Source organism: Schistocerca americana, chromosome 5, assembly GCF_021461395.2.
Source record: "Schistocerca americana isolate TAMUIC-IGC-003095 chromosome 5, iqSchAmer2.1, whole genome shotgun sequence".
Taxonomy (NCBI): Eukaryota; Metazoa; Arthropoda; class Insecta; order Orthoptera; family Acrididae; genus Schistocerca; species Schistocerca americana.
The window spans coordinates 457,039,431-457,111,519 of NC_060123.1; the positions used below are offsets into that span (position 1 = coordinate 457,039,431).

General features: G+C 41.2%; 2 non-coding genes across 2 annotated transcripts; both read left to right on the forward strand.

Annotated features, from left to right (window-relative positions):
* The first annotated feature begins 562 nt into the window (after positions 1–562).
* Positions 563–637, forward strand: Trnas-cga. Its single transcript has one exon. It is a non-coding gene; the product is annotated as a tRNA-Ser (tRNA).
* Positions 638–863: 226 nt separating this feature from the next.
* On the forward strand, positions 864–938 carry Trnas-cga. Its single transcript has one exon. It is a non-coding gene; the product is annotated as a tRNA-Ser (tRNA).
* The last annotated feature ends 71,151 nt before the right edge of the window (positions 939–72,089 follow it).

Consider the following 72,089-nt stretch of genomic DNA (forward strand, 5'->3'; position numbering starts at 1 on the left):
GCCGAGCGGTTCTAGGCGCTACAGTGTGGAACCGCGCGAACGCTACGGTCGCAGGTTCGAATCCTGCCTCGGGCATGGATGTGTGTGTTGTCCTTAGGTTAGTTAGGTTTAAGTAGTTCTAAGTTCTAGGGGACTGATGACCTTAGAAGTTAAGTCCCATAGTGCTCAGAGCCATTTGTTGCCCTAAGCTGTTCCACCAAATATTTGTAATTCACTGGTTAAATGAAATTAACTATAAAACTTCCTGGCAGATTAAAACTGTGTGCCCGACCAAGACTCGAACTCGAGACCTTTGCCTTCCGCGGGCAAGTGCTCTACCAACTGAGCTACCGGAGCACGACTTACGCACGGTACTCACAGCTTTACTTCTGGCAGTACCTCGTCTCCTACCTTCCAACTTTACAGAAGCTCTCCTGCGAAACTTGCAGAACTAGCACTCCTGAAAGAAAGGATATTGCGGAGACATGGCTTAGCAAGTTTCGCAGGAGAGCTTCTGTAAAGTTTGGAAGGTAAGAGACGAGGTACTGGCAGAAGTAAAACTGTGAGTACCGGGCGTGAGTCGTGCTCCGGTAGCTCAGTTGGTAGAGCACTTGCCCGCGAAAGGCAAAGGTCCCGAGTTCGAGTCTCGGTCGGGCACACAGTTTTATTCTGCCAGGAAGTTTCATATCAGCGGACACTCCGCTGCAGAGTGAAAATCTCATCCTGGAAACATCCCCCAGGCTGTGGCTAAGCCATGTCTCCGCAATATCCTTTCTTTCAGGAGTGCTAGTTCTGCAAGTTTCGCAGGAGAGCTTCTGTAAAGTTTGGAAGGTAGGAGACGAGGTACTGGCAGAAGTAAAGCTGTGAGTACCGGGCGTGAGTCATGCTCCGGTAGCTCAGTTGGTAGAGCACTTGCCCGCGAAAGGCAAAGGTCCCGAGTTCGAGTCTCGGTCGGGCATACAGTTTTAATCTGCCAGGAAGTTTCATATCAGCGCACACTCCGCTGCAGAGTGAAAATCTCATTCTGGAAACATCCCCCAGGCTGTGGCTAAGCCATGTCTCCGCAATATCCTTTCTTTCAGGAGTGCTAGTTCTGCAAGTTTCGCAGGAGAGCTTCTGTAAAGTTTGGAAGGTAGGAGACGAGGTACTGGCAGAAGTAAAGCTGTGAGTACCGGCCGTGAGTCGTGCTCCGGCAGCTCAGTTGGTAGAGCACTTGGCCGCGAAAGGCAAAGGTCCCGATTTCTGGTCTCGGTCGGGCACACAGTTTTAATCTGCCAGGAAGTTTCATATCAGCGCACACTCCGCTGCAGAGTGAAAATCTCATTCTGGAAATTAACTATACTTTGCCCTTAATACAATTAGCATCAATCTGGAGATGATAACGTTTACTTTGAGAGGCAGTTGACTAGCTAACTGTTTACGTTTGACCCCAAAAGAATGTAAATAACTACAGATTTCATATCTGGCAGACATGCTGAAGAAAAATAAAGGAAACTGAAATCGGAAACTTTGTTCGGACTTCCTCTCCTGCCCCCTGACCAAACTGAAGATTGCTTCGTCGAAGACCTAATGTCCCGCAAACCTAACAATGAACATCTCGATGCCTTGTTTGATTATTTACATCACATCTATATTCTTGCAGATAGAGACTATCCATCTGTTATGAGGGCCGACTTTGATAGTATAGTTCCGAACGATATACGAGCTGTTCTGAGGCATTCCACTCTAAATCGAACACTCAGTTTTACTCTTCCCATCCCAACACATTCCATCTATTAGAGACATCAAAAGATGTTAAAACCGAAACGTATATTAAGAAGAAAAACTCCCAAAAAGTGCGGTTCAAACAAAGCTACATAACATAATATGTGGAAAAGCTGTCCAGCTCAGATACCACCCGGTATGAACATCTTCAAAACATCTGCTACAAGTTTCTTCCACCTACATCACTTTGTTACTTACGCTTGACGATTGCAACTACTCTTGTACCGTGCTTACATTATGAGAATAGCAAAAAGTCAAACATTTTTAACCATACCTACTGCATATAGACAGTCCTAAGTCTGTTTAAAATGGCGAAGGGAATGTTATGTCGCTGCTAGTAGCTTATGGGAATCACCAACTACACTACGGAAAAATAAAATGGTGGCTGATGGTATAAATACGGTAGCAACGAATGTAAATCAATTCGGAGTCAGTCATTCGAGCTACGGTCAGATCAAGAGATTGACACAGAGAAAGACATCGTGCTGAGGTTCGTGAAACTACTCAGAAGATTGTTCTGAAAATGTGTGGAGGACGAGTCTATCATACACTGTTACTGATGAAGTACTCAAAATTCAGTACTTCGCGTCTTTCTCAGTCTGAAGCAATGTCTTTGACTGTTAGAGCACTAAGTAGCTAATCCGTACTTTTACAGAGGCAGCTGGTTTTCTGATTCCTGTCGAGTCACTGTGCTCTTGAATACCAGTACGTGGTTGGTACGTCGTAACAAGGTAACAATTAGAAAGTAGCTGGTGACATCGACACTGCAAGTAAATGGCGGACAAAAGCGCCAAAAGTGGCAGCAATTGTGTTTGCTTTCCGTTACCGGATTAAAAAGCAACTTCAATTACAGCGTTAATTGTGTCAAGCGCTGCAGAAAATTGCGTCAGCTTTGGCCCTGGTAGCCCCAGAGATTAAAGTGCAGTTCTACGAATTTGGTTTGTATTGTACAAAGAGCCGTGCCCTTTTCACAGGAAAGTTAATTACTGAACCGCGGTTACCCATAAAAACAAAAGAAAAAAGCAAAACTAAGAAATAACCGACGTTTGCTCTTTACCTGTTCAAACTCAGATCCTTTCAGTATTATCATTGCAGGTGAAGATTACTTGTGTGACAAAAAGAAGACTTTCGTTAGCAATGTTTGACTTATGCAGCAATTATCACTGCTTGTAGCCGCTTGTAGCCAAACTTATTGTTGGCTGATTGCCCTATAAATCATTGGCCACAACGATCGGAACATCACTTTAAATATGTGTCAGAAGTCGGCTGGCGAATAGTAGGGAATGTCTGTAAACAAAAGATGCTGTTAAAATAACCATGCTTGGGCCTATCGATATACAGAGGGTGATCAGTAACGTTTGCCGTTTTGATGAAAGGTACGCTATGTCTACAATGACTCCTTAACATAATTAATTTTGTTATTGTAATCGTGATGCTCGAGTCTTATTGCTTCGTAGTCAAAAGGTGGCTGATTTACTAACCAGTTTCAAATCCATGTTGTCTACACAAGTGTGACAGAGAAAGGCGAAAACACTGTCTGTCCAGTGTACAGGTATTTTTGAGTTGTGACAGATACAAATAAATCAATTCAAAGGCAAACAATATGAAACATGCGTGGCGTTACGAAGGAAAACGTTTCTATGCTCTCATGATACTCTGTTATGGCGCCACCACTAAATGTGCTGGTGCTTGTCCACCCTCATCTAAGATTTTCTACCACTCATCCTTATCTCATGAATTACAGTGTGTTTGGCAAAGATCTCCCAAGTTTTAATTTGTCCTAGAATCTGTACAAAGTGACATACACTATTCTAATTTGTGGTGTTCGATTCATCAACTCTCCAAGTTTGGCTCCCCTGCAGTTGGCAGGACTGCTTGACCTTGAGATGCACCAGTGCTGTTTCTTTTTTTTCCACTCTGTTCCCTCAGTTCAGTCCAGGTGTGCGTTCAGTGCAGTGCAGAGCAGAGCAACTCAGCAACACGTGTGCTCCGCAATAGAAAGCACAGTGTGTTATTTGGCTTGTGAAAATTAAGTCAGTTGTGCAACGTAATTTTAGACGTCACTATGGTGGTGAACCTCCTGTAGCAAAAACTATCAGTCACTGGCTAAAGTATTTCAAGAAAACCGGCAGTGTTTTACAAGCAAAATCGCCAAATCACCAGGTAGACCAAAAACTCCTGAAGATGTTGTTGAACACAGTAACCATGTGCGTGCGGCTCTTGACACTCGCTTACCAGGAAGATTTATGGGCAGGGCTGGCCCATTACCTTGGCCACCACGAAGCCCAGTCTTAACCCCACTGGATTTTTTCTTTTGGGGCCACATAAAAAATGCTGCGTAGAGTAAAAGTTCAGAAACATCAATCATTTACGGGAAAGAATCGTCGCAGCAGATTGGACAGTTACACCTGAAATGTTGGTGAATACGCGGTGAGAAGTTGAATATCGTCTCGACGTGTGCAGGGCAACAAATGGATCCCACTTTGTAGTCTACTAATATTGAAAAAAAAAACTTGAAGGAATTCTCTTTCATGATATGTACTCATTGATGTAACTTTTCATTGCTTTCCCCATTACATATGTACTTAAAACAAGGAAGTTCTTTTTCAAACACCCTGTATTTTAGGCCAGGTAGTTGTGTGTAGCGATAAAATTAAATACGGAACTATAGAATATAAAAATATAAACCATAGGCCATTCCAGTGCTAGAAAGGGGTACGTATTTGTTTTAATACACGAAATTACGAGAATGCGTAGTTTATCTTTTGACAAAATTTGTATTAATGAGTGCTAAAAACAAGGCCTCTCATTGGGTAGTATAGTTGAAATTCCTGCGTGGATTACAGCGGCAAGATCAGCTGGATGCAATTTGTGCAATAACGTCATCGGCAACTTTATTGAAATGCTTATCATCATACTGTCACATTCATGTCGTTCTTTTCTGTTGCAATAGCAGGTCCTTGGCGTGTCCACTTCCTAGGATCCTTTGTTTCCTTCTTTACATTACAAATATGCTGCAGTCCATCACATAATCCGGCGTCTGAAATTTCTTACTCCCTCACTGCTGTTTGCTTTCATATACGAGTCTGGTTTTACAAGTCCTTCCTTCCTTCATTCTTGCCATATGCCTAATCCAATGTACTACTCTTGCAGTCGGTTGATTTCCTGCTACCAAGGTACTTAAAGCTTTACACATGTTTTGGTATTGCTCTTTTATTTCCTCCTACTGAGGGATTAAAACTACTTTGTACTTGACAGCTAGCCGAACACGTGGCCTTGAGTGAGTGCGCGCCAATCCCACACAGAGATTTAGCACACCTCACTCAGCATAGTTGCCACTACTTGCTCGTTAGTGCTCGTTAGCTGCTAACACTTGGTCTTGTGCGCGTCGTGAACTCCACCATATTAATGTCTGCTTTTTTCCTGTTTCCACTGCGTGTGTGCGACAAATTACAGCAGTGGCTTGTTCATGCAAAATGTCTGAAAACAAAAAGCGGAATTGTCCTAGAATCCACAATTCTTTGAAGGAAATCGGACAAGGAATACCACTGCGAGGACAGTCACGCGAATACGTCTGCAACGTAGGACAATGTTTTGAGATTGAAAGCTCAAATGGAGGTCCTCTTATTTTCATTAAGAAGGTAGTGGAGAGGACAGTGGCGGCATTAAGAGTAAGCAGAACAACCGTTAAAAATGTAGACAAAGAACAAAATGAAAAATTGAATGTGTATTCCGGACCATCAAATCTTAATTCAGAACTGCCAATCCTGGGAACTACGGGGGAAAAAGTGCGTTCAGAAAAGTGTGACAAATCTCGATTCTTTCGGACAGCATGCGATTCGCAGACATTTGTATGCATATTATCACCGTAAAAAACATCCAATGTTACGAAAACTGCATGTAACACTTAAAGAAGCTGGTCTTTTTGTTGGCAGTAAGTCATCTCTTGTGTTGGTATTATTAAACGAGGGGTTTAATTACGAGAAACTATCCGGTCGTAAGGTACTCTTGGAACAAAAAGATACTGCTGCATGGCGATGCCGATTTTTCCGGCAGATAAAAGACATAGATTTCGATGATTTAGTGTGGGTAAATGAAGTGTGGGTGAATTCTGATCGTGCACTGAAGACAGGTTGGTCTGAGGGATGACAGGTAGGACTGGCAGTACCTGTTGACAAAGGAAGTAGAATTATTGTTGTTCATGCAGGTACAGCCCATGGGTTTGTCCACGCTCTCTGAAGTGGAAACACTTTTACATGCGACTATTCCTAAAGTAACTGGAAAATTGGAAAAATGATGTAGCACATACACAAGGTGTTCTTCAGGAAGCATGGAAGAACGAGTGCGTATTGGACAATAATGTTTCCGAAGTAATTATTGACGTCGGGGAGTCATCTGAAACTTTCAACGATGCAGGTGCAGGGTAGAGAAAAGGAAACGCATGTTCTTTGAACCGGTAGTAAGCGGCGACGAGAGGGGATATTGACCTTGAATGAATGTTGGCAGACTGCCAATACAATCCAGTTTCAGTCGCTATGGATCGTTGGAGCGTAGAGCATCGTGTGTTCGTTGTCGAACAGTACTTTAGAAACAATGATTCCGTAGTCATAGTGACAGTGAAACGTCTTTTCCGACAAAAATAGAGTTGGACGTCGAGGTGCAGAGCCTGATCGAAATACTGTACTCCGATGGGTTGCAGCGTTTAGAAGGACTTAATCTGTGATGGAAAAGTAACCACCTGGTCTTCCCCATTCAGTTCGTACTCCGGAAAATGTAGACCAAGTGAGAACGGCAGCTCTTGTTAGACCGAAACGATCAGCTAGACGACAGACAGTAGCATTGGGTATGTCACGTCGTTCGCTTGACCACATCTTAGAAGATGATCTTAAGTTTCACCTGTACAAGATAATGGTCGTCCAGCAGCTTAGTGAAGGGGATTTTGTGCAGGGCAGATAGTTTTGTCGCGTAATGGACAATATTTTTACGGAAGATGCAGATGCTACAGTCTTGATGAGCGGTGAAGCACGGTTTCATATAGACAGTTACGTCAATGTTGAAAATTGTCGGTACTGGGCGCCGGAGAACCCACATGAAATACTCCAAAGACCTCTCCACAGTTTAAAAGTAACAGTGTGGTGCTGCATTACAAAGATAGGGATTGTTGGACTCTACTTCTTTGAAAAGGAAGGAACTGCAGCTACTGTCACATCAGCGCACATTGCGTTAAAATGTTACACAACTTTCTTCGTCCAGAACCTGAAAGGCATCAAGTGAACATGAGAGAAATATGGTTTCAGCAGTACAGTGTCACAGCTCACACGCCGAGAGCATCCATGCTAGTGGTTCGACAAATGATCTGAGGACATGTTATTTCGAGATGTGGTGATGTTTACTGGCCCCCTCGCTCTCCCAATTGGTCGATAAGTGAATTCTTTTTGTAGGGGTATTTAAAATCAAAAGAGTACATGAACAAGCCTCGCACAATCGATGACCTGAAGAATTCCATTCATCAGGGAATTGAAGCTGTGCCAAATGAGATGTGGGAGAAAGCCATGTGGGAGAGAGCCATGCATAACTTTCGGGAGAAGATCCAAATTTGTATCCAGCAAGAAGGGCGTCATCTGCAAGACATTATTTTTCAAACCTAATTAAAGTATGTATATCTAAAAACAGCATTAAAAAATCTATCACCTTGTTTTATTATTTTCATCAAATCGTGTCCCAGTCATTCAATAGTGAAAAACATGCGTTTCCTCTGCTCTATGATGTATAAGCGGTATTTTCCAGTTGTCGGACACAGAACACGTCGATTGATGGTAAGTTGCATCAAATATGTACCTTTTGGTGGTGGTGATTTCGTTGTCTTCGTATTTTGAATTTTACGATTTATTGCGAAATTCATGGCACCAGACAAAAATGTGGCAGTAACCCTCCCTTAGCGACTGTGCATGTGCTGCATTCCTCCGCCCCGAGTAGGTTACTGTACATCAGCACTTCAACGGCGCTGCGCTGGCAGAAACATGCATGCAAGAGTCAGCTGGCAACATTGCACATCCGCTTAACGAACTGTCAAGTACAAAGTAGTTTTAATCTCATTATAATGCCATTATGTTTGTTTTCTTTTTATTGATTATCATCTCATAAGTCTCTCCATTATGTTCGATCCTATCCACTATACCTTGTAATACTTTTTCATCTGTTTTAGAATGACAATGTTGTCTGGAAACCTCAAACACCATATTTTCTAAATATAGATTAAGGAGAGGTGGAGACAGACAGCACCATTTTCTTACTCCTGTCCTTAGGTCTATGCAGTTGGTACAGTCTTCCTTCTCTCTCACTGACGCTTTTTGATTTAAATGTACCGAGTTTGCAAGATGTCTGGTTTTCCAGTAACTATTTTTCCCTCATTGTTGTTGCAAGCTTATTCCAATCCACATATTCATTTTTCGAGTTATATAAGACTTATATAAAAATCTCTCTCCCGAAAGCCGCAAAATTCTTATTAAATCTGTTGCCCCTGTATTCCGTCTAGATCCACATTGCTAGAAACGTACCTTCTCATAAATTTCTTCATCAAAGTAAGGCCGAAATTGATACTAGTATACTTCTTTTGGCTACTAATGCCTTCTGTGGTCAGTTACGATATATGCCGGAAAACATCGCCCGCAAATAATAATCAGCCGACTGTCTACGAGGGCTATTTCTTTCTTCAGGGTCCGATCAGTTGTGAAATGGAAATCACAATGAAAATGATTTATGGCAGCATTTAGCTACACCTTCCTGCTACTTACCTACATATTCGCAACTCAGACTTTTGTCGTAACGTTGTACCAACTTCCCAATACCCTGGTCATAGAAGGCAGCCCCCCATGCAATCCGCCAATTTCCTTCGCTGGTCTGCAGCTCGTTGTCTTTGCCAAACTGCTGTCCTCATAGCTAGCGGTTCATCTGGGCAAAGAGATGAAAATCTAAGGGAGCTAATTTCAGGCTATATGGTGTTAAACACTTCCATTACGTATATCCCTGTACAGTGGAGAAATTTTTACTTGAAAGTCGCTTTCCCGGTGTCGACGGATAAATATGATATTGCAGGGCCTGTGTGATTTCGAATTACGATATGAAGTTCTTTCAGATATGCAAGCATTTCCGAAGGAACTGCACATCGTAATTCGGGATAACACAGCCACTGCAATATCGTATATTGTCTTTGGATGCAAAAATGAAAGAGTTGACGTATCATTGTTTTAAAAATTTACGGAGTTAGGAATGTCCTGATGTACATTCACATGAAAAAAAACCCTGTCTGATGACCTCTAGTCAAGTCCTTCTTTGTATTTCTGACACCTGTTATTCATTCATTGTCCCAATTACTTTTCATTCTCATAATGGTTTCTGTAGCCCTATTTCGTGAAGTTAAACACGTTGTTCATAGTCTGTTGGAAAATCTGAAATCGCACGGAGTGGCCGTGCGGTTTTAGGCGCCATGTCATGGATTCCGCGTCCGCTCCCGCCGAAGATTCGAGTCCTACCTCGGGCATGGGTGTGTGTGTCGATCTTAGCATAAGTTAGTTTAAGTATTGGGTAAGTCTACGCACCGACGACGTCAGCAGTTTGGTCCCTTAGGAATTCACACATATTTGAACATTTTTTGAAAAATCTCAAAGGTGTTTTCTGCTTGAATTCATAAAATATCATTAGAACGCCTTCGCTATATGCTCAAGTACATTTTGAAAGTAAAAGGTGAGAGCTTTGCAACGGAACCTAACTCACAGATTCTTCACGAAAATAACACGTCCTGGGAGAAATAATTTTTTACTTTCATTACTGCATTTACTTGTAAAGACATTTTCGCCTCAAAAACCATGCAACCATCCAGCCGTTCGGCAGTAGCACATCTCAAGTAATAAAAAATTAAACCAAGATTCCACTCTGCTTGTCACACAACGTTCCATCAATGTGCCTAACGATCGTTAATCGACAATGCCCAGGGTTTAGTGCTATGGAGGACTGGTGATAAAAAGGAACGTCTTTGTTGCAGCCACAGTGTGCGGCGGAGCGTTGTCACGAAGAAGAACAACATTTATTTTCGGTTGTTTTGAAATGCTCCTCGTAGATGATTTTCTCGCCTGATCTACTCACTGAACAAGAACTTCGATTGACACTCGCTCCAGCGCCTGACCACCTGCATCATCAACATCTGTACGTCTGCTTCAGAGTTCCTTCACCTTGCCACACTAGGCATGGCAGTAACGTTATGTGGGCTGCATAAAGTCATGTGGAAGTCCTCAGCTTGAAGAAATCGAATGCCGGCATGCACTCCACACTTTGATGGAGGCTACTGCTTTAGGCGTGATTTAGGGCTCACTGTGCACTGATAAGTGAAAAGTGCGACGTGATGCGATCGACGGGCTTGTTAGAGACGACACACAACACAGCTCGGAAAAGCTTCATCGTATTTTTATTGTCGTTTTAATGTCGTGACCGATATGACCTTCAAGAAAAATAGTCCTCGTATGTTGACAACAAAAGAGCTCATATAACGCTTTCTTGTTGCGCACACAATATTAATTGTATTTCTGTAGATCATTCGCAGTGCAGTATAACGTATTGGGTTTTAGTAGTCAGATACCTGTAGAGACAATTACATATTTCCGAAGATTCACCATATATGCGAATCTTGTTTAGTAGTCGATGAAATGTACAGTGTTGAATGCCTTCAGAAATCAGACGTGATTTTTTTATAAACCATGCGGAATCGTTAACAGAAGTTTGTTTTCGCCTCCGTAATATGCTCTAGTATAATACAACAGTTGGAAGTATGCGATAGTATCATAATCCTGTGCATCTGGTCATTCGCTCTTCTTCTAAACTTAAATGACACGCTGTTCAAACCATTGTTGATAAAAACGAGGAAAGAAAGAAGCTGATTCCGCAGAGTATACAGTAACAAAATCTAAATGGAATTTTATCAAGATCTGCTGCCGTTTTCGCTTTAACTAGTCGTGACAGTTTTTCGATACGGCAGTGATAATACTAATATCACTCATTACTGCAGTGGTCGAACATTTCTGTGGTAGTATCCTCGTGCGAAAATAGATTTTAAAATGTGGGAGAGTGTGTGTTACAACTGAAGTTGTTGATTTTTTTGTGCCTTTTTGTCTCGTATATTAAGTCGTGACGACTGATTTATTGCAAAGTAGTCAACGAGACTGACAATCACGGAAAGGAACCAGAATGAAACATAATCCTCTCCCGCCTCTTCTGCAGCACTGATTAGCGTTACGTGCCCTCCCATAAGGCCACCCTAGCCAGGGCATGGTGAATTACTTAACGCGATATGGCCTATATCCGTTTACCTGTACAAGCTCAACAAGAAAACAATGACAGTAGTAAGGACAGCAATAATAATGGTTAAGTATTACAAAGAGTACAAACACACACACACAACCACATACACACAAACACACACACACACACACACACACACACACACACAATCACACACACATTTATATACAGGGTGGTCCATTGATCGTGACCAGGCCAAATATCTCACGAAATAAGCGTCAAACGGAAAAACTACAAAGAACTAAAGTTGTCTAGCTTGAAGGCGGAAACCAGACGGCGCTGTGGTTTGCCCGTTAGATGACGCTCCCATAGGTCAAACGGATATGAACTGCATTTTTTCTTTTTAAATAGGAACCCCCATTTTTTATTACATATTCGTGTAGTACGAAAGAAATATGAATGTTTTAGTTGAACCACTTTTTCCGCATTGTGATTGATGGCGCTGTAATAGTCACAAACATATGACTCACACTTTTAGACGAACAGTTGGTACCAGGTAGGTTTTTAAATTAAAACACAGAACGTAGATACGGTTCCAATGTGATACATGTACCTCTGTGAACTACTCTTTTCTGAGAACGCATGCTGTTGCAGCGTGATTACCTGTAAATACCACATTAATGCAATAAATGCTCAAAATCATGTCCGTAACCTCAATGCATTTGGCAATACGTGTAACGACATTCCTCTCAACAGCGAGTAGTTCGCCTTCCGTAATGTTCGCACATGCACTGACAATGCGCTGACGCACGTTGTCAGGCGTTGTCGGTGGATCACGATAGCAAATATCCTTCAACCTTCCCCATAGAAAGAAATCCCGGCACGTCACATCCGGTGAACGTGCGGGCCATCTTCCGACGACCAATCCACCTGTCATGAAATATGCTGTTCAATACCGCTTGAACCGCACGGGAGCTATGTGCCGGACATCCATAATGTTGGAAGTATATCGCCATTCTGTCATGCTGTGAAACATCTTGTAGTAACATTGGTAGAATATTACGTAGGAAATCAGCATACATTGCACCATTTAGCTTGCCATCGATAAAATGGTGGCCGATTATCCTTCCTCCCATAATGAAGCACCATACATTAATCAGCCAAGGTTGCTGATGTTCCACTTGTCGCAGCCATCGTGGATTTTCCGTTGCGCAATAGTGCATATAATGCCGGTTTGCTTTACCGCTGTTGGTGAAAGACGCTTCGTCGCTAAATAGAAGCCGGCTGTGGTTGCGGTGCGGTTCTAGGCGCTTCAGCCCGGAACCGCGTGACTGCTAAGGTCGCAGGTTCGAATCCAGCCTCGAGCATGGGTGTGTGTGATGTCCTTAGGTTAGTTAGGTTTAAGTAGTTCTAAGTTCTAGGGGACTGATGACCTCAGATGTTAAGTCCCATAGTGCTCAGAGCCATTTGCACCATTTGCTAAATAGAACGCGTGGAAAAAATCTGTCATCGTCCTGTAATTTCTATTGTCCCCAGTGGCAGAACTGTTCACGATGTTCAATTCCTGGTGCATAGAAATATGGTACGGGTGCAATAGATGTTGATATAGCATTCTCAACACCGACGTTTTTGAGATTCCCGATTCTCGCGCAATTTGTCTGCTACTGATGTGCGGATCAGCCACGACAGCAGCTAAAACACCTCCTTGGGCATCGTAATTTGTTGCAGGCAGTGGGTGACGTTTCACATGTGGCTGAACACCTCCTGTTTCCTTAAATAACATAACTATCCGGCGAACGGTCCGGACACTTGGATGATGTCGTCCAGGATACCGAGCAGGATACATAGCACAAGCCCGTTGGGGATTTTGATCACAATAGCCATACATCAACACGATATCGACCTTTTCCGCAATTGGTAAACGGTCCATTTTAACACGGGTAATGTATCAGGAAGCAAATACCGTCCACACTGGCGGAATGTTACGTGATAGCACGTACTTATACGTTTGTGACTATCACAGCGCCATCTATCACAAGGCTAAAAAGGTGGTCCAACTACAACATTTATATTTCTTTACGTACTACACGAATGTGTAATAAAAAATGGGGGTTCCTATTTTTAAAAACGCAGTTCATATCGGTTTGACCGGTGGCAGCGCCATCTAGCGGGACAACCATAGCGCCATCTGGTTCCCCCTTCAAGCTAGACAAGTTCAAAGAACGAAACTTGTTTTTTCGTTTGACACTTATTTCGTGACATATTTGGCCCGGTCACTAGCAATGGACCACCCTATATATATATATACATATATATATATATATATATATATATATATATATATATATATATATATACTATCCAGGGGATATACTATCTCAGATGTTAAGTCCCATGGTGCTTAGAGACACTTGAACCATTTTTTTCAAGAGCATTTTGGAAACACCACCTCTTACATATTTAGACAGAGGGAAAAGCTCCTAAGGAAGCAATAAAATAAATAAACGTAAAAATACATGCATGCGTGTCCGAAGGAACTTTGCATCTTATTTCTGAACAACACAGGCACTGCAGTATCATATTTATCCGCCGACACCGGGCAAGCGACTTTCAGGTTGAAATGTCTCCCCTGTAAGGGAATATACATAATGCACGTACCAGCACAAATTGTAAACATATGGTTGACTACATATGGAAGTTTGGGTCTGGCAGTAACCAAATGCTAAGACGACCGCTTTCGATAAGAGGGAAATCCCGGTTCGAGTCCCAGTCCGGCACAAATTTTCAGTCGTCATTCTATCATACAGCTGATGGTAATCCATATTCGCAGTTGCGAATGTATTTCATGTATGAAGACAATGCAACTTGTTGGAAATGTGATAAATCTCCGTATGAACACGGAATATAACGTAGCTCAAATGTTCAAATGTATGTGAATTCCTAGGGAACCAAACTGCTTCGGTCATCGGTCCCTAGATTTACACACACTTTAACTAACTTATGCTAAGAACAACGCACACACACACACACACACACACACACACACACACACACACTAATGCCCGATGGAGGACTTGAACCTCAGGCGGGAGAGGCCGCGCAATCCGTGACATGGAGCCTCCAACAGCGCGGCCACTCCGCGCGGCTATAACGTAGCTCTCTTGTGTTGAATTTCAGAAGCTCGCATAACCATCCTGTTAGCCACTGCATGTGTTCGTTTAAATTAAGGAGCGCATGATTCGCGGAACCAAAATTGGAATTCCACATGCAGATGTGATGAAAAAGGACCCAGTAGTCATCAACCTATCTATCATATTTCACCGTTGTTTCCAAGATCTTTGTCACCAACAGTCAAACCACTCCATTTGATTCATCATGTCCGGATTTACGTACAATATACAGTCAATAAGTGTTGTTTTGGAGGGTACCACACCATGTTGGTATTAACAGCAGTGAAGAGGTAGACACAGAAGTGATACTAAGTACTGTCTCGAAGGCTAATGGCCACCCAAATGCGCTCCTTAATTTAAAATTATCCGGTTGGTAGCAACACCATGTCTCGATGGGAAGGAAGTGGTCTGGAAGTGAGGACCAGCTGTCTGTTGTGGGAGGAACCAGTCATATCACCTAAATACATCTCCTTCTAACCATAGAGACGTGGCAAACTGCATCTTACACTCTCCCAGAATGGCTTCGACACAATGGCACAACGGTTCCTTTTCTGACGAGAGAAGGCTCTAACAATACCACCACTTGCAAAGTAGGTTAGAAATCAGATTAATAATGTTGCTCACGCAGCATATGTTCGCTTTATCGGGAAACAACAAAGTTATTGCCTGTGGATGGTATCGTCAGAATGGAAATAATGATGTCACTGTAAAAAAGTCATTAATTTTGGTATTTATCTTGAAAGGTTTCCCACGTAGATTTCGTCGAAGTTGTTATGGCTCATCTTGTTGATTCTAGGGTGATTCCACTTTGACTGCTAGAAGGTCCAGATCTGTATTTTAGCAATATTTGAAGACCTAACAAATGCGTTTTTCAGGAAAGTCTTAGTGATCAAACAATCCCAGATCAGAACAATGGTATGGTAGAAATAATTTTTGACTTGGTGTTCACGATCCACATTTTTATTAAACTTCTTGTAAATTCACAATTACTTCTTCTTAATTGTCACATCACCAATAAAACAGTTTTGTATCACTCTTTATATATTTAATTTCCACTTTAACCAAACACAAGGCTTCACTGTTCCTTTTACAAAGCGAAATAGCAACTTAACTTCTGCAAAGTGAAACAAAGACTGCCCTGTGCGCATTCGCGCCAAAACGATTACAAGTAAGTCAAAGATTATGGCAGTCTCACAGAAATGAATACACACAAGGACCATATCACTGTGATATATCGATACATCGGAGTACCTATACATTAATAAAACCAAATATGAATATTGTCACAAAAATATGTCTGTTACTTCGCAGAAAAGTAGTACGATATTAATAGTATCGAGAAGTGGGGTTGGAGTGCCGTAATGGTCACGTAAATAAAGAACCATTACAAGGCGCTATTGTAAAGTGCTTGTTGCGTGCATATTTCTGTACGCTATACTGCAATACAGTGTGTTTTATATCACGACAATAAGGCTTAAAGTAGTTTCCCATTTGACTGTGCAATGTATTCGCCCGACTCTGTTACGCGAACGGTCTACCCCACGGGAGGCCGTAGCCACACGACATTTCCATTTTACCTGAAAAGTCTGTGCTGTGTTACTGAATGGCTGCAACGATGTAATAGAAACTACGCGTGTGTCGATGTGTCTGTCTGCTTATTTATCCTCACTTATCAGCACAGTCGGCAGTGGTAGTTGCAGTCGTGTCCATTAACACTAAGGTTAGACAATGGAGATGTAACAATGAAGTGTTCAGGAATTCACTAGGACAAGTCGACGATGGAATGTGGGCGTCTGGGAGAGCATGAAATTAACGAAATATCCAGCGGAATAAGTTTCAGAAATACTGGCCGGTATTTACTCCAGAAGCCCATCTCTAATGGGTACAAACGGCGCCTGGGAAGCAATCAATAGACCGAAGGGCACAATGTCCAAGAGAGGAATTTGAATGTACGTATGGATAGGTCGAATGTTGGCTGCCAAGAGAGGATCAGTCGCTCCCGGATCGTTCTTGCCAGTCCGCTCTGCGGCCCCCACGTGATCATTCGCAGCCTTCTGGTTGGCTGGTGGCGAGTATGGTGGACGCGTGTTTTGGCGGCGGTATCCAGTGGTAACGGTACCAGACCAGGCCACGCCTAGCCAAGGCTCTGTAGTGGAACACAATTCCTCTGTATAGTTTTTCCCACTCAGTCTGTCAGTGCACCAAAAATTTTACAGAAAATGCAGAGCTATACGAACAATCATTTATTCGCTACTATTAGGTAGAACTTCCTGGACCGTAATGGGCGTAACGCAGTTCTTATTCCGCAGAGCTACTTTACATACTTTCCACTGGCCATTATGAAAGCATTTTCTTGTGTCATCCATGTTAAGACGACGTAGCTGTTTAATAAAACTTCCCTAATTCTAAAGTCGTTACAAATACGTTTGGCTTTTAAGTATGGCATCATGGTGGAGACCATCACAATAGGTTATGGGTTATCAGGTATCAGTTCGTAGGTAACTGAAATAGAGCGCTTGCCACAGTGGAATATTGTAGTACTGAGTACTGATAACTTGCGTTTGAAGTTCTCTATGCTGTAGACACTACGATAATAAATATCAGTATAGGCACTACAGCTGAAGGGGGAGCCTCTAAAATAGCAATCACAGAAATTGGGCATACAATTATAGAGGCAAGGAAGGTAGCAGTAAACTTCGGTAAAAGAAGAAATACTCGAATGAATCATCGAAAGATGGAAATGCAAAAATGTTCCGGGATTCAGGCATACAGAAATTTAAGTTAGTTAGAAAGGTAAACACAGGGAAATGAAGGTGAAATGATTGTAAGAAAAATGTAAAGAAACCGGAAAAGAAATGGCAGTGAGAATGACAGAGTCAGCGTATAGGCAAGTCAATACGGCCTTTGGTGGAAGTAAAATAAAAGGACGTAACACTAAGAGCGCAAAAGGTATTCCAATTTTAAACGCAAAGGAGAGAGTGGATGTGTCGAAAGAGTGGACTGTTCATAAATGGGAGTTATTACACATTTTGTCCTTAAACTGCTGTCACACATAGTTGAAAACCCCATCAGTATTAAACGAAATAAATACTAGCTCGGTCAGGATGCACCAACTTTAAAGAAAAATTCAGAGCTCGTTTGTCTTGGACACTCGACGTCGAAACCTGCAAAGAGCATGAGCGCAAAATCAGTTATCACCAGTTAGCAGTTAAGTCACCAAAGGACGCCTGATGTATTCTGCTGTCGCGTCGTCTGAAAGTGAACGTCCTGAAGTATGGACGGCAGAGTAAGGAGACGTTCTCTGTCTTTCTCTCTGTTACTCTCTCTTTGTCTCTTCAGGTGCATGGTCGCGATCTTATAGAGACTTCTTGACCCCATATCACATTTAAATTCCCTTCTACATTACATTTTCTTAAGAATATGTTCCGAAGTTTGTTCCATGCGATCTTTCACATCGTAAGGAGTACTTCATTTTCAGTGCGATCATATGGTTATATAGAAAAATTGTCATCGCTACTTTTGGGGACAAGGCATCCACGTCATCCCGGTAGTTTTCCTGTCTAAAATACTGTGCAGAATTCTTCTCTCCATAGTGCATCTGTCAATCGCGGGCCGCCAGAAAAAATTCCAAAACTTTACACTCATCCACATATCGCTATCTTAGCCCTTTTGTTTTTCAACCTGCCCTGTCGCACTGGATGATGAATAAACACATAAATAAAAATTTAAATTATCTCTTTGGAAACTAAAGATATTAAAAATTTGACTAAACATATGGCTGTTAAATGATGAAGAGACAAATGCATGTTGGTGTGGCGCGGTCAGAACTCTGTCTCTAGTTTAGACTACAGTGCTACAATCGTGCTAAAAGTTTCAAACCTGACGTTAAAAACAAACGTTAGAAAGCAGTTTCATCTTTTTTCTGAGTGTCTGTTAATATATTCGTATATTAACATTAAATTTCAAGACAAAGTTATGTTAGTGCTTTCACTTTTAATATGAAACTGGGCTGCTATATGCATGTTATCTGACCTAGGGTATTAGTGAGTTAATGGATTCCTGAGTTGTGGAGTTATATACACCGTCCAGTCACATTAATGTGACCACCGTCCGACCCCGGTAGCTGAATGGTCAGCGTGACGGATTGTCAGTCCTCTGGGCCGGGGTTCGATTCCCGGCTCGGTCGGGGAATTTTCTCAGCCCAGGGACTGGGTGTTGTGCTGTCCTCATCATCATCCTATCATCCTAATCGACTGCAGGTCGCCGAAGTGGCGTGAAATTGAAAGACTGGCACCCGGCGAACGGTCTGCCCGACGGAGGACCCTAGCCATACGATTAAATAAAAATAAAAAATAAAAAATGTGACCAACCGTCATAAACCTGAATAACAACCTTCTGCAGCGCCGACCGCTGAGAGACGTGCATGAAGGGAGTCCATGGGATTTAGGAGCTATCGACAGGGATGTGTAGCCAACACTACTCCAGTGCCATGACTAGGTTTCTCGGTCGAGGATCCATTGCGCGTCGAGCCCCATCGAAGCGGTCTCACGGATCTTCGGCTGGGTTTAAATCCGTGGAGTTGGGTGGCTAGCGCAGTACAGTGAAGTCATACTGGTTCTCTCCGAACCACGCAGGTACACTGCGAGCTGTGTTGCTAGTCGCATTGTCCTGCTGGTAGATGCCACCGTGCCAAAGAACAACAAACGCACGTACAAAGCTGTGGACATGGTTCTCAATGAGAGATGCAGTATCGTTTTGATCTAGTGTGCCTCCAAGAATGTCGAGATCACTCAGGCATGCTCAGAGGCCTAGACCCTACGAAGGATTGTTCGAGGATGTGTTGTTTCAGACACCTCACGTCCTGTACATCAACGGCCATCTGTCTGAAGGAGTATAAACCTTGAAAAGGCTAGCTGTCACCACTCAGTGGACTCCACTTGCGGTGTTGACATGCAAATTCCAGCCTTCGTCGTTGATGAGCAGCAGTCAGCAACTGGGCGCCTGTTGCCGAGGCCCATACACAGCAACGTTCTTTGAACGATCTTTCAGGAGACACTGCTGGTAGCCCCTTGGATCATCTGGGTTGTTAGTTGCTCAACAGTTGCACCTCCATTCGCCCGAACACATTTCTCCAGCCGTCGTTCACCCCTGTCATTTGTGTTCCATAGGTGCCTCGGGTGGAGCCATTTCCATCCACAGTATACTTCGAACACGGCGGCACACGAACAGTCTATAAGCTTAGCCGTCTCGGAAATGCTTACATCCTTGTTCTGAAAACCAGTTATCATGCTCATTTGGACTTCATCCGTTCGACTCGCTCTACATACTGCCCCCCTCGCCTCCTCCCCCCCCCCCCCCCTAAACTGCTAGTACTATCACATGCCGTCTGCGAGTGGTTACTGCACGTTGATGTCGAGCACAAGTGGTGGTCTCATTAGTGTAAGTGGACCGTGCATATTAACAACGTTCGTCTGGGAATGTAATGACATTTAGACACCAATAATTGCCTGTTTCACGCTCTAATGCACACAACCGTCATAAGAAGCAATGTGGGTCTACTTTTTTTAACTAAAAAGGGAAGTCGGTCAGATCTTCACAAATCGGATATGTCCTTGCAGTACCTTCTTCAAAAAATCACAATACCGTGTTAACATCTACCACAAACGTGGACTGAGTGAGCTGCAGTCCCTAAAGCACTAGCCAGTAAACGGTCACTGCTAAATACCGTTTTACTTGTGTTATATGTGACGCCAGTTGAATACAATTAAGAATGTGATTTTTGCAATTTCTGCACGGTATCTGTCAGACGTCTTGAGCTTACTTTCGTGTCACCTCTGAACCGATATTAATTACTGGTACTGTTTCACACATAGTGGTTCAAAATCATATTAATTTACGTGTACAAGATGCGGCTCTGTTTTACCTCGATATTAACACGAGTTCATAGCTACTTTCAAGAAAGAGCTACCGAAACATTTTTACGTGTGACAGTATGAGGCAAAACTAGTTCAAATTGCGTGATTCGCAGAGGAATGACGTCACGGCCAAAACCTGTCCGCTATGATTAGCGCTCTCAGTATCGTGGTTTGAATGCGACAGATATCCACGGCATGTTGCGGAACGCCAAATGCGCGTCAGGGCAAGAACACGGAAAGCGATGACTACCCATCAATAATGTTACAAGCATGGCCCTTCACGCTAAGATAATTCTTCGTGACTTATTCGTAGGACCTCTCTTATTACATGTGATATGACATAAATATAAACTCCTCTCACTCAAATATTTGGATTACTTGTGTACGTACCTTTATCTATTAAGCACACAGCAATCATGGTGATGTTGTTGTTGTTGTTGTCTGTAGTCCTGAGACTGGTTTCATGCAGCTCTCCATACAACTCTATCCTGTGCAAGCTTCTGCATTTCCCAGTACTTACTGCAACCTACATCTTTCTGAATCTGCTTAGTGTATTCATCCCTTGGTCTCCCTCTACGGTTTTTACACTCCACGCTGCCCTCCAATGCTAAATTTGTGATCCCTTGATGCCTCAGAACATGTCCAACCAACCGATCCCTTCCTCTTGTCAAGTTGTGCCACAAACTCCTCTTCTCCCCAACTCTATTCAATACCTCCTCATTAGTAATGTGATCTACCCATCTATTCTTCAGCATTCTTCTGTAGCACCACATTTCTAAAGCTTCTATTCTCTTCTTGTCTAAACTATTTAACGTCCACGTTCACTTCCATACATGGCTACACTCCACACAAATACTTTCAGAAACGACTTCCTAACACTTAAATCTATACTAGATATTAACAAATTTGTCTTCTTCAGAAACGCTTTCCTTGCCATTGCCAGTATACATTTTATATCCTCTCTACTTCGACCAGCATCAGTTATTTTGCTCCCCAAATAGCAAAACTCCTTTACTACTTTAAGTGTCTCATTTCCTAATCAAATTCCCTCAGCATCACCCGACTTACTTTTACTACATTCCATTATCCTCGTTTTGCATTTGTTGATGTTCATCTTATATCCTCCTTTCAAGACACTGTCCATTCCGTTCAACTGCTCTTCCAAGTCCTTTGCTGTCTCTGACAGAATTACAATGTCCTCGGCTAACCTCAACGTTTTTATTTCTTCTCCATGGACTTTAATACCGACTCCGAATTTTTCTTTTGTTTCCTTTACTGCGTGCTCAATATACAGATTGAATAACATCGGGGAGAGGCTACAACCCTGTCTCACTCCCTTCCCAACCACTGCTTCCCTTTCATGCCCCTCGATTCTTATAACTGCCATCTGGTTTCTGCACAAATTGTAAATAGCCTTTCGCTCCCTGTATTTAACCCCTGCCCCCTTTAGAATTTGAAAGAGAGTATTCCAGTCAACATTGTCGAAAGCTTCCTGCAAGTCTACAAATGCTAGAAACGTAGCTTTGCCTTTCCGTAATCTATTTTCTAAGATAAGTCGTAGGGTCAGTATTGCCTCACGTGTTCCAATATTTCTGCGGAATCAAAACTGATCTTCACCGAGGTCGGCTTCTACTAGTTTTTCCATTCGCCTGTAAAGAATTCGCGTTAGTATTTTGCAGCTGTGACTTATTAAACTGATAGTTCGGTAATTTTCACATCTGTCAACAGCTGCTTTCTTTGGGATTGGAATTATTATATTCTTCTTGAAGTCTGAGGGTATTTCGCCTGTCTCATACATCTTGCTCACCAGATGGTAGAGTTTTGTCAGGACTGGCTCTCCCAAGGCCGTCAGTAGTTCCAATGGAATGTTGTCTACTCCCGGGGCCTTGTTTCGACTCAGGTCTTTCAGTGCTCTGTCAAACTCTTCACGCAGTATCGTATCTCCAATTTCATGTTCATCTACATCCTCTTCCATTTCCATAATATTGTCCTCAAGTACATCGCCCTTGTATAGACCCTCTATAAACTCCTTCCACCTTTCTGCTTTCCCTTCTTTGCTTAGAACTGGGTTTCCATCTGAGCTCTTGATATTCATACAAGTGGTTCTCTTTTCTCCAAAGGTCTCTTTAATTTTCCTGTAGGCTGCATCTATCTTACCCCTAGTGAGATAAGCCTCTACATCCTTACATTTGTCCTCTAGCCATCCCTGCTTAGCCATTTTGCACTTCCTCTCGATCTCATTTTTGAAACGTTTGTATTCCTTTTTGCCTGCTTCATTTACTGCGTTATTATATTTTCTCCTTTCGTTAATTAACTTCAATATTTCTCCTGTTACCCAAGGATTTCTACTAGCCCTCGTCTTTTTACCTACTTGATCCTCTGTTGCCTTCACTATTTCAAACCTCAGAGCTACCCATTCCTCTTCTACTGTATTTCTTTCCCCCATTCCTGTCAATTGCTGCTTTATGCTCTCCCTGAAACTCTGTACAACCTCTGGTTTAGTCAGTTCATCCAGGTCCCATCTCCTTAAATTCCCATCTTTTTGAAGTTTCTTCAGTTTTAATCTACGGTTCATAACCAATTGATTGTAGTCAGAGTCCACATCTGTCCCTGGAAACGTGTTACAATTTAAAATCTGGTTCCTAAATCTCTGTCTTACGATTATATAATCTATCTGATACCTTCCAGTATCTCCAGGATTCTTCCATGTATACAACTTCCTTTTGTGATTCTTGAACCAAGTGTAAGCTATGGTTAAGTTATGCTCTGTGCAAAATTCTACCAGACGGCTTCCTCTTTCATTTCTCTCCCCCAATCCATATTCACCCACTATGTTTCCTTCTCCTCCTTTTCCTACTCTCGAATTCCAGTCACCCATGACTATTAAATTTTCGTCTCCCTTCACTACCTGAATAATTTCATTTGTCTCATCATAAATTCATCAATTTCTTCATCATCTGCAGAGCTAGTTGGCATATAAACTTGTACTACTGTAGTAGGCATGGGCTTCGTGTCTATCTTGGCCACAATAATGCGTTCACTATGCTGTTGGTAGTAGCTTACCCGCACTCCCAATTTTTTATTCATTACTAAACCTACTCCTGCATTACCAGTCTTTGATTTTGTATCTATAACCCTGTATTCACCTGACCAAAAGTCTTGTTCCTCCTGCCACTGAACTTCACTAATTCCCATTATATCTAACTTCAACCCATCCATTTCCCTTTTTAAATTTTCTAACCTACCTGAACTATTAAGGGATCTGACATTCCACGCTCCGATCCGTAGAACGCCAGTTTTCATTCTCCTGATATCGTCGTCCTCTTGAGTAGTCCCCGCCCGGAGATCCGAATGGGGGACTATTTTACCTCCGGAATATTTTACCCAAGAGGACGCCATCATCATTTAACCATACAGTAAAGCTGCATGCCCTCAGGAATAATTGCGGCTGTAGTTTACCCTTGCTTTCAGCCGTTCGCAGTACCAGGGCAGCAAGGCCGTTTTGGTTAGTGTTTCAAGCCCAGATCAGTCAATCATCCAGACTGTAGCCCCTGCAACTACTGAAAAGACTGCTGCCCCTCTTCCGGAACCACACGTTTGTCTGGCCTCTCAACAGATACCCCTCCATTGTGGTTGCACCTACGGTACGGCCATTTGTATCGCTGAAACACGCAAGCCTCCCCACCAACGGCAAGGTCCACGGTTCATGGGGGCAGGATCATGGTGATACTTATAGAGAAAATACATCAAATGTAATTTTTCATGCTAAGATGTGTTTCAGCCATCCACTCAAAGCACGAAGACCTCCACTAGATCACCAAGGACAAGGTGACAGACTGTCAGAGTTTCACAGTCGCACTTTCGTACTGGAAGATTTCCCCACTCGCAGAGACTTTCTGCATAAATGATGTGTTCCGTACGAATTCTATTTTGAATGAATATCACAATATTTTGTATGTTCCCCCCCCCCCCCCCCTCCGAATTCATTTATTTAGCTAACCGGTTTTCAGATTACAACGCCATCACTAGACTTTAAACCGGTTATCTAAATAAATTAATCCCATAGAAAATACACGATTTTGTACAATTCATTTATAATTATGTTGCTTTACCAAGGAGCGAGTGAAGAATCAGTTAATAATTCTGTTTAAATTTATTCATATATGAAGAGTGGAAACGTAACACGTTCTAAGTGCCATTTTTTTTTCAAAAACTGGTTATCAGTTCTATCGTGTTCTTTGTACTCTGTTTCATGTTCGTTTGCATGAACTAGCTGCCACGACATGGAGACAGTTTTTGAAATACACGTTAGTAGATAGCACACGCTCTTCGTGCCAAGCTGTGCTTCCTTCTGGAGTCCCAAGATTTAAAACGTATGAGAATTGCTTTTCTTTAACTATAGTTCTACTTTTTAAAAATCTACTTGTGTACCGGTTTTTTTGTACTTGTACTATCACAAATAAAACTACTGCCTCAGTATTAGCGGCAATTTCAACAAAAATTTTCTTCCTGCTATTTTTCAAACAGTGGTTGTGTACAAAATACAAGTTTATTTTTGCAAAGAAGAAAACAGCAACAAGCCACTGTTAACAGTGCCATTTATTTACACAAACAGCGCAGTTACCGGTTTCGTACCGACGGATCCGTCTTCAGACGGCTGTTTACGCTTGTATTACATTTGCTGTGGCGTACTTTAGTCGTTGAAAAAGAACAGCCATTGACTAATATAAACAAATATTCTGCGGGTTCGTAAATGGTAACGGAACTCTTTATGCAAAGAAACAGCATTATTAACAGTTGCTGGTAGATGGTTTTTTCTCTGCAGGAATAAACTTGTGAAACCTTTATTATTGGCACGGCACTTCGAATGTTCCTAATAGAGTATTTGTATCAAAATATTTAGCTGTGGTTCGGTGAACAGCATAATTCTGTGGTAGCAAAATACAAATTAGTTATGTAGAAACAGAGATACATTGCTTTTTATTCTCCTGTAAAATGACAGGTTCTGCACTTAGGAAGTTTTCCATTTTTGTACTTCATATGTCGAAGAAGAAGTTTTCCATTTTTGTACTTCATATGTCGAAGAAGTTCAAAGCCACTGGTGGTTTCTGGCAGAACTAAATTTCCTTTACCCTACGTCTATGGTCACAAGTTTTTTTGTCATCAGACTACCGGTTTCAGTCTATAATGCCCATCTTCAGATCTGTTTTATAAAAACATGTCCTAATGTACTGGAGCCATAGTGGCATCGTCAAATGTTAAACATAAAATCAGCACCAGCATCGTCAAATATACACTGCTGCTGCTGACAAGATGACTCTTGCATTTCAGGTTTATCGTAATATGACTGTGATGTGCAAATACTATTTGGGATGTATGATGTATGTGGTTTGCTAATGTACGTTTGTAGGTGCGCGGAGTGGCCGCGCGGTTAGAGGCACCACGTCAAGGATTGCGCGGCCCCTCCAACCGGAGGTTCCAGTTGTCCTTCAGACATGCGTGTGTGTGTTGTCCTTAGCATAAGTTAGTTGAAGTTAGATTAAGTACTGTGTAAGTGTAGGGACCGATGACCTCAACAGTTTGGTTTTTTGGGAATCCACACACTTCTGAAGTGAATAATATTTTGTTACGGTTTAATGAAATGAAAATGTTCGTGTTTGTAATTTAATATACGTGTGCAAGTTGTCATTTGTATAAAGTGGTACACGATTAGGAACGATGTGTAAGATATGTGTAATGTAAAGGATGGAGTGCTTCTGTACCACACGGAAGTTACTGTCGAAATCGTAGAAGATGACATGGATTTTTGGCGCGCTACCGGCAGAGCGAACATAAACGAGAGCACCGTCTGTAGGCAGCAGTGAAAGAGGCAACACTTGGACGGGGCAGGCAATGCCTTGCGTAGAAATTGTTGTCCTATAGCCTCGGCTGACGACTGCTGAATTATTAAGGCTTTAGGACAAGTTGTTGGGCTATGCTACCGTTGTCAGTCCACACTTCAAGGAACTTATATGCCGTACCATGTGTAGTGTAGCCGTCATGTGCAATGTAGCCGCCATTGCTATCCGCCACACCCATCAGTTCCTGCCAACAGGTTACGAACTGTATAATTACAATTGTAGATGCGTTAACCATTAATTCAAAAATATTTTTAAATAATTATGGTGTTAAACAGAAGATTTGGTTCACCCTGTTATTTTATTTCTAGTCGTTCACCTGTATAGGGTCCATTCCTAGTAGTTAACAGTTCCCAGTAAACCTGTTACAAAACAGAAAATTGCTTATGTGTCTCAGTGACACTGAGGTGGGGTTGCATAAAATGCTGAATGACAATATAGAGTGACCACAACCGAAATTTGACTATTGACAGATCATTTGTTAACAGAAAAGCATAACCAAAGTTTCCTAACAAATTTAAGTGTGGGTATTATAATGTTAGATTACTTAAGTATTTATTTAAGTATTAATGCAAACACAGAAGTCCTTCCCCGGGCCAAATTTTCTTTAGCACATAGTGATGATTAAGAATTTGTGGCCTTTCTAGATCAAAACTATGTATGTACGTGGGTGTAATAGTTAAAATATTCCTGTGTCTTTCTCAGAACGATAATCTGAAAAGCTATATTTGTTTGTGAAATTAAGTTATAGAACTGCAGGAAAATAGACCGAATTCACTTTTGCTTTCATGAAACGTAACCATTTCTTTGCTTAGTTACGGTGGTGACCGTAAATCCATTAAAGAAACCGCTTAATGAACTTGGTACAGAGGTGTCGCAGATTCAGTGTTATTTTATTTTACTGCTTTTCTTTCTAACAGCTACATGACACTTAGGAAAAGACGTTTCCATATCAGATAGCCAAACATCACGGTCAATACAGTAGAAGGGGTACCTTTATACGACAGGTGTATAATATACGCACGGCTCCTAGTGTAATAGTGTTACTCGTGGCTCTTCCCGTAGCAGGACTATTTGTTCTGTTAAGGTGTAGTGTTATAGACTGTCTCCGTTCATATTTGTCTGTGCGCATGATCTGTTTTTTTCAGAAGCTCCTCAGCAATATCATAATCACTATTTTTTCGCGTAGGCGTTCCAAAGTTCGTAACAACCAATATTCTACCAAAAAATATGTTCCTTTCGGATGTATTTCGGAACACACTTTCTAGCTGTTCTAATAACGGTACCAAAAAATCTGTAACAGATCTCCACTACAACCCGGAAACATCTTACAGCCTCATTAAAGCCTTGTGAGAAGGCGTTCTAGTTTGCTTTTCTCAAATTCAGCCTCGGTCATTGATCGGCTCTAATGACGAGTGTTTGTTTTCCAGTTTCGCACAGCGTATGGAAGTGGAGACTGCATAAAAACTGTCCGAGCACTTTTATAGTGTGTGGAGAGATTGATTTACAGTATGTTGTGCTACAAAACACCCACTTGAGCGTGTCCCTCCGTTTAGCATCTAATATGAGTCTTGGAGTTCGCTCTTCACCCCATTTTACAAGTTTTAAACCAACATCTACAACTAAAAAACTTAATTGTGTGAAGAAAAAGAGTTGTGTTTCAGACGTGGGGTTTTTCGTGAACCTGTGTTGAATCACTGATAAAAATTTCTTTTCAGGGAGTGATTCCTATAACTTGAATTAAGGATTTCGTGTAGGATTTTACAGCTCTCTGGCGTTGGCTTATTAGTATGTAACTCTTCGTTTCATAGGCAAGAGTGACTTGAATTCTCCTTCATAAGGATGCGTTCTGTAGATAAATATGAGGTAAAGAAGGGGTATTTGCCTAGTACAATCAGAGTAGAACCCAGTAGGAATTCTGTCAGCAGGTGAAGCCTTGTCCGCTTTCAATGGTTATAATTCTTTGGTGCGCTCATTTCAAATATTTCTCATATATGAGTGTGTACAGCCGACAAACAATACGATGTAGATAATTTCCTCAGCTTGAATATATTTTTAAATATCAAATGTGCCATTTCAGATTTCTCTCTGTTGTCTTCATATTCTCAGCGCCTAACCCACAACAGAGAGGAGGAAAGCGCCGAAAGAGAACTTGCTATTGTTTCCTGATAAATCTGTTGACAGGGTCCGACTGAGAAAATTATTTTGGGCTTCACACTTGTTATGGAAGGAGCGGTTGGCATATGGTTTTCACAGCAAGTCTATCTACAAACGTTTTTGTAACGTGAACGTAACAACGTCTGATTTCTCAATATTCTGCAAATGATACAATTTAACCAAGGTGAGAGTTTGTCGTCTTTTAATACCTTATTAAGAGGCTATTCTTTACACACTGGAAAAAGGCGATATAAATTAAGAGTACATAGAAAGCAAAAGGGAATGTAAACAGGCAACGTTTTATATGTGATGATGGCAGTTTTCAGTGTACCAGAACGTTAACCTGAACAGTTACTCCACGTTTAAAAGTCCACTCAAGCCTATCTGAATACCCGTTCAGCTTACCAACAACGAAGTTCAATATCAAAAGCTCATCTCAATGCACAACGCATTTTCAAATTTGAAACTGTTGCAATGAAACGATTGTGTCCTCTCTACGTAGCTCTTTCCCATGATAACATATTACGACACACATGCTCTTCAGATCGCAGAAACTCTTACCACAGTACTCGAGAAAGAACAGCAACCAGAAGGCGGAGATACATGCTCTGGTAGCTTCCTACTCAATAGTATCGCACAACTAACTTCTCTAATCAAAGCAGTTACTGTTTGCGTGACCAAGTACAAACCTACAGTGTTTGGAAAGTTCCGTTATAAACTTCTAGGGCTTGTGGAGGAAAGAGAATTCATAAGCTTTTGAATAGGAACCCACACCGTTTGAAAACATATTTGATTGGTGAGTGTGCAGCGGGACAATCACCGTGCTGGGTGGTAACGTCATTTGACGTCTATCCTATCTTTCTGACCTGGTTCGAGCCTCATTCACGTGTCTGTGAGTGTTAGAGCAGCACGGCTGAGTACGTCGACATGATCGTTCTGAACGGCGAAGCTCTTGGTACTGGCAGAGATGCCTGTCGCCCTTATTAAGATCGTTCTCCATGACGTCCCTCAACGTCTCATACTTTTTCCGCCAAAATTACGCAACGCCTTCGAGAAAGGCGAAACTTCAGCGTCACGAAGCGCTACTGTGGTGTTCTAAGGAGGCGCGGCACACCCGAAGCTGAAGAGGTCATACTGCATCACATTGAAGAGAACCTGTCAATGAGCACGCGAATAATTTCTGTGGCTATTAATCAGAGGAACTGTAAAAGAAGTGATGTACTGGGTCACGTTTAACCACTTAATTGTAAAAGTGGTCACGTTATCAACATGATTGCGTATGGTTGCAGCACGGAATTAGTTTGTTTCCGGACACGGGTTCAATTCAAAATATTATCTACTTACCCCCTCTATTCTAATATTCCAACTATGTACAAAATAAATGATTGAATAAGTATAATTTAATACCATTTCTCTTTAGTTAACGTTGGAAAATTATTAATTGGACCTTACAGCGCTCAATGCCGACTTTATCCTCGTATTACAAATTATACTCAGCACAAACTGAAATAGCGATTGTTAGTCAACAGACTGTCGTCATTTTCTTCTTAGTTGTGTAGTACATTATTGAGATATCCACATTATAAATATTACACCATAAATTGCACATTATTTTAACGCAAACGTACAATAAATTAACCATATTAAAAGCAGTGCATGGAGAGGCTAAGCGTTTCATGTAACTCTGGAGAACTCTTCCTTTTGCCGCTCCTGTTATACATTTTGATTTATAATAAGTAAGTGGTTTCTTTATGTGTATGCCAAATACGTCTTTTGTGGCAGATCTCTACCACTAACAGATGTGTCATGTGTATTTTTAGTGCACCCGTAGGTCAGTTAGGCCAACTATTCTTATTAAAAATTTCACACACAAATGTTAATAACTTATTTAATACACGTCGTACAAATGTTGTGATATTTTCAAAGGAATTATCTCTGTACTGCGATTTCAACGCTGTCTGTAGACCTTATGTAGCTATTTCGGAAGCAATTTCTGTGTTTTTGATGAACATATACAGGGTGAACCAGAACACCTACAAATTTTCTAGTATGGTAGTGTAGGCCATAACAGTAACGAATTATCTAGCAAACATAAGCTCTAAAATGCATACCTTAAGAGCCATGTAGGCCTACACTTGTTTATTTTCGACACTGTAAAACGCACCTCTTCTACTGTAAGTTCTTTGCTTTCACTACTTTGTGATGAGGTAGTTTAACCAAAACAAGAAATATATGTCTAGTAGACATGGGCTCTGAAATATATACCAAGCTACATCCATGTGCTGCCTGAGTTCCGTCGCCTGCCAATGCCACCACGTACGTGTCGCAATGTCTCGGCGCTAGTATCTCCGTGCCGTGTGGCTTACCAACCCCGCCCCCCTGAACCGCGTCACCTACGTGGAGCTACGTCCTGGCCACAGCGTTTCCGCACCGAAGACACCAATCTCTGATATAACGTTTTTCAGTGCATTCACTGTAGCAGCGGTCAATAGATTTAAGTTAAGTAACAGCAGCAGTTCCATGTAATTAGGCTGTGTTTCGAATCACCAGCCATGACCACCAAAATGGTGCAAACGTTGAGTGATTGTGGATCAGAAGGTGTTAAAGAGTGACGCAAGTAGCCATAGAATCCCCGGGGCAGGGACAACTATAGGAAATTCGGGTACTTTTAGAAATCAATTAGCTGCAATCATTATTATGGTGATGGGATTGGAGAAATGGAAGCGAAGCTTGACTAGAAATTTAGAAAGTTGGATTCGGAAATATAAAATCTAGCCAAAATCTGAATCAGTTTGTCTTTCACACATTTTGCAGTGTTATTCTTTTATCTGCCTCTGCCTCCAAGATTACTTTATTAATTAATTAACCTTCTGATTGAATCTCTCTACCATTTTGGCACTTATTTCAATTTTCCTTTCAGTTTCTGTTAATCTGACTTCTAACTCATCAAACAACCCACTCTCAGCATTTATTCTATCCCTAACAGTTGCTTCTAAATTTTCAAATTTGTCCCCAAATTCAAATTTTAGTGCTGTAATACTGTATCATTTACAAATTCAAATTCCACTTCATTTAAATTGCATTTTATGTCTCTTGTCAGTTCAAGTTTTATTTCCCTTATCTCAGAATTTATAAACTTCTGGTTGTTCTGGTGTGCTTTAACTGTCTAGAATCGCTTATATTTAGCCATCGCTACTCACTGAGCATGACGTTACGTCATATTTTAAAAGTTCGTTCTTACTATGCGTCACCTGACATAGGAGTGGGAGCTTTATTATAATAGGTTTCTACGGTGGAGGGAGGGGGGATCTGCTGTTATCTATTTCTTCTTGCATTACTATGATTTGTGCTCATCGTTGAATGAACCGTAGGCTCCAGTTCGCCTCCAGCTGCACGAATTATCCGCCGGTAGGGTAGGCCTGTATCCAACTGTTCATGGTGTTAAGCTGTTTTACTCTTTCTGTGTATTCTCTGATGCGTTTCGTTAATGCCGGCTGCATAGCCAGTACACGGGTTTCCTCAAGTATGATTTCCTTGCCGGTTTTCAAGTACAACCTTTTCAAATTATGACGTAACGACAGGCTCAGTGAGTAGTACTGACAAAATGTAAGTGACTCCACATAGATGAAGCACATTTCAACATCCAGAGGAAGGCCATTGTCACCGTGGCCGCGAAGTTGGTTTCTCCAGTTTAGTTTTCTACTTTATGACGTGCTACACCACTCAGAAAACTTTTATGTCACCATGATGAGCAGTTTGTAGATATTGTGGAATTTGAAACAGTGTTTATAAATAAGAATTGGGGACAGGCAACGTAGCCGAGATTACAAATAATATTCAAATGGGACGTGATACCGAGATGGTAAGGGAATATGAAGAAGTTACGTGTTGAGAAGTTAAGAAGCCCAAGGAATTAATTTGTTGGGTTAGGCCAATAGGTTGCTAACTGAAATCTCAACTTCAAAGAGGAGCCTGCCAGAATATTTACAATGGGAACTCATTCGTAGACAATTTGATTCTGTGGAAGAATACCTCAACTTTCCTGAGTACTTAGATAGGGTTATTTGCTGCAGATCATGGTATCTTAAGCAGAGACAGAATGTTAGTTGTGAAGATAGAGAAAATTACTATAATAAAAATTGTAGTGGGTACAATGGTTATAGATAGAGGGAAGAGAGACATGGACATAGAAATCAAGACAGAGATTGGATAGACACCATGGAGAGAATAGAAATTTTTAGGGAATAAAGAATAATTTTGGGCCAAGGAGGGATTTTGATAGGTAAGGAACAAGGTAGGAGGGACCAACAAATGTTAATTTTTACTGTAGACAATAGGGAAACTGCCAAGTGCCTCACTCGAGGTCTGCAGAGGAGCTGATAACGATGCAACAAAATAAATTAAATAGGGATCAATACAACAAGAGGTGAATGTTAAAGGGAAAGCAGAGAAATGTGTATATGCTACATGGACAGTATTAATGGTATTAAAGATCCTATAGGGGATGTAATGAAAGAATAAGGAGACAAAGTAAGAGATGGAAAAATGATAACTGTTGTCTTCATATTGAAGAAATATTTGTTAGAAATGAAGTAGGTGAAAGAGTAAATGTTGAATGCAGTAGAGGTTTAGGTCCAGTGATAAATACTGAAATATCAGGAGCAGACAAATCAATCTCACCAGAAATGAAACAAAAAGTAGATATGGGCTCTAGGGGCAAAAGTATACATGACAATAGCGGTAACTGTGAGGAAGAAGTAGATGTCAGGTCAATGTCAAACAATGGGGAAAATTGTGTGGTTGGTGAATCTGAGATTATTCAAACTGAGGCAGGTATTGCCTTTAATGACATTTGTGTTTTAATGATGATGTAGTTAATGAAGTATACAATATATATTGCTATTGAGGGTTGTCCTAAAAAAATGGTTCAAATGGCTCTGAGCACTATGGGACTCAACTGCTGAGGTCATAAGTCCCCTAGAACTTAGAACTAGTTAAACCTAACTAACCTAAGGACATCACACACATCCATGCCCGAGGCAGGATTCGAACCTGCGACCGTAGCAGTCGCGCGGTTCCGGACTGCGCGCCTAGAACCGCTAGACCACCGCGGCCGGCGAGGATTGTCCGACTGAGAAAATTTAAACACATATTACTTTCAATGATGGTCATTACAAATCAGGATGTTAACTGTAATTGTTTGGGAAAGGAAGAGACTGACTATATTGTTAATGACTCCATACTTTATGCTAATACTAATGAGGATTTTCTTCCAGAGGAATGGGATGGATTGAATTTTAAAGTGGGAAGGGAGCTGGAATCGTTATTTGAAGAACATGGTACTGAGGACGCTCTAACCCACTCCTACTCAACAAGGGAAAAACGGACCACCTAATTTATAAACAACCACCTTCCCGCGGGTGGGTAAACGGAGAAGAATGGTGGGATGACCCCAAAGCAAAACGGCTGGTGACCTCATCAAGAAAACAAGTAGAATGAGATATTCACTCTGCAGCGGAGTGTGCACTGATATGAAACTTACTGGCAGATTAAAACTGTGTGTCCGACCGAGACTCGAACTCGGAACCTTTGCCATTCAGGGCAAGTGCTCTACCAACTGAGCTACCGAAGCACGACTCACGCCCGGTACTCACAGCTTTACTTCTGCCAGTACCTCGTCTCCTACCTTCCAAACTTTACATAAGCACAGGTCCCGAGTTCGAGTCTCGGTCGGGCACACAGTTTTAATCTGCCAGGAAGTTTCAAAACAAGTAGAATTTAACAAGAGTAAATCAAACAACAAATCACCAATCACTTAACTTCTAATAAACTACGATTTCTCAAGAGGAGATTTCTGGCGCGGCACCCCCAAATCGCTCTACTTGCAACTTGATTTTAACTTCTAAGAAAGTCTTACGGTGAAAGGGTGGCAACTTTATTTACTAAAATGATCATTTAAATAAAAGCCCATGAAATGCAATATTATGTAAAATTCTACAAGCTTGGCCAAACAATAGTTAAAATGCTCTACAGTACACAGATACGCTTAAAGTTCTCTGACTACAGATACTGCGATAAGGAACAGCTCAGTAGGTAGTTGAAGAGCAATGTACATCTCTAACAAGGGCAATCACAAACATCAGAAAGAAAAACGCAGGTACAAAGAAGGTAATTGCGAAGAAACAAGGGTACCAGAAGAAATGCTGCAGTTGATCGATTAAAGAAAGAAGTACAAAAATGTCCGGGGCAGTTCTGGAATACAAAATACAAGGCACTTGGTAATTAAATAAATAGGAAGTGCAGGGAAGCTAAGGCGATATGACCGCATGAAAATTGTCAAGAAATCGAAAAAGAAAAGGTTTGAAAATCTGTGGTAAGGTCTTACGGGACCAAACTGCTGAGGTCTGAGGTCCCTAAGTTTACGCAGTACTTAATCTAAGTTAAACTAACTTACGCTAAGGGAGGACTCGAACCTCCGACGGGGGGAGCCACGCGGGCCGTGAGAAGGCGCCATAGACCGCGCGGCTAACCCGCGCGGCGAGTAAGACTTGAATGGGAATTCTACGTTAAATACAGAGAAAAGGGCGGGTAGGTGCAAAGGGTACACTGAAAGCCTCCAAGAGAGAGAACACCTATCTGAAGACAAGATAGACTAAGAAACGGCATCCGCTATAGAAGAGAGAGGGGATCCAGTATTAGAACCAGCATTTAAACAAGCTTTGGAAGACTTACGATCGAATAAGGCAGGAGGAACAGATAACGTTCCACCATAATTTCTAAAATCACTGGTAGAAACAGCAACATAGGGACAATTCACGTTGGTGTGTTCAATGTGTGAGTCTACCGATGTACCAACTAATTTTCGGAAAACCATCACCTACACAATTTTAACACTGCAGGAATCGACAAGTGCGACAATTATCGCACAATCAGTTTAACAGCTCATGCGTCCAAGTTTCTGATAAGAACAATATACAGAAGAATGGAAAACAAAATTGAGGTTCTATTACATGACCATCAGTTTGGCTTCAAGAAAGCTAAAGGAACCAGAGCGGCAGTTATGAGGTTGTGGCTGATAAGGCAGGTTCGTAGGATATGTCGACCTGGAAAAAGCGTTCGAAATCGTCAGATGGTGCAAGATGTTCGCAATATGGGTAATCCATAGGGAAAGACGGGTAATATACAATATGTACAGGAGCCAAGAGGGAACAGTAAGAGTAAAAAGCCAAGAACGAAGTCCTCGCCTTAAAAAGGGTATAGCAGAGGGATGTAGTCTTTCACTCGTAGTGTTCAATCTATACATCGAAGAAACAAGATGGAAATAAAAGAATGTTGGATAAGTAGAATTAAAATTCAGAGTCGAAAGATATCAATGGTAAGATTCGCTGCTGACATTGCCATCCTCAGTGAATGTGAAGGAATACAGGATTTACTAAATGGAACGGAAAGTCTCATTAGTACACAGTATGGATTGAGGGTAAATCGAAGAAAGACGAAACTAATGAGAGGAAGTAGGAATCAGGTCAGCCAGATGCTAACGTCAGGATTGGTGATCACGAAGTAGATGAAGTTAAGAAGTTCTGCTACCTAGACAGCAAAATAACCCATGACGGACAGAGCGAGTGGGGCATAAAAAGTACACTAGCGCTGGAAAAAGGGGCATTCCTGGCCAAGAGAAGTCTATTGGTATCAAACACAGGTCTTAATTTAAGGAAGAATTTGAGATACGGTGCTACAGAAGTATGTTGAAAATTAGCTGCTCTGATAAGGTATGTAATGATGAGGTTCTCTGGGAAACTGGAGACGAAAGGGATATATGGAAAATACTGACAGGCAGAAGGGGACTGGAAGGTAGGACATCTTTTCAGACATCACAGAATAGCTTCCGTGATGCTAGAGGAGGTTGCAGAGGGTAAAAACTGTAGAGGAAGACAGAGATTGGAATCACTAACTGAAGAATTATGCTGCATGTGCTATTCTGAGGTGAAGAGGTTGGCACAGGAGAGGAATTCGTGACGGGTGGCATGAAACCAGTCACAAGAATGAAGACTTAAAACAAAAAAATATGAGGAATGCTAACTGAAGAATTATGCTGCATGTGCTATTCTGAGGTGAAGAGGTTGGCACAGGAGAGGAATTCGTGACGGGTGGCATGAAACCAGTCACAAGAATGAAGACTTAAAACAAAAAAAGATGAGGAATGCTAACGGGAGGTAAACACTAGACAAAGTTGGAGTAACCGGCGAAACGTTAACATACTACGTTTGGGAGCACGGAATGTAAAAAATGAGAAGCTGGTAGTGAAGCTATAAAATCTGAGGAAGAGAACGGAAAGGCTCATCCAAGAAGTAGTGTGGGATGATGAGGTTGGGGGGGGGGGGGGGGGGGGGGAGGGGGGGGGAGCATCAGTGAAATGAAATGGAGAAAAATACGAAAATAACGGGAGTATCAGTCGTTACGAGTAGGAAACTAGTGCATAAGTGAACTGGTGTGAACAGTTTTCATCTGAACCGACACGATACCATCGCCAACATAGTAGTTCACGTGCACATGCCGAGGGCACAAGCAGAAAATGAAGATATAGAGAAAATGCATAGGGATGCTGAATGGGTAATTCAATATTGGAAAAGAGAAGATAACGTAATAATCACGTAGGACTGGAAGCAGTAGTAGGAGAAGGAATAAAAGAATATGGACTTGGTGGTAGAAATAAGAGGAGACAGTCTCATTGAGTTCTATAATGATTTTCGGATAGTAATAGCGAATCCACTATTCAAAAATTACAAGAGGAGTGGGTATACATCGTAAAGGCCGGGAAATATGAGAAGATTCCTGATGGATTACATCTTGAACAGACAAAGATTCGAAATCAGATATTGTTTCGTTTGGTTTACCGAGAAGTAGAACTAGACCTCGAATACAATTTAGTAGAGGTGGAGGGTAGGTTGAAGTTTAAGAGCCTAGTCTTACAGAATGAATGTAGAAAAAAATGAGACACTGATATACTGAGGAATGTTGAGATTCTTTTGTAGATCTCTGAGCCTGTAGATACTGTGATAGTGAATACTACAGCAGGTAGTTCAGTTGAAGATGACTGGAGATTTCTGAAAATGATACTTGCAAAAGTTGGAAAGATAAAAATAGGCACAAAGGTGGCTACAAAGAAACGTTGAGTAACAGAAGAAATAAGAGTAGTTCAGTTAATCACAGAAAGAAAGAAGTACAAAAATGTCTAGGATAATTCAAGACCATAGATGTGCACAGAAGAGAAGGGTAAAGCAAAATAGTGAAACAAAGGCACAAACAATAAGAGTGCAGAGGAGAGAAAGAGAGAGAGAGAAAGGGACAGAGAGAGAGACAGGGCGGGTAGCCGAAATAGTACACTGAATGGATCAATGACGTGAAAGATTTGACCGATGTCGTCATTGAGGAAGAAATGGGAGACGTTATAAAGACATATGGGAACTAGTATTAAATTCATGGATCGTTAGAGCCTTGGAAGACATGCAATCATATGAGACAGAAGGCGCAGGTAACATTCCTCCATAATTCTAAAATCATGGAGAAAGTGGCAACAAGCTGGCAATTTGAGCTGTACGAACTATGACTCTGGATACATATCATCGTACTTCAGAAACAATTTCGTCCACACGATCCCGAAAGCATTAATAGCAGATAAGTGCGGCACCTGTCGCACGACAAGGTTAATAGAGGAATGGAATAAAAAGGTAAGTGCTAATTGGAAGTTGAGAATGATAACAGAAGCAAGACTTAAGAAAAGTAAGAGTTGGAAAAAGCGTTAGGTAATATAAAAGACTGCTGGAAGTATGAAAATATGAGAAAATTCGAGTAACCCGTAAGGAAATGAATGAACAGTAAGACGAATAGCGAATATCCACTCAACGTAAGCCGAAGATATACGAAAGTAATGTGGGGGAGCAGAAATGAGATTAGCGATAAACTTAACGTCAAAATTTAAAGACGACGGAGGAAAGGCATAATAATACACTACAGACGAAGCAAAGAGGACATAGAAAGCAAACTAACGCATTCAAAAAAGTCCATTAATGGCCACAATAGGTCTGCTAATATCAAACATCAGCCTTCACATGAGGAAAAAATTTCTGATAATGTACACTTGCAGCACGGCATTTTATGGTAGAGAACCATAAGCTCTGGGAAAACCGGAAAAAGGAAAGAATCAAAGGGCCTGAGATATGCTGTTATAGAACTGAAAAAGAGTGTCATTCCATGCCTTGCCCACGTTGTAGCTACGTATTTTTTGTATTTCTGCAGAATTAGACTCGCTCTATTCAGTACAAAAGGCAAGCCTGAATATTGCGTTGCACGCTTTGCTACAGATTATTCCTCAATTTCCTCTTTGCTTCATCAATTTCAAGTGTTTGATTCAGCTTGAATCTCCTCTCATTATAATCATCTAGTGTATTTCTGCACGTACCTGTTGTACGGGAGCACCCTTTTACTGGAAGCTAATTGGCAAGAAGCAACTGATCACCTAATCAGGGTGAGTACCGAGCTGCGAACACAATATCATATACGGATAATGCAGGAGTAAGTCTCATAATGAAGAAGAAAACAAGTAAGCTATGCAGAAATTCTGCAACTGGACTCCCAGACTTCAGCACTTCATGTTCGCTCATTGTACCCTGGAATACCCGAACAACTCTCTCGAAGAGCATCTTCATTGATCACTTCTTTATTTCTACATGTTATTAAGCAAGACTATTCTCTAGTGGTTCACCTGTAGTTATGTTTTAAATTATCTGTAGAGTGACATCTTCCCTGCAGATTTATATTTGTGTCTCCCATAACAATAACACTCATATTGTAAAACGAGTGAGGACATAGCTAACTGGAGTGGTGATACTATTTCGATGGTGTTTAGTTTACAGATGATTCTTATCTAACATTCCTAATTCTGTATAGAGTTGCTCGACATTACAGACATAATCATTAAAGTTCGTCGTCGTGCAAAAACATCAGTGACGACTAGGTAAGGGAACTTTATTGCTCACAAGCCAACTTGCATCGGCCCATGAGCTCATCTTGAGTGGTAGGCTTGTATTAGATTCATACTAACTAAAAGTTCACATGTTCAAATCCTAACCTGGTGTACTACTGAAGATGAACTCGTGCCTCGACATTATTTCGGCATCGAGAAAGCTGAATTAGTCAGCTGTGCCCCATGTATACCTGACACAAGGCCAACGACCAATTAAAACCCTCATCCACATTTAGGTGTCAATGGGCAGATAAGGCGTTGGCACCCAGTCTCGCAGTGAGTGTGAAAAAGAGAAAGGTTTAAGGTTTCTCGAAGGTGTGGAGGAAATTAAACAATTTACACATGGTACAATAGAACCCCCATTGAGAATGAATAAATTTTCTAAGATACGCACCATACGATGCCTCGTAAGAACGTTCCCTGCTTTTATACAATAATTTTCCTTGTGCAAATTCACCCCTGTGTTGTTTATTTGTTGATCTGCATGATATTAGGCCAATGAGTAAACTGGTAGACGTCGTTAGACAGAAACGGAAACCGATCATACCAGCGCAGGCTTAATTGCAAAATATTGCGTACTGCCGACAATTGATTGGAAAAATATCTCAGGGGGCTCGGGCACTTAATTGAAAAGTAATTAACGAAAGGACACTAATCATAACCTACAGATCGTGTCCAAATAACCCTCCGCCAACCTGGCCTACTTTATGTTGATTAAGAGACGAGGTAGTGTCTTGAATCAGTGACGGAGCCGACACTATACATAGATTTAAATAACCTTTATCGATCAAATATATTTACAAATACGATACTTACATCTTATGAGCTTGAGCTCCTAACGACAAAATGTGATAATAAAGAATGAAGATTAAAGAGCTGTACGCCTTCACTTATTCTCAGTGGGTGCATTCACCTCTTTTACAACAACTGGAAGTTTTGCTACGTTTGCAATCTTTGAACATTTGGAAAAAAAGTTTATCACAAAAATGTGTTTTACAGATGAGATATCGTTTCTTATTCCACATCATTGATTATCAGTTATGAAAGTCAACTTAGGAGCAAAACAGAAATAGCAATATTAAATAATTCAATGGCCCATGTATATGTGACACAATGTCAACGACCAATTAAAACGCCGATCATCGTTTAGGAGGCAATAATATATGGCCCAGATCCCTATTCGCTCTAGTCCAAACGAGCAAAAACCATAGTTTCGCATCCATCACAAGAATGTGAAGACTCCTGCCATTTCTTAGGCTGTTGCATAGATACTTCTAGTCCTTCTAATAAGAAAGCTACACTCTTTTATAGAAACATTTTGCTGAAACGTGCCTGAGATTTGAACGTCCGATGGAAACGGTACGATATTGCTTGCGCTGTGACACACGCATTGCATGATCGTTCCGTGTCGGCAAAGATACGGAGAACGTAACAGAAATAGCCTCTCAGCAGAGAAAAAGGGACCTAAAAATGGCAGAGGCGAATATATTTCACGCAACACGCAGCGCTCGGAGCACGTAGTAAAACGACATCAGCAACTTTTCTCTCGTTGTGGAGACTATCAGGGGGAGGAATGAACAGCGGAAAAGTTGTGTAATTCCAGCTTCTGTCACTGACAGCAATCTCCCACAACTGAAGCGGCTGTCCGCTGTTACACCACATCAACAGGGGGAGGCTTTTCCCTGGCAGGGTCTCCGTCTCCGAAAGTTGCGAATCTCCATAGACTTGAGGTCTCTGCCCTCTTCATGATACGTATCTTTCGTAGAAGGCGAGATAAAAACCTCCATAAAAATTGGGCTGCTCATAATCAAGCTATACACTAATAAGAATAATAAAAATTATAAGTCTTTACGTCTGTAATTTACATTAGTTTACCCTGAAGAAAAAAATATCGCAACACCAAAAAATAATTAATGTAGATTAATGAAATTTCGGGAATACATTTATCTAGGTAACATATTTCAGTGATAACATTGCAAGATCACAGGTTAAGGGAGGTGCGAGACAACCCTTTGCATATGTGATATGCTGGTACATCAATAACCGGTATAATCACCGTAATGTTTGAAAGCATGCAAACGTGTATGCATTGTGTCGTACAGGTGCCGGATGGCCGTTTGTGGGACGGAGTTCCATATCTGTTGAACTTGGTCGGTCAGTACAGGGACAATCAATGCTCTTTGTGAATGACGCTGCAGTTGTTCGATGACGCACCATATGAGCTCGTTTGGAGACAGGCCTGGTAATCGAGCGGACCAAGGCAACATGTCGACACTGTGTAGAGCATGGCCGTCCGAGGTGACCGAGCGGTTCTAGGAGCTTCAGTCCGGAACCGCGCTGCTTCTACAGTCGCAGGTTCGAATCCTGCCTCGGGCATGGGTGTGTGTGATGTCCTTAGGTTAGTTAGGTTTAAGTAGTTCTAAGTCTAGGGGACTGATGACCTCAGATGTTAAGTCCCACAGTGCTTAGAGCCATTTGAACCATTTGTAGAGGATGTTTGTTATAACAGTGTTATGTTTAAAAATACCTCTTGGAGTACTGATCTTGAATGTCAGTACAAAAGGTCGAATCACCAGATTGACGTACACATTTATAGTGAAGGTCCATGGGACAACCATGAGAGTGCCCCTCATCTCACACGAAATCGCATCCCCGACCATAACCCCAGGTGTGGGTTCAGTGCGTATAGCACGCAGGCAGTTTGGTTGCAGACCTTCAACCGGCCTTCTCTAACCAAAACACGGCCACCACTTGCACCGAGGCAGAATCTACTTTCTTCATCAAGCACAACAGATCTCCATCCTGCCTTCCGATGAGCTTTCGCTTGACTCCACTGAAGTCGCGAATGGCGGTGATTTGGATCAGTGAAGTGTACACTTCAGGGCACCCGGCTCAGAGCTGTCCTTCAAGTAACCGATTTGTAACAGTTCGTTGTGTATTAGTTGAAAACAGTCTTGGTTGCAATTTCAGTTTTTTTTTATTTATCAACTACGCGTTTCACCTTATTTAGGCATCTTCAGGCTGATCTTAATTTGGTATTTCTTAGGACGATCCCTTAGACAGTCTAGCTAAAGGGCACCGTCGAGTACATCAGCCCAACATCGCATTAGAAGGACTAGAAGTATTTATGCAATGTTATGCAACAGCCTAAGAAATGGCAGGAGTCTTCACATTCTTGTGATGGATGCGGAACAATGGTTTTTGCTCGTTTGGACTAGAGTGAATAGGGATCTGGGCCATATATTATTGCCTCCTAAACGATGGTCGGCGTTTTACTTGGTCGTCTAAAGGATCGTCCTAAGAAATGCCAAATTTAGATCAGCCGGAAGATGCCTAAATAAGGTGAAACGCGTAGTTGATAAATAAAAAAAAATTTAAATTGCAACCAAGACTCTTTTCAACTAATACTACTAAACACTGGTTTGCTGATTCATGCCACAGATGGACTGGAAGATTTTCTATAGTTCGTCTTGTCACTGTGGTACCAACAGCTGCTCAAACTGGTGCTGCAGATGCAGTATGATGCGACAGAGCCATATGCCGACCACGAAAGTCTTCCCTTTCTTTAGTGCCACGTAGCCGTCTGGAGACAGGACTTCCTGCGACCATACATTCTCGTGATTACCGCTAGCAGCAATAATGTACAGTCGATACATTCCTGCCACATCAATCTGCAATACCGTAGAAGGAACATCCAGTTTCTCTTAGCTCTATTGCACGGCCCCGTTCGAACTGTCAGGGGTTCATGATGGCGTCTTTGTCGCCTTCAAGGCATTCCTGAGTAAAACTCAATCATCACGTCCAATCCCAAAGATAATTAACGCTATTAGCATCGCTCTTATGCGACGGGCGCGAAATTTAAGTAGACGTCATCTTTCAGAGGTATAAAAACGGCTATCTGCTTTCGTATATGTCGCACAACTTTTTCTTTGTGTTCAACATTTTTCCCCTGTCAGCGTATTTATTCAAGAAGGGCTTCGCCTGAAGCGTATCTAAAAGATGTGTGATTACGTTACTGCTGTTCAGAAAACGTATAAACGAATGGTGGTAGGAGAGACATTTATTGATAATCGCACCTCATTATTACAAATTGTAAAGTGAACAATTTGTGAAATGTGTTACAGAGTGGTAAGGATTTGTATTGTTGAGCAAATGTGTCAGCTTACACAGTTTATGGTCTGCCTTGGTGGCACGCTAGCATATCAGTTCCCGGTTGCCGTGGTGCGCAGTCACGACTAAGCGTCTTGTCTACAGCGAACGCGGTCGCCGCTTTCTCTAGGTGTGTAGTTTCGTAATTGTTTGAGAGCAGCAGTTACGTCCATTTCAGTTCTCGTTTTCGCACAGGCTGCTACATTAAGTAAAACTGAATCATAGGAATTTTTCGCCGCTCAAATGCGTAACGTTATAGAAAGTATTTATGAATTCTATCAGTGCTGAATTTAGTGAAAAGCAGTATAACGTACGAGACTGGTTCAGTAAGCCCAGCTGCAATTACGTATGTAGATTTAGGTCTACGATATGTCAGAATTTACTGTTTGGTCTTTGAAGCTACATGTGATAAGATACGAAACAATCTGAAGATTTATGGCACTGTCTACCACGTCAGGAGGCCGTGGTCTAGGGGTAGCGTCTTTGATTCATAATCAAAATGTCTCCGGTCCCGGATTCGATCCCCGCCACTGCCTAAATCTTGATAAATAATCAGCATTGGCGGCCGAAGACTTCCGGCATAAGAAGTCAGTCTCATTCCGCCAATGGCCTTGTCAAAGAGAGCGGAGGAGCGGATAGAGGTTCAGGGCACTCTCTTGTCCTAGGGGTGGGAAATTGCCCCTAAAGGCGGAAGAATCAGCAATGATCAACGACATGAGGATGCAGAAGGCAATGGAATCCACTGCATTAAAGACACGTAACGTGTATCCACAGCACATGTTGCCTGTAATTGAAGAAGTGTCATGATGATCTCTCCATTGGCAAAAGATTCCGGAATAGTCCCTCATTCGTATCTCCGGGAGGGGACTGCCAAGGGGGAGGTTGCCATGAGAAAAAGACTGAATAATCAACGAAAGGATGACGTTCTACAAGTCGGGGCGTGGAATGTCAGAAGCTTGAACGTGGTAGGGAAACTAGAAAATCTGAAAAGGGTAATGCAAAGGCTCAATCTAGATATAGTAGGGGTCAGTGAAGTGAATTGGATGGAAGACAAGGATTTCTGGTCAGATGAGTATCGGGTAATATCAACAGCAGCAGAAAATGGTATAACAGGTGTAGGATTCGTTATGAATAGGAAGGTAGGGCAGAGGATGTGTTACTGTGAACAGTTCAGTGACCGTGTTGTTCTAACCAGAATCGACAGCAGACCAACACCGACAACGATAGTTTAGGTATACATGCCGACGTCGCAATCTGAAGATGAACAGATACAGAAAGTGTATGAGGATGTTGAAAAGGTAATGCAGTATACAAAGGGGGATGAAAATCTAATAGTCATGGGCGACTGGAATGCAGTTGTAGGGGAAGGAGTGGAGGAAAAGGTTTCAGGAGAATATGGGCTTGGGACAAGGAATGAAAGAGGAGAAAGACTAATTGAGTTCTGTAACAAGTTTCAGCTAGTAATAGCGAATACCCTGTTCAAGAATCTCAAGAGGAGGACGTATACTTGGAAAAGGCCGGGAGATACGGGAAGATTTCAATTAGATTACGTCATGGTCAGACAGAGATTCCGAAATCAGATACTGGATTGTAAGGCGTACCCAGGAGTAGATATAGACTCAGATCACAATATAGTAGTGATGAAGAGTAGGCTGAAATTCAAGACATTAGTCAGGAAGAATCAATACGCAAAGAAGTGGGATACGGAAGTACTAAGGAATGACGAGATACGTTTGAAGTTCTCTAACGCTATAGATACAGCAATAAGGATTACGCAGTAGGCAGTACAGTTGAAGAGGAATGGACATCTCTAAAAAGGGCCATCACAGAAGTTGGGAAGGAAAACATAAGTACAAAGAAGGTAGCTGCGAAGAAACCATGGGTAACAGAAGAAATACTTCAGTTGATTGATGAAAGGTGGAAGTACAAACATGTTCCGGGAAAATCAGGAATACAGAAATACAAGTCGCTGAGGAATGAAATAAATAGGAAGTGCAGGGAGCTAAGAATAAATGGCTGCAGGAAAAATGTGAAGACATCGAAAAAGATATGATTGTCGGAAGGACAGACTCAGCATACAGGAGAGTCAAAACAACCTTTGGTGACATTAAAAGCAACGGTGGTAACATTAAGGGTGCAACGGGAATTCCACTGTTAAATGCAGAGGAGAGAGCAGATAGGTGGAAAAAATACATTGAAAGCCTCTATGAGGGTGAAGATTTGTCTGATGTGATAGAAGAAGAAACAGGAGTCGATTTAGAAGAGATAGGGGATCCAGTATTAGAATCGGAATTTAAAAGAGCTTTGGAGGACTTACGGTCAAATAAGGCAGAAGGGATAGATAACATTCCATCAGAATTTCTAAAATCATTGGGGGAAGTGGCAACAAAACGACTATTCACGTTGGTGTGTAGAATATATGAGTCTGGCGATGTACCATCTGACTTTCGGAAAAGCATCATCCACACAATTCCGAAGACGGCAAGAGCTGACAAGTGCGAGAATTATCGCACAATCAGCTTAACAGCTCATGCATCGAAGCTGCTTACAAGAATAATATACAGAAGAATGGAAAAGAAAATTGAGAATGCGCTAGGTGACGATCAGTTTGGCTTTAGGAAAAGTAAAGGGACGAGAGAGCCAATTCTGACGTTACGGCTAATAATGGAAGCAAGGCTAAAGAAAAATCAAGACACTTTCATAGGACTTGTCGACCTGGGAAAAGCATTCGACAATATAAAATGGTGCAAGCTGTTCGAGATACTGAAAAAAGTAGGGGTAAGCTATATGGAGAGACGTGTCATATACAATATGTACAACAACCAAGAGGGAATAATAAGAGTGGACGATCAAGAACGAAGTGCTCGTATTAAGAAGGGTGTAAGACAAGGATGTAGCCTTTCGCACCTACTCTTCAATCTGTACATCGAGGAAGCAATGATGGAAATAAAAGAAAGGTAAAGGAGTGGAATTAAAATACAAGGTGAAAGGTTATCAATGATACGATTCGCTGGTGACATTGCTATCCTGAGTGAAAGCAAAGAAGAATTAAATGATCTGCTGAACGGAATGAACAGTCTACTGAGTACACAGTATGGTTTGAGAGTAAATCGGAGAAAGACGAAGGTAATGAGAAGTAGTAGAAACGAGAACAGCGAGAAACTTAACATCAGGATTGATGGTCACGAAGTCAATGAAGTTAAGGAATTCTGCTACCTAGGCAGTAAAATAACCAATGACGGACGGAGCAAGGAGGACATCAAAAGCAGACTCGCTATGGCAAAAAAGGCATTTCTGGCCAAGAGAAGTCTACTAATATCAAATACCGGCCTTAATTTGAGGAAGAAATTTCTGAGGATGTGCGTCTGGAGGAGGAGGAGTCTATTAGTGTTTAACGTCCCGTCGACAACGAGGTCATTAGAGACGGAGCGCAAGCTCGGGTGAGGGAAGGATGGGGAAGGAAATCGGCCGTGCCCTTTCAAAGGAACCATCCCGGCAATTGCCTGAAGCGATTTAGGGAAATCACGGAAAACCTAAATCAGGATGGCCGGAGACGGGATTGAACCGTCGTCCTCCCGAATGCGGATGTACGTCTGGAGTACAGCATTGTATGGTAGTGAAACATTGACTGTGGAAAAACCGGAACAGAAGAGAATCGAAGCATTTGAGATGTGGTGCTATAGACGAATGTTGAAAATTAAGTGCACTGATAAGGTAAGGAATGAGGAGGTTCTACGCAGAATCGGAGAGGAAAGGAATATGTGGAAACACTGATAAGGTGAAGGGACAGGATGATAGGACATCTGCTAAGACATGATGGAATGACTTCCTTGGTACTAGAGGGAACTGTAGAGGGCAAAAACTGTAGAGGAAGACAGAGATTGGAATACGTCAGGAAAATAATTGAGGACGTAGGTTGCAAGTGCTACTCTGAGATGAAGAGGTTAGCACAGGAAAGGAATTCGTGGCGGGCCGCATCAAACCAGTGAGTAGACTGATGACCAAAAAAAAAAAACTATGTCAGGGACAACTCATCTACGTCCGCAAATAAATGTCTATATCTACATCATTACTACTGTTATTATTATTATTATTATTATTATTATTACTACTACTACTACTACCACTACTACAGTTCACACTTAAGTGCCTAGCACAAGGTTCCTTGACTCAGTTTCGGACATTATCTTTACCATTCCACTCTAACATCTAGTAGGAAAAATGAACACATGTATCTCTACATACGACATCCGATTCCTCTTATTTTATTCCGATATTCATTTCTCTCTATACAGGGTGATCATTAAGAAAACCGACAAACTGCAGCTACAGTTCCTGACTGGAAATGTAGGAAAATGGTACTATGAACATAAATGCATCGTTACCACTTGAGCCGTGCGTGGCTCGTGTTCGTGCCATATCTCATTTGACTTCCTGTTTTTACTGTACTACCATCTCTTTATGTTAATTTCAATTGCTGGTGTCACTGAGTTTCCGCCTTGCCTGCCCGTGAGCGGCCGCAGACGGCGCTTATCGGGTTGGGGCGGCAGTGAGGTTCGGATAGCCATGACTCGCCTGAGCGTTGCCGGCACACATGGCTGGGGACGGTCTTGGTTGATCGTCGGTTGGTCTTCTTACCGGACTACCTGTATTGCTCGCCGATCGCTTATGGGCTGGCGGTGTGTGTCTCAACTCGTGGTTCGTCCTGGTGATTACATAGTCACTGCTTTTAGCATTGGTCCCGTTCTTCGTCCAAGTGTTTGTGAAATTGTTTCGAGCCTGTGATGCTCACTGCCCAGAAATTTTAGTGCTCCCTCCGTGCTAATGTGTGGGAGTTGATCGGTTGGCGTGGAACAGTGAGAAATTCTCGGCGGGGCATAGTTTGGCCGGGGCGGTCACTACGCTGGCGGTCACTACGTGATGTCGTAGTGCGTGCGTGGCGCTGTGCCCATTGCTACGAGGTCCGTGGCTCACCGACCCTGGACACGAAAGTTGAGTTTTGATTTAACCTACCACCAAGTCAAACTGTTCACACTGTGTTGTTTGGAGTTAGTTGTCGGCTGTTGGGATATTCCCGCGAGCAACAACGTGGCTTTCAAGTTGCAAAATTCCAGCCACCCTCCGCTGGAGTTTGACTGTATTTGGTTGTTTGATGAAAGTGCACCAGCGGAATCATCTGCCTTGTGGCCGTTAACGTTCCGGTTACCTGCCGTGGCCGTTGACGTAAATTTCAGGCAGTGTGGTTGCCTCGTCGTGTTGTTGCTGTCCAGCGCGGTGTGTATTTTGACAGCTCAGTGTATGATTGGTTGTGAGCGCCAATATCTTCTACGTTGTTCCGTTAAACTCCCTGTTGTGCCCTGGTCGGGTGAAGTGGAAGCTATCTGGTCGGTGGGTCTGCTGACTGTCGGTCGGTGGGTAGTTATCGGATCGTGAATGGTTGGCCCGACTGCCTGTCTCACCTAAGAGAGCGTTAGTGCTAGAATTGCACGCCAACCCTCGAACATCTTGGCGCCCTTGTGTAGACTGCCCTTTTTGTTTTTAATTTCTTTTAGTTGTTGGTACTTGAATGGCTTCTAGCCGGTTTGGTGTTTTAAATTAGAGTTGTTTTACTCTTAAGGCCTTCAGCCTAGTTTAACGTACTGTTTCACGTAAGCCCTTTGGCATTTAATAAAATTTTTGTATTTTTAAGTCTTCGGCGTTCAGCCGATTTGAATTTAACTTGTTTACTTCAACCTATTTAATTTTAAGTCTTCCGCCTTCGCCGGCCGAAGTGGCAGTGCGGTTAAAGGCGCTGCAGTCTGGAACCGCCAGACCGCTACGGTCGCAGGTTCGAATCCTGCCTCGGGCATGGATGTTTGTGATGTCCTCAGGTTAGTTAGGTTTAACTAGTTCTAAGTTCTAGGGGACTAATGACCTCAGCAGTTGAGTCCCATAGTGTTCAGAGCCATTTGAACCATTTTTTTTCTTCCGCCTTCAGCTGGTTTGAGTCTCAGTTGTTTGTTCTTAAGGCCTTCAACCTAAATTTAAGAACTGTTTCACGTAAGAACTTTGGTATTTTTTTTAAAAATTAATGTTTTGGAATTTTAAGCGTTCGGCCTTCAGCCGATTTGAATGTAACTTGTTTACTTCAGCCTAACTAAAGAACTGTTTTAACATAAGGCTTGATTTTAAATTTCTGATTATCTTGCGTTGTAAGTTATTGGCCTTCAGCCGTTTTTAAATTAAAGTGGCTTTCAGCTGGTAATTAAGTCCCAAAGATTAAAGCTGTGTGTTTAAAAACTTTTATAGGTTCTTATAATGTTTAATCAAATAATAAAGTTGTATGTTCGAGTGTAACTGACAACCCCTTAATTTGGCCTCTTTCCACAATTTATTCTATCTGTCCTGTCCTACGTGTTAAGCAGGGTATTTCAACTTGGTAGACGGCGCTGACAAATGAAAGTCCCTGTGACCACGTGCGATATGCTCCTAGTGTGTTGCAGGCTGTGTGATTGACGCAGCGCACTGTAAGCTGCGGACCTGTCTGGTATTCATGTAGCAAGAAGCCCAGATAGCGTTTGTGTACAACCAAGCAGATGGTAAAGGTCGAGAGCCAACACGACTGTACCAACCCAAGTACACTAAAAGACAACAACCCCACCACACAACATTTGAAGCCTTTTGTGGGCGTTTATGAGATCATGGATCCTTTCAGACTGATGAAAGTCATATTTGGAGACAAGGTTCTACAGGATATTTAGGCGAGCCCCAGTACAAGCTCCAGGAAAGTGGCCCACCAACATGGTGGAAGCCTAAGTACGATCATGAGTACCCATTCTGCTGATTACAGTACGTTGCATCAGTCAATCAGCCTGCAACACACTATGAACATATCGTACGTGGTCAGAGGAATTTCAATTGTCAGCGCCACACACCGTGGCAACGATACATTTCCGGACACATGTTCATAGGACCTTTTTCCTCCATTTTCAGTGAGGAATCCGTTTCTGCACTTTGTCGGTTTTATTAATGTTCACTCTGTTCAGATTGACGACAGTAAAATATTTTCACATTCAGAGGAGAAAGTTGCTAATTGAAATTTCGTGGAAAGGTCTTACCCCAAAGAAAAACGCCTTTGTTTCAATGATTGCCACCACAGCTCACTTATCATATCATTGACACTCTCTCCCCTGTTTGGTGATATGGTGATAATACAAAACTAGCTGCTCTTCTTTGGACTTTTTCGGTGTCCCCCATCAACTGTATCTGCTAAGGATCCCGTACCGCACTGTAATATTCAAGCAGAGGACAATGTCTTTAGTAGACCTGCTCCATCTTCTAAGTGTTCTGTCAACAAAACACAGACTTTGGTTTGCCTTCCCCACTACACTATCTTTGTGATCGTTCCAGATTAAGTTGTTAGTAATTGTAACTCCTAGGTATTTAGTTTAATTGATAGCTTTTACGTTTGTGTGATTTATGGCGTAACTTAAATGTAACGGATTTCTTTCGCACTCAAGTGGATAACTTCGCACTTCGCCCTATTCAGAGATGATCGCCACTTTTCGCACCATTGAGGTTTTGTCTCTCTGTCATTTGATAAATAATGGTACCTTCCGCAAACAGTCAAAGAGAGATGGTCAGATTGTCTCCTCGATCATAGATTACGAATAGCAGACGACCTATAACTCTTCCTTCGACAACACCAGATATCACCTCTCGTTAACTCGATGATTTTCCGTCTACTACTACGTACTGTGACGTTTCGGACAAGAAATGACGAATTTACTCGCACAACTGAAGCGATACTCCCCAGGCACGCCATTTTATTAGAAGTATCTTGTGAGGAACAATGTTGAAAACCCCCTGTAAATCTAAAAATATGAAATCAGTTCTAGATCTCCTGTTGACAGCACTTGTTACTCAGTGCTATTAAAGAGCTAGTTGTGTTTCATAAGAGCGCTATGTTCTGAATCAGCGCTATGTGCCAATAGACCGCTCCTTCAATGTAATTCGTAAGGTTTGAGTAGTGAATCTTCCAAAATCTACTGGAAATCGACGTCTGTGATATGGATCTGTAATTCACCAGGTTACTCCTATTTCCTTTCTTGTTTATTGGGTTGATCTGTGTCACTTTCCAATATTTTCGTACGGATGTTTCGTCCAGCAAGTGGTTATAAATGAGTGCTATGAGGTTATAATATCGCCATACTGTGGAAGAAACCTTGTTGCTATACTATCTGGATCGGAAGACTTGCTAATTTTTGTGCTTTATGCTGCTTCACTACACCGACGATACCTATTTCTAAGTTTCTCACATTAGCATTTGTTCTTGATTAGGACTGTGGAATATTTACTACGTCTTCTTTGGTGAAGTAATTTCGGGCAACTGTGTTTTGAAATCCAGCTTTAGTGACGTTGCTATTGGCAAAATTATCGTTGGTATCGTGCAGTGAAGGTCCTGACCGTGTCTTGCTGCCAGCGCACTTCACATACGACCAGAATATCTTTGGATTTTCTGTCACATTTCGAGACATAGTTTTACTGTGGAAACTATTAAAAGCACTTCGCTTTTAAGTCCGTGTTAAATTTCGAACTTCAGTAAAACATGGCCAGTATTGCAGATTTTGTGTTCTTTTAAATTTGGCATGCTTTGTTCGTTGCTTCTGCGACAGTGTTCTGACATGTTTTGTAGTATGGAGGATCAGTGCCATCTTTCATTAGTTTGTTCTTTGTAAATATGACCAGACAAATGTTTGTATGGCAAACTAAATGGAATCAGGACAGACAGAATGGATAAGAAGAAGTGTATCCCGTCCTATCTGTCTATTTTGGCCACAGAGCGTATGTAACATAAGAAAATCAGCCCCATGCTTGTTCAATTTCCAGCTGAACGAAGTATTTTAGTGATTGTTGTGGACGCGGAAGGCTTTTACATCTTCGTAGTGAGACGGGCTACCAGTGGATAAGTATGATCTCAACCGTTTTGTCAACGCGAGGTGGAGCCATTGCTTCGCAATACACTCCAGATAATCAAGTGGAGCAAGTAACGAAACATATATTGTAGTGCAAACTAATGAAGTGGAAACGGCGAGCACATTCGAGCCAGCTACAACACAAACTAACAAAATTAATGTGGTCTAGCAGTGTCAAGGAAACCCGAATGAGTAGAGTAAAACAAATATGAAAGCGATTAGCGTGTAACAAACTGTAGAGACTCAGAAAGGAATCAGTGTAGTGCACATCAGAAGTGTCACTGGTCAAAATTTATGTTGTCAAACTCTGTGAAAAAGGAGAAGGAAAATATGGAAAGTACGAGTTAGGAACAAATGATTAACAGACGAAGAAGTTAGGAAGAAAGTGGAGCAAACTCAGGCAAGGATGTAAATCAGTTTTCTGATTGTGAAATGACATCATATAACAACCAGAAAGGTTAGCCTCACCAGCCACCTCCGGGGGAAGATCCAGAAGTAGAAAACGAACAGCATCACAGAAACAAGTAATGACTATGAGAAAGAAGACACTCTAGTTGTTAGGTGCAAAAAGCATACGACAGGAAACAAAGATCAACTAGACGTATCAGTCGAGAACAGGAATATCAGTACGTGAGACAAACAAACAGCATTCAGAAATAAGGGTCCTGAGTAGATGAACCGCCAGAATCATGTGTAGATTCTTAATTATTCTTTCTAAGTGTATCCCCAAGCACGATAGTGTATAGTTGAGCCGTCCTACACTATTGTCACAAGAAATGTAAACAAACTGTTGGATAAATTAACTTGCTGATTTTCTTTACTTCATATGCTGTTGACGTAGCAATCTTTCAAGAAGTCTGTGCAGAGGAAACCAAGCGACAGGCAATGAATCTTCTTTGAATATCGCCAGGACTGGTTGTGACACAATAGGTGTACTAGTAAGAGAAGGAATTTCATTTTTTTTAATTAGAAAATTGCATTCAGCCTGTGTAATATCTGGACCTCTTTCGCATATACTAATAGTGAATAACTGTGCCCCCTCTGGATCAGGTAACAAAACACAGGGAGTAACATTTTTTAAAACGGACATACTACACTTGCTATGAAAAAATTCACATAAAAATACTTTAGAAAGTCATTTCAAGGGCGTATTCAGTGCTGTTGATCAACATCTAAACTTCGACACTTCGTCAGAACTAAAAGCGCTCACTGAAAGCCTTATTATGTTCTCAATATCGATTGAGGACATACATACCCTGCATAGCAGTCGGTCAACTTTTCTGCTTCGCTGACGCAACTTGCAACCCTCTGCCGTTAAAGAGCTCCTAAGTGTACTGTGTACTGTAATTATGTTAATGCGTGAGAAACAGCGTGCTGTAATCAAGATTCTAACTGGAGAGAATGTGGCTCCGATTTAAATCCATAGAAGAACTATAGCTATGAACGATGTTGATTGTATCAACATCAGTAATGTGTGACGTTGGATTGTTCGAGGTCACAATTAAGGAAACGGTGGTGCTAACCTTACCATGTGAGGCAGTACTTGAATTTAAAGAACAGCTCGAGGACTTCACTTTGTTAGTGATGAAGCTGTGCAGGCAGAGGTGGGTTTGTGCCTCCATCAACAAAGTGAAACATTCTACAGTGGCAGTGTGGACAAACTGGTCTGTCGTTGGGAGAAATTTGTTCATCAACAGGTTGACTACGTTGAGAAATAAATGTGAAGACAGGAATTCTATAGATGTAGAATGATATTAAAGTTTGTCTTGTTTGTAAAGCGTTAAGGTTTGTCACACAAAAATTCGTATGTGTTGCCTTTCATCATGCCCTCGTACAACTGTGAGCAGGCTGTAAAGAATATTTGTGAAGGGCTGTTAAAACCAGATATAGTAGTAGTAATGGGTAATTTGAGTGCACTTGAGGAAGTAATAATGACAATCGTTTTTATGAACTGGCAACAGCAAGTAGAGCATGATAAATTTAAATAGGGTGGTGGCAGCAGAATAGCGGCAACCAAAATGCACGAATGAAATAGTAAAATTTTAATTAACTAGAAATTCTAGATCATAGAAAGCATTATTATTACTTTTAATCCTCTTCATTCCTTTATAACTTAGTTTAATACTTTAATCTTCAAAAAACAGAAAATCATGACCATTAATTAATTTATAATATCTGTGTGGAACACTAATTTCAGAATCGGTATTTAACTACATACAAACTTTTTCACCATTTCTAGTGAGCAAATATTCACATCCAGTAACGTTATATAAATCAAACCTGTAGCTCACAAATTTTTAAACAGATTAGAATTGCTAGCACTGTATTTTTTATTCAAGTATCCATTTACATAGAAAAAAAATATTATTTAAATTAAGAAACGTACATGTTATAAGTGGGCAACAGTGATATCAGAATCAATATCATTCAAGCTAGGACAGGTTTCTAATTTTATTCTCATGAAATATTTTGCATAGTTTTTAAAAAGCATGTTGCTTTTATTTCTAAAATCTCACACTCTGTAGGCACCTAAAATCTTATATTCTTTTTCCAAACTTTCTTTAATTAATCAGTTGCCCAACTTCTTTCATCATTGTTGTGATTACATTTATTTATGTTTTCTTCTGCGTACTTGACACAAGGGGAAACAGCAGTTTTTTTTATCGATTTTTTCCATACTGGCAAAACTGGATGACACAGTCCTCTGTGTGCCAATACTCTACAGTTTTCGAGTCCATACCATTTTTTCAGTAAAATATCTTGGTCTACATTTTCTGTTGGATGTTCTCAGTTGAGGAAAGACTAGACACATAGATTATCTTATTTCTGTGATGACGCCATCTGCTTTAGATCTTAACTTTATTGTATTGGTGGAACCACCATAAAAGCATCCCTTGGATTCAAACATTTACTAACTTCAGATAACTGTTTTTGTTTCGTAGGCTTTGTATATTCTGCTGAATTAATGCAATCACTTTTCCCACATCTCTACTAAAATATATCCAGAATTTCGTATTTTTGTACTTCTTGTTAATGTCTTTCGATATAGATCATCTATCAATTCATTATATTTGTTGTTACTCGTTTCAGTTTTAAATATTTTTAAACCACTTAAAAATAACCATGATATTGATAGTATTGATTTCTTTATCAAAAGGATCTACTTTCTGTCCAGCTATATTTACTTCACCACTATTATGAGCATGTTGAATATTGTTACTGTTTAAACTATTTAGGCAAGCAATAGAATCTTTATTATAATCTCCTTTTTGTTATTTATCCAATAAAGCAATTTTCTCCTTAGGCAAATGTTTAGATCTGCATAGAGCCGTACAAACTCCGGAAGTGTTAAATAACAGAATTGATCTATAGGAGATATTTTGAGGAACTGTTTACTTGGTTCTAAAAACCTCACCCAATATAACTATATCATAATTACATTTTTCTTTAATTTCTTTTGTCCTATTGAATAGATAATTTTCTTTAATTCCTTGACTATGCCACCTTACAAACATTTCTCTTTCTTTCGGTTTCATAGTTTCAACACAATAATATTTGACATCATGAATAGGGCTTATATATATATATATATATATATATATATATATAAACTTTTCTTGGGTATTATATGAAATGTGGGAAGTAAACCTTCTTCAATTCTTTCAAAGCATGTGTTTTTGGGATGCTGCTATGTTGGCCTTGCACAAAATTGCTGACATATAATTTTTAGATCTGAATGCTATATCTCCAATAACACCTGTTTAGTTCCTGTGTAGATGGTTTAAGTGTTTATAATACAGTATTTTGAACTCAGTACTTCAGAATGAATTGTGAATCATAACATTTAGCCTAATGAGCTATAAATATAGAATTCTGATGTTTTTCAGACATAATTCAACTGCAGAATTTCATAATTTGTCTTAAGTTTGTCAACAATACCACCATTAAAATGATGAACTATTACTTCATTTGTACTACATAAAAATATCAGTTTCATTTTAAGCATTGTTACTGAGCCACATGTACCTCTCCGTTAAGTACAAGGAATTCTCATTGGTATTCCAGTTTCACAGTATTTATACTGTTTACCTACAGCTTTTTTTGGTTTTACATTTCGATAATTGAAAAACACAAATATATTACTATTCCCCATTCCTGTAACAACCACATTCACTAGAAATTAGACATCCTTTCACTATAAATTCCTTACCACACTTTTACATCCTTTGTTGAATGTAACAATGATGATTTTTAATTTCTACCACTAGATTACATTTTTTCCATTTTTTCAAAGGCACATTTATATGTTTCAGATCAGAAACATATGCATTTACATTCTTCATACCTTCTTCACATTTACAAACTAAGTCACAAACTTCTTGGTGATTGTTTCTTTAAGCATTCTTCATTGTAAAAATACCCACTACAGTTTTCACAGAATATCTTATTTTCCTCACTGTTGTGTTCTTCTCATTTGTGTAACAGACACACCTTCCTTGCTATTTTCCAACTGTGTTTGTTCTTGTTGTTGTTTGGGTTATTACATTTTTATAGTAATATGATGATCATAAGAATGGAAAAATACTATTAATTATATCAAAGTAGATTTGAGTAAAACTAAAAATCAGTCGAAATTTCCAGTTTCACTTTTTGATTCACTAAATGACTAGTTTGGGGCCGAGACAGGTTTTCAAATCATTGTAACATAGTAAAAAATTATATTTATGAAGATGTGAAAACCAAACCAAAATGTACAATGAACAGTTATAGTGCTGTTCATTGCATATATTTGACATGGTTCTCACATTTTCAGGAATACCGTTTTTACCTATGTTCTGATGATCTGAAAATAGGTCTTGGCCCAAAAGTAGTCATCAAGTGAATAGAAGAAGCCAAATTTGTAACTCTGGACTGAGTTTTTGTTGTACTGAGTAAGAGAAGTTCCTCACCCACAGGTACTCCTACATGCTGGAAATTTGTAAAAATGGTTTTGCATTCTACAGATGTATATCTTTACTTGTTTCTCAAGACTGCTATAGATAACTGATTTGAAATTCTTAGGACATACAACAGTTATTTGAGTACCTTAATAGTTGTCCCACATTTTTAATACTATCCAGAGTAAATTCTTCTTTGTTATCTTCTCCGAACTAGTTACAATTATATGTGTTACGTTTTCTTATGATTTGTATTTATTTCTCCTTCTAATTTTCTTAATTTCAACTGTTCTCTGCCCAAGATATCTCCATATAATATGATTACGCCACAGTTATAGCTCTAGGACAACATAGTTGTCATTGTCATTAATTCTTGTGATACACGTTTGATTCATTTTATAATCAGCTTCATTAGTTATTCTATTACCTTAGGAATTGTTAATATCTGAATATTAAATGCGGCATCTGCAATATCAGTGGACTAATCAGATGATAGTATATGTCTGATTTTATTGTCCAAAACTTAAACAGATTATTTAGTATTATCTGTTGCTTCATATCCTGTAAAAAAAATGGATAAAATATTTTCGGATATGCAGTAGCTGTATTTAAGTTAGTCCCTTTTCTAAATTTTTTTGTACCATAGAATTAAATGCGATAGTTACATAGTTTGTTTTTTCATCAATGATATAGTGTTTACTAGTATTAACACCATTAATGACAATCTTATCCTCAAGAGCCCAAGCTTTACATTTGTAATTAAATTAAGATCTTATATTTTTAGTCTCAAGTAACTCTTTTTGATGGTTTAGTCTCTCATTCTTGCTCAAATAGTTTACCACTTAATGGAAATATTTGATCAAGTCCCACTGTTTTCTCTCCTGTTTGTGATTGAGGCTTATGAAAAACATTTTCATCAGATTGGTAAAAATAATTTATATCAGGTACAGGGTTTGGTCTTCTCTTATTCTTTTGGAATAATTCATTTTGAAAAGGAAACTCCTGTAGCATATTTGAATGAACTGCTTACAGATATCTTTAATTTTCTGATTCCAGTAGCACCATAATTTTTAGCTAAAGCTGTGAGATCAACTAATTTCGTGGTGTTGTGATTATTCGAAAAAGGGATGGATAAATTTTGCGAAATAATTACATTAATTAAATTAACTTTTCTTAGATTACAAGATCCCCTTAAATTATTTCTCCTGAAAACATAACAATGATGAGAGTTTGTGAACTGCAGGTGACTTACAATGCCTTGTGTGGTTAGTTCAGCATTTAATATGGGTGTGATTCGAATCATGAAATGTATCACAGGAACATTTCGTGGTTGGAGTCCAGCTAAAATGCTGGGTAATTTTTAAATAATCCTGGGTAGTGTAGCCCAGGGTTCCTCCAGACAAGATGGGTCTTTTGTAGGTAAAAATTATGTTTTGAGTAGCAAGCTTTCAACTAAACTTTAAATTTTACTAATAAAAATGTTCTCTATATAATTGTATATGGTAGTCAAGAACTCAACAATGCCAGAAACACTAATTTGTTTAAAAATTAGTGAGCTACAAGTAACTGTTTTATATAGCATTACAGGATGAGAAAATTTGCATATTAGATACAGTGAAAAAATATATATGGAGCTAAATAACAGTTTTAAAATTATTTTCTGGAACAGATCATATAAATTAATTAATGGCTACGATTTCCAATTATTTGAAGATAAGACTATTAAATTAAGATACAAAGAACTGAAGAAACTTCAAAATACCGATAATGAATTTCTTGGTAGAAGATTTATAGTTTAATTAAAATTTTAGAATTTTATCCGTGTATTTTGGCTTCTGCTACTCAGTTGCCGCCGTCCTGTATTAATTTTATCAAGTTCTGCTTGGTGCTGGCAGGCTCACAGAAAGGGTGGTCATTATTTTCACCACAAGTACGTTCAAGAAAGGACCTAAGGATTTTTTGAAATGGCGTGGAGTCCGATTTCTTAAACACGAACTTACAAAGACTCATGTTTTTCAGTTATTCTGAAAATTTCCATAAAGAAATAATTTTATTCGAAATTGAGTTTCACCAAGCAGGAATATAATCTCGTTACTTAGGAACTTTGTATATTGGCAAACCACTAAGATACAGTCTTCTTTCACATTCAAGGTCATTTTACTCTCTTCTTCTTTCAGCCTGGATATGAGCTGAGGAAGTGAAGAGGAACGCACGAGTGGTAATTTTTTGGGACACCGTGACTATTATTTACATGGCTTTTGGAATAAATATATCTCTGTTCGACAGAGAAGCTAGATTAAATATTGGTGGCGAAGGTGCAAAGGGTCCCGAATTATTCAACTCTACATATTCACCAAATTCCTAATTGAAGTATGTATCTGTCACATCTTGCCATATAACAACGATCACTTTGTGGATTAAAGAGGATACTGGCAGACAAATGCATGAGCCTAAATGAGGATCATTTGTATTAGTACTTATTTGTCATATGGTTTTTTGTACCAGGAGTCTCCGAAGAGATGCTGGACTCGCCTTCGATGCATCTCTTTCCATTTAAGCAGTGGGTTTGCATCTTTAAGGAAACTGGAATTTGTCAGGAAAGAAAGGTGTTCAGAAGGAATTGGCCTGCAGTAAGGAACCACCCTCGGCAGGAGCCTAAACTGAAAATGTGAAACCACTGAAAATCATTTTCAAGATTGCTAGCGGGTGGATTAAAACCACGTCGCCTCCCGAATCCAGTGATTGCTAAGTCAGTGGCTCAGCACCTGGTGGTGCCTGAAGTCGGTAGAGAACATGGTAAAACTGGTTGTTCTGCCTTCTTCTTCAGTAAAATAAAATGCATCACAACAAATAATTGAATTCCGACATTGCATGCTTTTCCTGTAATTGAGTATGTTTATTTATTTGATAGTGCATGAAAGCATGCACATTTTAAGATTTAATTGTGCATGGAATTGTTGACTTCAGTTATTACAGTATTAAAAGAGCGTAAATAGATTTTGGACGAAAGGGGGACAGAGGGATGAAGGGCACTGTCAGCTCGGAATAATTTGAGTAGCCCTATGAAAAAAATCTCTCAGAAACGACCGAAGTATAAAATGTGCTGTCATGGCATAGCTCATCCACGATCTACAAATCTCTCCCTATTGTTTCGTATCGGAAATGGTTTTCGTAACTAAGTACTGCCATGTGACAAGACTAGGCGATATTTTGCCATTTTGGCTACTAATGATAGAATATTGAGAAAATTTTTAAAGAAATTCAAGATTGGTCATATAGGCGATATTTTTGTTGATCAACGCGATTTCTGGGTGACACAGACAAATCCAATGTGTTTTTATGCGCTGATTTTAATTTAAAAATATTTGTTATGATATTAATTGCTTCGCTGGCTTCTGAAATATTTAAATATTGCAACCCCAAAGTTCTACCAGCTACCAAATATCTACTCCAGGGCTAACATTTAAGTGCTACCGATAGAAAAGTATCAAAATCTGTTTTCCTCCTCTTTCTTGTTACATCTTATGCATAATTTGAAACTACCAACACAGCACACAGTATATAAACAACAACCAGTAGCACTGCCATTAAATACAACTGCAAGTAAGAACTGATCTGATTAAAAAATAAAACTGAACTCTGTCAAGGCCAAGAACTGTTCTTGGGTAAATAGGAATGGGCGACAGCCGATAGCGCTATGGATGTATGTGTTGTTGTGTTGTGTTCAGTCCTGAGACTGGTTTGATGCAGCTCTCCATGCTACTCTATCCTGTGCAAGCTTTTTCATCTCCCAGTACCTACTGCAACCTACTTCCTTCTGAATCTGCTTAGTGTATTCATCTCTTGGTCTCCCCCTACGATTTTTACCCTCCACGCTGCCCTCCAACACTAAATTGGTGATCCCTTGATGGATGTATAGATAATTAAAATCTGTCGTTGGCTTTGCTGACTAATGACAGTGGGCCGGCCGATGTGGCCGCGCGGTTCTGGCGCTGCAGTCTGGAACCGCGAGACCGCTACGGTCGCAGGTTCGAATCCTGCCTCGGGAATGGATGTGTGTGATGTCCTTAGGTTAGTTAGGTTTAACTAGTTCTAAGTTCTAGGGGACTAATGACCTCAGCAGTTGCGTCCCATAGTGCTTAGAGCCATTTGAACCATTTGAACTAATGACAGTGTGTATCCCTTTTACGCCGTATGATTGAAAATAAAATATTTTCCAATTTCGCTACACGGTAACTAGGTCATGTGTAACTTCATTCAGCTGATAGGGGGACTCTGTGTCCTGTGGACCCCTCCCCGGCCCCCCTCGGCTACGTAATTGGCTCAGCGTACCCACTTATTACTTATAATTAATTCTGAAATGTCTCCTCGCGTATTCCCTGATCATCGCTCTCACACGACCTGTATCAAGATACAACCACAGCGAATCGACCTTGCAGAGCGTATAAACAATCTGAATGATAGTACTCTCCTGGTAGACAGTCGGAACGACAATTTCATTGCGTATGGCGGACATGTACAGAGCAAGTGCAGAAATTTCCTAACGCACTGCGTGAAGATATTTTCAGTTACGAGAGATAATTTTCTTTTCTTCCTTCTCTTATTTTGTTTCCTTTTCCTGTATGCGTATACCTTTCAAGATTTAGAATATATTGTTCGTTTTCTTCTGTTGTATAAAATGCATCTTTCTTATGTGTTGGTCCATGACTCTCTTATTAATTAAGTACGTAAAATTTCTGTGTATGTTTCATCTTGTTTAATACTTTCGCGATGTGCTCTGTGTAATACCATATGTAGTACGCAAAACGGTTGGATGAACAGTGATGTGAGAGCGTTATCAATAGTGGCGGTCGAACAGTAACAGAGGGTAGGTGTGCGGCGAGGCATACACGCATTCATGATGTGCAGTCGTGCTAGACAGAAACGCACGAAAATTTATGGCCGCTTTCATACTTGTAGGTCACGGTTTAAACTAAATTTCGTCATGGAAGTTATGAAACAAATTGTCAGTCTGAGTGAATACTGTGATTGTCGTGGAGTACTATTCACAGCAGTGACTTCGTACAAGCGAATGGAGAGTGACTGTCATTGTGAGAACCGAACTGCTGGTACCGTTGTCGCACGAAGTAATGCAGTTTAAAAATACTTCTATCGTATGCTGCCGCGCGCGGTAAAACATTGACTGCCGCTGAGAAGACATTCAAATCGCGATCGTTGTTGCCAAATGTGGGTGGACTGTAATTTCGCGATCGGAGACTCAAAGTGAAGTTTACACTACTTGAAATCTCTTTATTGGACATTGATGACTGAAATGTGTGTGTAAGAGACGTTATTTTGTATGCATACGAAAGTGGATCTATAAAAAACCGATTGCATCAGCCGGCTTGCGACAGGAGAAAACCGACAAGGGATAATATTATCACTTGGAGAAACACATTCCAAGCAAACGAACATATTTGTTGCCATTTCACGACCGATGGAGCAACTTTCATTACGCCGTCAGCACCGACGAGCCACCGCTGACGTCACAACGCGTCGACTACAAAAAGATAAGCTCCAACGCCAAGCGCTCTCTCATTATAAACGTTAAAAGCGTTTCATGTATTTTCAATTGTAATTTCTTTCTCGTTTTGTGACAAACTTTTCCTAATATTAGCTTTCTTTAAAATAAAAGTAATATCAGTTATTTTTTTTTTTTTTTTTACAATCTGTGTTAACGTTGTTGATCACACCGTTAACACCAGTCAATATTATTTGCTACTCCACCTTTCCGCATTTATTTTATTGTAGCTGTTTTTGCGTGTGTTGTAGTCTGTCTTTTTGGGAGTTATGCCTTTACATAAGTGATAGTGTTTTATCAAGTGAATTTACGTACTTTATTGTGATATGTGGCAACTCGAGTTAGTTGTGTTGTCGGCCATTATAATCGCATCTTTCCTGGGTTTCTTACAGTACTGTCTGGACAAGGGCATTTGCTCGTCTGTAGCAGCCCTCCGTACGACGCGTGGTAGTTTGGCCTTAGTGCAGCAGCACATACGCGTCACGAGACTTGAACAAGACAAAACTGGACGTACTCTACTCGCCTGTCACTTGCGAATGGCACCCTCTCGCTCGCTCTGCACATAGTAGTGGGTAGATGGCAACACCTCCGAATCCACTGAACTCTGCGAGCACGAAGCTACCTTGAAAGAACGCAACAAACACCACCGACTTCCGGGGGCACACATAAAGAATATCGACACCAAGGATTCGGGGACCATCATCAATTTGACCGGAAAGGAGCTGGACAAGGTGACAATATCCGTGCTGTGAAGTGGATTAAATTATGCATTGGTTCCAAACACATTTCCCAAACGGTAGATCATCAGCAGCATCGTGCAGGCTTCCCTCTGACAGAGCCGAAGAGGCTGGAATGGAGACCTGCAGACTCCTAGGCGAAGCACAAATTCTGAAAACTAACATTACCTTGGCAGAACGCAGGGCGAAACGCGACCCCCGTGAAAACGAAGACACAGTCGTCCTAGCAGCTGACAAAACCAAGTGAAGGTGCTGCTGCGATCATTTGACTGGTGGCAGAAGATGGAAATGCTATTGCAACACCAAACGTACAAGTCAGTAGGAAAGTATCCTACACCAACTGTGGTTCATCCCACTCTTAAACAACTCAGGGATGGACTAGGATATGGTCACTGATACCACCACGGCTATATGGTCTTTCCAAATATATACAAGAAGGGCTTCCACTGTGTGCAATACTGGACAAGATACATTCACCAATGTGCGCAGCAGCTTAACACCCCCGTAGTGAGTCACTGCACACACCATACCAAAAACAAATGCGCCAGGGAACACATCTGGACAAGGGTGACCCCCTAGTCGGTTTCGACTCACGTCACTCTTCACACGGAAACCTCTACATTATAGGGAGCCCCTTTGATAGAGACACTGTGGAACTGATGTACTACGCGTTCAACAGCAAGTAACTCCAATACGGTTAAATTTCTCCGAGCAGTTAGACTTAATCCCTCCAGGCGCCAGGCATCGCTAACCTATAGATCGAAGACTTTTCGAGGGATCGGCTCACAAAACCATACGTCTGAATCAAAAAGCGCTTGAACGGGACGTGCCCGACATTCGTGGCGTGGCCGCATGTCGAAGAAAATCCGCCGGAATTTCTTGACGACCTTAACAGCGTACACAACAGTATAAAGTTCACCGAGGAGGTACAAGAAAACGGATGTCTGCCTTTCCACGACTTCTTGATAAGGAAGAAACTGATGGCACGCTGAGTCCATACGTCTATAAAAAAAAAAGACATGCACGAATTTATACCCAGACACCAACAGCTGCTACCATCCGGCACAATGCAAAATCTCTGCTCACCACATTGGTGCACAGAGCACGAGATATACGCAACAAGGAGAGTCTTCCCATCAAGCTGCAACATCTGAGGAAATCTAAACTAACTTGCGATAACTTACTCTAAGGACAACACATCCATGCCAGAGGGAGGACTCGAACCTCCGACGGGGAAGTCGTGCGAACTGTGGCAAGGCGCCCTAGACCATACGGCTATAAATCGCGGCTGCTACATCTGAGGGAAACCTATCGCAAGAATCGCTACTTGGAGACACAGATAAGACGCGTTCTCCAGACGAGCGAGAATAAGAAAGAAGACGACCTGGAGGAAGACACAAAGCGTCTGGCGCTTCTTCCGCATACTGAGCTGTAAACAGCCAAGATTGCCAGGGTATTGGAGAAGAACAATATTGAAACCAGTCCCGCCCATCGGCTAAGATCAATGATAGGTTTGGCTCAATGGAAGACAAAGTAGGACTACGGACACCTGGATGATCTCACACTTTTCGTTACTTAGGGTCAACTGCCAATTTTTGCACGGTGCAGGTATCTTTTCTAAATCGTTTTGCAATTTGTTTTGATCTTCTGATGACTTTACTAGTCGAAAAACGACAGCATCATCAGTAAACAACCTAACAGGAAAGGGCCAATAATACTACCTTGGGTAACGACAGAAATCTCTTCCGTTTTACTCCATGACTCTTGACTATGTTCCAAAATCCTACTGTATAACGACGTTAATGATATGTGAATTCCTGTTGTGTGGCCACAATCATGCCGGAAACCGTTTCACATGAATCCTCCACTGCACTGCCCTTTCACATCCTGCTTACGCAATATTACCACTACCTGTAAATGTGCTTGTCGTTATCCCATGCCTTTTCTCGCCTCCGTGTAACTGTAGACGTAATATTTCTTTTGGCACAATCAATGAAAGTGCTTCATATCATTGACCGGTATCGGACACTATTATCCATTATCATAATGATTGAAAGCAACGTTACATGTTCGCCAAGTAATGCTTTGAAAAACTCCTAAGTTCACAAAGAACGGAGTGTTAATTGTGAGATATTGGTGGATGACACGTCCTTTATTGTTATCGTTTTAGGATCAGCACACTAAAAACCACAAGAATGAATAATTGTGAGTAAAAATAGGCTCTTTCCGTCGATGGCACCCTAACTAACGTAGGTAGGAACGGGAAATTAATAATATCCAGACCACTAGATTATCCTGCATTGCTTTCTTTCCAAAAGAAACCGCTCCTTTCCACACAGGAAGGTGAGTCTCACCTGTCAGCACTCTAAACTCGCAATCTTGGAGAGCGAGGTTGAAATTCTGGTCTTTCCATCCAGATTCTGTAGTTTCACTGAATCAGAAGAGTGGAATGCTGAGGTAGTTCCTTTTAAAGTGATAATCGCGATTTCCTTCTCCTTCCCTTTCCTATCTGAGCGTGTTTACTATGTTTTTTTAAATATATTATGGCACTCCTAGAAAATGTTAGTTCAGTAACAAACGATTCTCGTGCCATTCTTACAACTGACAAAAAAACTAACCTAAATCCTAATATGTTTGGCAAATAACTCACCACTGCCGTCTTTTTATCTGATTGTTAACTAGCCGTCGCCTCATGGCTTCGTCCACAGATGCATCTGAAACATATATTGAACGTACTTCCCCCATTCATTCGGTGTCAACTCCTTTCTCCCTGTGACTGTCCACCCCATCCTCCCACCCTCTATCTGTGTATTTCCACCTCCCCACTCTCTCTGGCTCTCCATCTCCTCCCCCTCTCCTTATCCATTTCCTCCACCCCCCTCTCTTTGACAATATCTTCCTTCCCCTCCCTCTGACGATAGGCTCGTCCCCCTCTGCCTCCCGCTCTTCCTTTTCCTCCTGCCAACTACCTCTCTACACTTTGGACCTGCCTCATGCATATCCTCATCTTTTCCTCTCTGTGTCCATTTCTTCCTCCCCCTCTTTACGTCCTTCCCCCTCCTATTCATGTCAGCCATGTTGATTGACTCTTGTAGCCCAGCCGGCCGCGGTGGTCTAGCGGTTCTAGACGCTCAGTCCGGAGCCGCGCGACTGCTACGGTCGCAGGTTCGAATCCTGCCTCTGGCATGGATGTGTGTGATGTCCTTAGGTTAGTTAGGTTTAATTAGTTCTAAGTTCTAGGGGACTGATGACCATAGATGTTAAGTCCCATAGTGCTCAGAGCCATTTGAACCATTTTTTCTTGTAGCTCAAACAATACACTCCAATGAAGCGTGCTGATACTAATCCCACAATACACCAGTCATGCAGATCAGGCTACGTATCACAGGTTTAAAAATCATTTACTTGCCACTGACATACAAGCAGCCACGCAAAGCAGGTCTATAAAGGAGGCCAAAACCACTCCAACGCAACACACCTGCCATTCATGACTGCCTATATGACGGAGACCAGAAAACCGTTTCTTATCCCTGAAATTTAGACTGCCCTGTAAAGTGGTTTGATTTGGCAGACCGATGTTGTTCCCGCACATCATGTCTGTCATGAAGGACAGTCTATAAGCCAGGGGCTTGTAGGAACACTTTGTTAGCAGTATCTTCTCTCCTATTGGAGCTAATACTCGTGAGAGCTAGTGTTTCTGTGCCAAATTATGGTTCAGTTGATTCAGGGCTTTGAAAGGGAATCCCAGACATACACACATACATCTTTCTTTATATATATATATATATATATATATATATATATATATATATGTGTGTGTGTGTGTGTGTGTGTGTGTGTGTGTGTGTGTTTCTTCCTGTTGTTAAATTTCATTAGAGTCAGGGGCAGAGTCAACGTCTAATAGATATGCATTTATTGTAATTTAAGTCTTTTTAACACAACACCCATTCCCTGGGCTGCCATGTGACGAGAATTGTACAGCAGGGTAGCAGTTTTTGAGTAATAAAGTTAGTTTGTGAAGTAATATTGGGAGCTAAACGTCGTATGTGTGCTACATTCGGATGCGCATTACAGTGCTATGATACCATGGCGTAAAATGGGTCAACGGAGCGCCGACTTCACCAACACGAAGGAGAACAGTGTGTCAACGGCCAGCTCGCCGCACAGCAGAAGACGTGACCAGAAGCAGGTCGCCACACGCCAGATTGTGGACATCGACTGTTGTCATCGGGTCAGTTACGCCAGACCATTAACACCAGAATGTTTCGCCGACCTACAAGAGGAGAACAGCAGACATCAGCAGCAGAAAGCCCCATTTGAGGACCTGCAGCCAACTTGTTAACTTTGTCCGTCGTGAGGCGCTGGAGTGATACAGGCAGCTGCCTGTAATGGTAGTCATCGTCCTGGGTCACTGCCGCCACAAAATGGTCAGAATATGTCCCAGAAAAGCTTCAGAAATTTTTTGGCTTGACCCTGTATATGGTACAACAGTCTCGTGTTAACAGGTATAATTTATTGTTAAAAAGGATTACTTCTGATACGAAAATGTCAAACTTTTTTAAGAGGCACACAGCTCTGCAAACCTCAAGGGCGAGCTAGAGAAAGTTAAATAATATATTCACTATTTGAAGGAAATGGATAAAAGTATGGGAGAATATTTCCAGAGATCTCCCAGTCGTACCCATGAAGTTGGACATAACATGACGCGAGGTCAGCGTAACTATAGCGGCGGGTGGGGCTGGCCAAGCAACACGAGGCAGCTGAAGGAACGGAAAAAATCAACATGTGCCAATCAGCGAACACCTGCGGTGCGCTATGGTGGTGTTCTTTACTAGAAAATGACAAGGAGACAACATCTGGATGACTTCAGAGGGGGAGAACCAACGCGGGCAAAGTGTGACGCGTGGAGCACATGAGTTTGAGTGCTCACATCATGTACATAAGGAGCATTCCGAACCATCCGAAACACAGACACAGGTGCAGGAAGCTGATTAACTAGTCCGCCACAGTCAACTACTGTAGCGGATGACCGCTACATTGTGCAACAAGCAAGGAGGAAACCACGTGAAACCAGGACAAAACTGCAACCACTTTTAACAGGACTTCGAGACAGGCAATCTCAAGCTTCATAGCGGCCCAGCGACCACCTTGGGTTGATCTCTTTGCCCGACGACCAATACGTTGTGCTACATTACCAACCGCAGATCGGCGACGCCAATTGCGGCTGGAGCAGCGAGGAGTGGGGTCTCATCTCATATGAGAGCAGATTCGGTATGATTATTGGCTGTGGTCGTACATTCGTGGGGTGAGAAGAGGGAACACATAATGCACCCGGGAACATGGTCAAACTTGATCGTTTTGGTGCACTCGTTTTGGTGTGGGGAGGCATAATTTTGCATTGTCGTATTGACCACCAACTCTTCAAACACAGTACTTGCTGCGGTCACCGTCATTGGGACACTGTACTTCCTCCCCTTGAGTGTCTTTTAAGGGTACGTTTCATTTTTATCATTGACACTGTGCGACGTCATAGAATTGCGCAAGTTGACGAGCTTTTAGAAGTAGACGATATTAGGAGAATAGACTGACCTGCCCGTTCCCCTGACTTAAACCACATCGAACACATGTGGGATGCGTTGGAGAGACCTACTGCCACATGTTGACATGCAGTGCCAACTGTCCGACATGTGTCAACCGAGCTACTGAAAGTATGGAACGCTCTACGACTAGAACTCCTTACCAACCTTGTGGTCATGAAGGGAGCAGTTTGCAGAACATGCATTGCTGTACCTGGTGAACTCACAGACCCTTAAGGACCGCGACCCACCTTTTTTAATGTCCAAGGGCTCACCATAAATCGTGAAGTCACAGTTTTTTTCGTCTCATTGCGTATTTGTTACAATTACCTTCTGTACTAAACTGTGAGAGTTCTTTCAATGTACGGTCCCAGTTTCATCGAGCTTTGCTACTTGGCAGTGAATATCATGCAAAAGGTACCTTCATCCTTCAGTTTTGCACACCACTGTACTTCATGTGCTGATAATATTGCAATACTAGATGCCATCCCGTAGCCTTTCAACTTCTAGATGCCACGGTTATATGAATAAGGAAGCTGCGCCAAGTCGCGGAACGTCAAACATAAAGTTTTGCTTTTCAACCGATCCCCTTTGATGTACATCTTTAATTTATTCGGCCTTTCAAAGTCTGCTGTCCCGGAGTACGTTAGCTCGCATCAGTTACTGACAGACAGAAGCTAGAATAAAACAAAGAGAATCACAAGGTAGAACGCTGTTTATTTATTTATTTCACCTTTCATTTTCTGAACTGGGATCTTTGTTGTACGAGTGCGTATTTCGTAGTTTGGTGCTAGAACTTCCGCACTGTTATTGGCGTGCGGCGAATTTCTTATTTTTAGCATTTGGAAGGGTGCAACGTTCTAAAGCTGTTGGTGACAAACAGCGTGCTGACAAGCCACATTAATCGTCGATACATGGTCTTCCCTGTCACAGTGGAATTTAAGACATAGTGTTGGGGAATTCGTAGCAGATCAGTTTTAACAGAAGAACAGTGTGACTCAAGGAACTGTATTAAGGGTCACCTTTATAACTGGTGCCATTAACACCAGTCTGACCAGTTCAGCCTCTATATTTGTGGAAGAGTTTGAGATAGTTTAGACCCCTGCATCCTTACAGCACCAAGAAGTTAGTTGCAACTGATGTCGAAGTGTTTGGAAGTTTAGAGGTATATGCACCAGTTTATCGGTAGACAGACTGCTGTAAACTGATTCCACCATTCGCTACGCGTATTATGTCCACCTGCAATGATTTCTGGTCCTCATTTACAATTGAATTTTCTTCTGGCTAAGTGCCCCCGTACAACCTCAGTGCCAGGTTTCTGGAGGCACTGAAATTTTTTCAGTGCCTCATCCAAATGTCTTGAGAAGCCGACAAAGTGTACCTTTTCCATATCCATAAGACTTTCGTACGGTACAGTTTGGTTTAAGGTTATCAGGTGTACGGATCAACAAGACATTCACGTTCGAACAGCATACATGTCATATATTATGAGGGAAAATGGTACGCTAAAGGTGCCTACAGGATTATAATTATTTCCAGCCTCCATGTGAAGGCTAATCAGTATCCATATAGCGGCACCTCATAATGGCATATAGGCATACGCAGAATGTTTAAAATGTGCTCCCTGTTCTTACTGTAGAATGTTCTCCGAAAATAAGAACAAAAGTCCTACAAATATGTTCCCAAAACGAATACCTTTTACGATATGGACAGAGATTGATCATTACTCAGTGATATAAGTTTACTTGCTGTACATGTTCGTTGCTCATTTCTGTTGCTAGTGTGTGTACCGGTACCTATTCTTATGCCTATCATTCTGCTGTCAAACATGGCACTTAAATTGCCTCCAACTTCTGACAATATTGTGGGGCATCAGAAAAATATTACATTGCGTACGTTACGAACAACGTAAAACGTAAAAAGTGAAATGAAGTCAAATTATTCCATGCGGTAAGCGGTATACACGGTACTCTACGATTTTCATTCTACAGCGTTAGCCGACCGATAGAGCTGTGTGCGCCGAACTGCAGAGTGACATATCGTAAATTAGTTACAAACTACGACGTGCACACGCTTTATTCGGCAGCCGCCGAGCCGAGAGGACGCGCTGCAGAGCAGCACCAGCACTTGTGTGATAAACTGTAAATTAATTTAGTCTTTCTTTCTTGTTCACGTGCTTCTGCAAAGAAGGGAACTGCACGTGTGTATTTTACTGTGTAGACAAGTGGTTAGGAAACAAACCGTAGTTTATGTTGTTGCATAAGTCTTTCGAATATGCTTCTGTAGGGCGGCTTCCTGGGGTAAATTTTCCCTGAAGAGAAATTTATTTCTGTTTAATAGCTTGCGGTCTCAGAGTTCAGTGATGAACTCTGAATTTACTTTCAAAATCTTTTTCTTAAAGAATTTACTTTATTTACTGGCGGTTCATCAAGAACATTGACACATTTAATTATACTATGTGAGCGTGGAATTAGTTGCCAGGAAGTAACTTATGGAAAATTACCTTTAACAAATGTGAATATATTCCTAAAACCTTTTTCAAAACAGATTTAAAATTATAAGCAGAAAAGCACACTCGAAATACGAAGTCAAAATTTAACAAATGTGAATTTTATTCCTATAAGCCTTTTCAAAACAATTTTAAAATTATAAGCAGAAAATCACCCTCGAAATATCAAGTTATACTTTTATTTAGAGGCAAGAACAATATTAACAGTAGGAGCCATCGGGCTGAGAAGCTTGCCTGCTCCCTTTCAATACGGCCGTAGTCATGACCGCTGACAACAACTTCTGAAAGAGTACATTGGTGCGAATCTGCAACACAGCAGATTACTTTAAACAAAAAAATTTTAACAACTCATACAAACATGCAAACTATGCAACCCGTAAGAGGAATGGAAATGGTAGAACCCTCAAATTATTTGCCACCGAAAGTGAAATTTTTTTAATTTTTTTAAAGGACTCTTACGGTGGAAGTGTG